The sequence below is a fragment of the Lycium ferocissimum genome, chromosome 11, assembly GCF_029784015.1.
Source record: "Lycium ferocissimum isolate CSIRO_LF1 chromosome 11, AGI_CSIRO_Lferr_CH_V1, whole genome shotgun sequence".
Taxonomy (NCBI): Eukaryota; Viridiplantae; Streptophyta; class Magnoliopsida; order Solanales; family Solanaceae; genus Lycium; species Lycium ferocissimum.
Genome location: NC_081352.1, coordinates 50,662,048 through 50,734,136, shown reverse-complemented (window position 1 = coordinate 50,734,136; position 72,089 = coordinate 50,662,048). Strand labels below are relative to the sequence as shown.

The following is a 72,089-nucleotide window of genomic DNA, read 5'->3' as shown; positions in this document are numbered from 1 at the left end:
AAGGAATGCAGACTATTCAAAGGGTTCCATTTTAACTATATATTGGTGTTCACCAATCTTTTCTTCAATCTTCAATTCTAAGTTGAAACTTCAAGATTTCCTTTTATACTGAGTTACAAGTATCTTAAGGGTAAAATGGTTGTTCCAATTTCTATGTGCTCATTTGGCAAAACTTTGGCAAGTTACTGAAACCAATAAGTTGCAAGTTGACCCACTTCATTATAATAGCAATAGAATACATGCAAGTTGCGCTGGAAAAAATGCAATACATGTGAAATAACTAGTTCATTGACTTCCTTGTACTAGAAAATATGTGAAATTATGTAATGATTGCGTTTATTTTTTGTTTTGAACAACGTGCGATGAGTCATCTCAAGACTGAGTCTTTCCTTTCTTTCACCACTCTTAAACGCATCTTTTTATACATATAATTATCTTTAGGTTTCCATTATATTTTTTATATTGGAGGTGAAAGGCTGCAACTTGGGTTAACTTGGGTTGATGTTTTCTCCATCTATAAATATCGAGAGCAGATATAATCTCTCAACAAGAAAGTAAAAATCGTTGAGAGGAAAAGAGGGGGAGAGATCCATGGCAAAGAAAAGCAGTACCGGTCAAGTGGTATTTCTAGTTTTGCTGATGATTGTATTCCTTGCGATTTTCTGTAAAACTGGAAATGCAGGGGATTGTGTCTATTCTTGAGGCTTTCACTGTTCTATATGTGACGACGCGGAACCTGATCTGTGCTGTTTCGTGAACTGCTGCCCATCATAAGTTTGCTGAATCTCTCCTTAACGGTCACTTGCACTCTCTGTAGATTTCTCTATGTATATGTTCAGTTCCTTTACTTATGTTCTGAAATAAAATTTGCAATAAGTTGTATTTGATTGAGTGGAGTTTGCTCAAATCTATTCATGTTGGAGGTCACTGCATATTTTTCATATAAATTGGTAACAAAATTAAGACAAAGGTTCAGTTATATAATAGAGGCCTTTGTATGCAACTTAATTGGCTACTACTGTATATACACATATTTCATCATACCTCTTTTATTCCATGAAGAATAGTTTAGCCATTTAGAAGAACTCACTATAGTTATAGTAAATCAATGAATTGTGGTTCAGCACCCATGCATAAACTAAAATTGCTGGCTCCGCCTCATCGGATCACTCAGTAGGAAACTGTAAATGCTTTCCCATTTCCCATCTTCTTGGCTGATCATAGAATGGTGTATTTTTGCATTTCGGTTTCCGTCTCTATCTCCGTTGACATTGATTGCAATTTGTTTCCTAAAAAGTATTTTCTCCGTCCCATATTTGTTGTCCATATTACTAAAAATAACCGTCTCAAAATAGTTGTCAATTTACAAAATCAAGATAGAATTAATTAAATTTTTCCTACTTTGTACTTAGCATTAATAGTTTTTCAAAGTAACCAATATTGATTGGAGTGTAATTTATTGAGGGAGATAAAGTAATATAGTAAGAAGGGAAAAGATGCAAATATACCTACTAAAAACTTTGCGATTTAGAGCAGATATACCCCACGTTAAAAAAATGGTGTATATATACCCCTACGGTTACAAAATGACGCAAATATACCCTCTTTTGTTTAAGGAATTTTTGGAAAAAATCATTTTTTTTAATTAAAGAAAATGCTACGTGACTTTAGAAAAAAGTCTACCAATTTTTTTTTAGTAGACATATTTTTCTAAAGCCACATGGTAAAAAAATTTCTGGTGGGTCAGATCTGGTTCGTTTAAAAAAATGGATAGACCTATTTTTTAAAGGTCACGGAGATAGTTTTTTAACGAACTAGACCCAACACACTAGGAAAAAAAATTACCATGTGGCTTTAGAAAAAAATGGGTAGCCTTTTTTTTAAAGTCACTTCACATTTTTTTTAATTAAAAAATAAGCTAAATGATTTTTAAAAAAAAATTATGTCAACGAAAAGGGTATATTTGCGCCATTTGTGTGACGGCAGGGGTATATTTGCACCATTTTCTAACGGCAGATGTATATATACGCCACTTTTTTAACGAGGGATATATTTGCACCTTTGCCTAGTACAAATACACTTTTATTTATGAATTTTTAAATGGTGTGTAAAAGAGAAAAGTGGACAAGTAATATAGGACGGAGGGAGTAACAATTAAAGTACTTATCTTCTCCTTTAATAATTCCTGCATCTTCACGTTCTTGGGTACTCTGCTTCATGATCTAAGCCTCTTATAAGTTTGAGATTAACTTGTCACATATCTTAGATAGTACTATTTGCCCCTCCATCGTTTTTGGAATGCCTAGATATTTCACTAGTCATGTGAATTTTAGTGGTTGTAGTAATAATGCCCCAACAAAATATTGAAGACCTAGAGAAACATGTAGAATCCATGGAAGATAAAGCCTGATTGAATATATATATGAAGAGACCAAGAAATCGCTTGAGCAAACTCATAATCAATTGAGTTTCTAGCTACTTTCAACCAGATTCTTTTTAGTCTTGTATGGTTAGTACGTTCTTTCACCTCGATGTGATATTCCTCTAATATTTTGCATTTCATTAATTTCCTTGCAATTTTTGAAGCTTCTGCGAATATTAAATGTTCCAAACTTTTCCTTTTGCTATTCATGATTGAAAGTATAAATATGAGAGTTTGATTATTATTAGCAAATGATCCGTTCATCCGATTTATATTATTTCTTTTATTTCGTGTATCATATTTATGCAAAACATAGAGCTCCATATTAAAATGGCTTCTCATAGTTTATGTCAATGTTCATTATAATAATTAAGCAAAATTAAATTAAATTAAAAAAATATATAACTGGGCCCGCACCAAGCCCGGATAAAAATTTTAACTGGTAGGGGTTAAGCCGGACATCCTTTTCTACCCCCAACTCTCGCCCCTAAGGGTGAACCCGGTCCAACTGGACTCTGTTGATAGACTTATTAGTACTAGCTACTACTTCATCCGTTTTAATTTATGTGGCACAGTTTGTATCGATACAAAGTTTAAAAGAAAAGGAACTTTAGAAACTTGTTGGTTTAAAACAGGTCATATCATTTATGTGACTATAAAACATTTTACTTAAACATGCCATAATATTGGTATTGTTCTTAAAACTTCTCATTAAGGGTAAAATGAAGAGTGCAAAGTTAATTATTTTCAAATTTAGAAGCGTGTCATTCTTTCTGGAACGACTTAAAAAAAAAATGTGCCACATAAACTAAGAGGATTATCATTTTCTTTTCTTTTGCCTTTTTGACTATATTTCCAAGCTGGCAAATCATCTGAAGCAAAAGAGTGTGCATGAAGGGAATAAGCACGTGTGGATTGTGAAAACAAGTAGCCTCCATAAGCTTACCTCATGCCATTACAATGTGTGGTCTTAAGTAGAGATTCAATCAACACTACTACAAAAGATGCGACAGCTCTCTGGGAAATTAGGGGTTGTTTGGTAGGAAGGGAAAATATTTTCTTAGAAAATGGTTTTATAAAAATATTTTCGTAAATTATGAGTAAGTTTTTCAAGTAAGTTTCTTACTTATTTTTTAGTTTTTGCTACATATACGAATAATATTATTCCAAGAGCATTTATATGTAAACATTATGAGGGTGGGAAGTGAGATTTTGGGGGTGACGGGGGTGGGACGATAAAGCGGCGGGGGTTGTTGGCCGTCGGGGGTGGGAGGAAACATTGACTTTAGAAGACCACATGTTCCCTATTTTCAGTGGGAAGTCATATTTCTCATTTTTAAGGAACATGTTTTCTAAAGAAATCAAATATTTTGACCAACTAAACACAAAAGAATTGGAGAATTTTCATTTCTTCCATGCCAAACACACCATGGGTCGATATTTCTGCAGATGCCACTCATATCAATGCTATAAATAATAGGACAAGTTTGTAGTATTATATATCCCTCATCAGTCATCGCTGAGAACTAGTGTTTTTTTAAGATTTCTATACTATATTTAAAGTCTTTATTTTTATCAAAAATTAAAATGGTGATTGTGAACGCAAATACATCGCCTTTTCGTCCCTGCAAGATAGAAGCTAGGTCCGTAATTAGCTTCTGTTTGAATAGAGAGTTTGAAAATGACGACGACGATGATGATGGAGCAAAAGTGGCACCTGCTGCATAATTTTTTGTTATGTTGCTTTGAAAATATGAAGCCAGTCATATTTACTTTATGAGAAGTGGACTAGCTAGAGAGGGACAAGTTCAGTTCAGGTGTTCTCCTTAGTATAAACAGGAACCCTTATTTAGATTTCTTGTTAATTTAATAATAGTGATTTGTAGTGTACGTTCCTATTTGACTCCTTCAAATAGGTTGTCAATTTTCTATGCCTAGACCATACTCATGCATGTACACCCAAAAGGACTGTTAAAGAATGTTAGGAGTATTTTGCTTAGTAGCCAAAATTTTCCCATTTTGTTGTCTTTTTTTAAAATCAAAATGGAACCATTTTTCCATTACACACCATCCATTTAATATAATGGTGGTTTTGAGCATGGGGGATGGCCTTATTCCAAGAAATAAGGAACTTCAAACATCAAACATAATTATCTAAGGGAAAATTTCTTCTATTAATCTCCAGTTTTAGAAAGAAAGCTACATTTGTGGACTACATTTGACCCTCCTATTTCTTTTTCCTTTCTTGCATATTCATTTGAAGGGGAAAAAATAACGAAAACTCCCCAAAAAGAAAAAAATACAGTATGCTTCATGACAAAAAAGGGATGAGAAATACAAGAGTATTAAAGGATAATGAATCTACCTGAAGATGTACACTACAACACAAAGACATTGCTACAGGCGTTGTAGCTAAATATGAAGAAAAAAAATTTAGCATTCATAGCAAAATGTAGCGTAGCTAAAAGATACAAACTTTCGTGGTTTGTGGCTATGGACTTATACTTATTGTTACGAGTTTTTTGTGTTGTAGCTGTGAATTGTGATGGTAGAAAATTCTGCCACAAAAAATATATTTATAGCAAGTGATTTTATCATTTGCCACGAGAACATACTTTGTGGCTGTCCTCATATTGTAGCCACAAGGTGTTGTATTATAGCAAAAGATTTAATTTGTTTGCCACACAAACTCAAATTTTATGGCCAATTCTATAGCTTAGTTTCGAGACAACAATACTCATATTTTGTTACGAATTAAAAAATTCATAGCTATGAATTAAACTATTTGCCACAAATATTTTCGTATTGTAGCTAAGAATCCGTATCTTTAGCTATGACATAAATAGCAATATAGCTAAAAAGAATCTTCATTTGCTATGAAAATTGAAAATTTATAGCCATGTTCTTGATACGTGTTGTAGTGATAATTTTTGAGCTTTTCACAAGGTTGCCTGTAACTTCTCTGATTAGGTTCAAGTGTGTTTTGCACATTCTAGTACTCTCTCGTCAAGAATCCTAATCTGATCCCGAAGCATTTGTATAATCTAGCTACAAACTTTTGCTAATTAGTCGCCATGGAAATATTACAAAAAGGAAAAAAAAAAGGATCGTTTATGTAAAGTCCCGTAAAATATTCTAAGGTTTTAAGATTTTTAAGTACGCCGCCGACGGTTAAAAATAATGTTTTGCGTGTCAAATAAGGCTCCTGAATAGTACCATATCACATAGTATCATATCAAATGGACATGAAAATACGTGTAGGAGGTATATATATGTATATAATTCACGCCTTTTATTAATTAACAAAAATATACAAAACAGAGGCAGAGGGGAACTAGGCCAAAAACCTCTGTCATCGACCCTACGCATCAGGGAACTATATAGGGGCAAATTCACAGCCCATATATTGAGATATATATAGCAAAAAGTCAGCATTTAAAAAAAATTATTTTTGCTATGTCTGTATCTTATGGAGGGCAGTTGAGCTTTGTCCATAATATTTGGCCCGACCGCAGATATAGGAAGCTCCTTCATATCAAAAATTCTGATTTCAGCATTGCATGTGTATCCCTTATTTGGCCAAGGCACTCGCAAACTAATTTGATTCTCTATAGAAATGTTGATCTCGGAATCAGTACTACTTGAGAGAATCATTCTAATATCCATAATGATGTCGTGCAGATTCCACGCCAATTTCACTTTTCCTCTTATCGTATTTACAATCAATCGAGAATCACATTCTAGGATGAAATTCGTGAAGTCATTCCAGTTAGACTTGGAAGCCCCCATATATGCAGCTTTGGATTCGGCCAAATTACTGGTGTTTGATCCAATGTTGCTAGCAAAGGCCATAAGCAAGCTTTTATCCGAATTTCTCACGATTCCTCCAGCCCTTATTTGATTAATTCTCCCCATTGTGACTACGTACTGTCCGTATTAATTTTCACCTAGCCTTGCTTAGGTTTAACCCATTTAAGCAGAAGTGATATCACCACGCGTAGGAGGTGCATTAGAAGTGATTTAGAGTCAAAAGAGAGCTTTAGAACCCAGCCAAGTTGGAAAATAGCAACAAGCTAAAGTTTCAAATGATCAGCTTGCACAAGATCCAACCTCAAACGGAAATAACTCCCAAGAATATAGGGATTTATGTTGTGTGAATTACCTATCAAGTGAAACTTCTTTGAGTTTAATTAGTTTCGAACTCTTTGAACTGTCCAACATTTGAAAATTCCTGCAAGTTGGAGTTATGAACTTTTTACTGAAGGATAGTAGAGCATCCACGCAGCTATGCGAGTCATGCATAGCTACGCAACCACCTGCCTAGATATACAACTTTGTGCATAGTTGTTTCTGGAAAAGGGCTAAAATGGCCAAGAAACGAGCCCTAGCTTTGCGTAGCTACGCAAGGCCATCTGAGAGAGAAAGTTGAGTAATTTTTTACCAAGTCTTTTGGATTCTAGAGAGAATTAAGGTGAAGCATTCCAACCCAAATACACTTCAAGTAAGTTTCTTTAGTACAAGAATGATTATACACGAAGGAACTAAGAACATGATTTTACGGTTTTTCAAATGAAGTGATATATACAAATACGCAAATGGTATAAGAAAGATATGTTGTCTATTAAGCCTAAGTTAAAAAAAAAAATGAAAAGGACACAAATAGCAATCCGGCCCAAATTACTGACAACCGATGGCCCCAAAAGCATTAAAGACATTTTTTTAGCCTTTCTACAATAATTTCATTTTGTAGCTTTTATACAAATAGTTTCAGCATATGTATAGAAATTGTATCATTGTTGTACAAAAAATGTATCGTATGTATACAAAAACTATATCATTGTTGTATAGAATATGTATCCCTACAGTATATGTTTAGAAAATATATTAATGTTGTATAATTTGTGTTTAATAAATGTATAATCAACATATATATACACTTACTAATTATACACATATTATACAATAATTATACATGTTTTAGGATGTTTTTTGAAGGCTCAATCAACGTATACTTACTAATTATATATATATTATACATGTCTTTTAAAGGCTCAATATGAATTTTTTTGCGTCAATATTAGTAGCAACTTTTTAATCTTTTGTGGCAACTAAAATTCGCCACCAAAAAGTCTGATGCTTTTGTAGTGAATGGGCTGCTATGCTATAGTTTGGGCCGAAAGGCCAACTCGATCGCAGCATCATTTGTGCGGAGTGCCCTTCAAATGCACTGGTCTTTAATTTTTGCCCCTCAAATTGGTGGTCTTTAATTTTTGTCCCTTTCGCCTAATACCATGAGGTTTAGTGTTGGAACCACGGCTCATTTAAAAATAAAATAAAAAAATCGCAAGGCAGAGTTTTGTAGCAAAGTTAGGCCTTAAGGCAGAATTTTGGCATGCCTGAAGGCAAAACTCTACCTTAAGGAGGTAGAGTTTCTAACTCTGCCTTGCAAATTTTTTTTAAATTTTTGATTGAGCGGGGATTGGAACCTAAACCAAGGGGTTTTAGCGAAGGGCAAAAATTAAAGAACACCCCAAAATAAGGGCATTCCTGTGAATTGTCCTCGCGGCATTAAGCCTAAACATGGGCCAAAGAAATTTCTGATGGCTATGTAGTATCCTTTTCCCGTAAAAATATTATGATTTATGCGTCGAAGGTGTCAAATAATGTGAAAGGGCCGAAGTTTAATGTCACACCCTGACGTGGGACATGACGGGCACCCGGCCTTATCGACCGAGTACCACCTGGCGTATACTGACATAATCTTAGTACAACTATCCTGACTTGTAATGTGATCTCACTGTAACATAGAAAGACACCTGCACGCAGAAAAGGACCAATACAACGGAAGACATATGCATGACCATACATTTATATATATTCGCTAGCCGACGAGGCTGCCACAAGAGCGTCATAATCAACGAAGGTCGACTAGGTTGTACATGACATCTACATACATCATATTGTCTATGAGTCTCTAGGAGTACATATATGTGACATACTAGATAGAACAGGGCCCCGTCATACCCAAAAGATACATATACATAACATGTGAACATAACATATACCAAAAGAGCAAGCCCGGTACAATGGCACTTGCTGATGACCCGCTGAAGCTGATAGTCCTCCTACTGAAGAGGTCCTCCGCTCTGTCTGTCAAGATCTGCAGCACGAAATGCAGTGTCCCGTGTAATAGGACGATTAGTACGGATAAAAGTACTCAGTATGTAAGGCAGGAAACAATAACGTAAGTAAGATATAAATATAAAAGAATAGAAGCCACCTTGAACCATATGAGGACATGCAATATGCAATATATGAGTTTAAAAATCATATGCAAGTATATACATATAGTTCATCATCATATCGTCCTCAACCCGCGTCCGGGGAGCATCATCATCATAACATGCCCACTGCAGTGTTGTGCACATCTACGTGCTTGCCCGGCCGACTATCGCGCGGTGCGGTATAGTAAAACAATGAATACACATATATACAATGCATGAGGAACTAATATAAATGACATCTGGGTCTTTCGAAGTGACGTAAGGTCGATAACCTCCGAATAACGTTATGGAAACTCATATCAACATCAAGAAACCATTTAGTGAAGGTAATTTATCATAACCATAATCAAACACGTAATTAAGGAATTAAAATTTCAAGTACAACGCATAGGAATGGAGTGAATTGTTATGGAACGCTCGTTGTCATGTTCTAGTTGGATTCCTGCCAAAGAAAAAGGGAAACAAACACCTTACATACCTTGTTAGCTTTGTTGCCAGTCCGACCTCGCAATTCATTTAGGGGTTCAACCTATGATAGCGATAACATCTCTCGTTAGGCTAAGAATATACTTGATATATCTTGTATATCAAATAACGAACTTGTTGTATCATGAATCGGACTGCGTCTTTCCCTGTTTGTACTACTTCCCCAAGTTCACAACACCATGAACAACAATAACCATACTTAATTTACCATAATTATCTTGAAACAATTTTCATACAGCCCACACAATACCAACATCAATATGATTTACGGTATAATTTTCGTACCTTTTCATTTAACAACTTAGCTATGATCTAAATTAACTCAAATTCATCTAGTGGAGAAGAATTATTACCTTTTTTGCCGAGAACTTCTCTTCTTCCATCTTACTTCACTTCGAAGAAAGCCCGAATTCAACAACACGATGACATGGTAAAATAAGATCGAAGCGGTGCGCAAAACCCGTATGTTGTTCATGAAGAAAATTATACTTTGATTTCTTGAGTTTCATGATCACGTTGCTGCCTATAAATATGTAAGTCATGTTGTTATATACATATATATGTATGGGTGAAGTTGATGTACCTAAACTCCTAAAATGATTAGTCAAAGAAATATTAGTGGAATTAGTGACTTTGTGGAGACTTCTCCATTTTGATATGTGTAAATGGGGCATGCATGCATTATCACAAGGCGACACCTCACCATATGCGTGCATGCCACCTTCCTCATACTGCCACCTAATAATTTAGTCCATATAATATTTATCCTCTAGTCTCGATTAATTTCTTGTCTTTCACTATAGTTTCCCATTTAAACACATAATTAATTTCTTGATCTCAATTCACTTAAACACGAATCACTTTTAACACACTTTCTATACTCAATATCATAATCATGTGGTATAACACTTGTCCATAGCCTGTTTTGCCACACCCAAAAATATTATTTCCAATCACCGTCGTCCCACTTATTAAGTCGTAAATCATTTCGGGACTTTGTTCTTTTATTCTCTGAGCTCTTGATCCGCATACTTGAATATGACCATAATTCTTCGGGGCTCGAGTCTACTTACACGTCGAGCAGTATTACATTGATGAAACTTATACTCTTCGATTTGTTTTAACCTCTAACCTTCACGACACTTACTTATCATTTGGTAAATATAGTATAACCACTTATAAACTCAAAGATAATCTTGTTTTGCGACTTTATGTCGACTACTCACGACGCAATTTAATATACGAATTATGGGATGTAACATTTAAAAATTATATGAAGGAATATTTACTTGGCATAGCTAACTCTAAGAGGTATTTATGATTAGTAACTACCATTTAATTTAATTACTTTTCATAGCTACAGTGAATTTTCAATTTACATATCATAGCTATACCAAATACCTCTCTTTACTGACTTGTATTTCTCACCTCTCTCTCTCTCTCTCTCTCTCTCTCTCTCTCTCTCTCTCTCTCTCTCTCTCTCTCTCTCTCTCTCTCTGTGTGTGTGTGTGTGTGTGTGTGTGTGTGTGTGTCTCTCTCTCTCTCTCTCTCTCTCTCTCTCTCTCTCTCTCTCTCTCTTCTCACTCACCTCTCTCTTGTTAGATCTAAAGCTTTTCGGCACCGGTGAATCGAGATCTAGCTTCGGTAACTCGCTGGAGAGGATGGATCTAAAGCTTTTTAGCACCGAAGAATTGAGATCTAGCTCCGGTATCTCATCAAAGAGGATAGATCTGAAGCTATCCGGTACATACGTGTTGAGATTTAGCAGCAATGGTACAAATCAACATTCTTAAGGCATTTGTCATTGCAATGATTGTTGTTGTTTTCTCTGCAACAACCTCAGGTTAGGAATTAGCTCCGACAGCGGAGCTGCATTCTCTCTGGCTCAATCTAGTGCTTTGGTGGCTACTTCTCTACTTGTCTCTATTGTTGCTCTCTTGAGGCAATAAATATTAATGTATTTGTTTATTATGTTCCTCGATTTTGCGAGATCTATTATTATACAGAGAGTTTGATAGGGATTGTTATTATTACTAGCAACAAATTCCAGATTTGAGTGTATTCTTGATTCTTTCTTTCTTTTTTAGTATAAATACAGTGTATTTATGTAGATCTGAGTGTATTTGTCTGGCCGGAATCAAGGGCTTCTTCTCCTTCTTGTATCTCAGATCTGACCGTATTTGCGTGTATCGCCGATTTTTAGTGTAAATATAAGTTATATGTATTTGGGCTGATTGTATTTTTGTTCAAAACTGGATGTATTTTGACTGTATGTGTTGATTGAATGATCTATATACATATGTTTGTATACAATTTTTTCGACTAGACACAGTGAATTTGAAATTTTGTAGAAATACAATCAAATACAGTCGAATACATTCAACCTTTGTGACGTCCAATAGTGACCTTGCTGATCGGAGCTCGAATACATTCAAATACAGCGAAAACAAAAGGATTCATTAATATATAAATATACTGGAATACATAGCTCCGTCGTGTATTAAAATAAACTGGAATACAATCATTTTGAATACACATGTATTCAAAGAAATTAAGGTTGAATGTATTCAAATACATTCAAATACACGCGACATCAAATAAGGTTGGATACAACTCAACAGTGTATTCAAATACACGCAAATTGCCTAAATGTAGCTATGAATTTTAGATTTAAAAAAGGTAGCTATGGATGGTTAGAAGCTCCTAACAATACAAGAAAACATGAAATTAGCGACGGACAAAATTTCGTAGCTAAACGGTAAAATCCCATGCTAATATCATTTAGCTACGGATTAGCGATGGATTATAAGAAAATCTAATTAGCGAGGAGCTTTTAGCGACGGATTAGCTAGGGATTACTGACAAATGCCGTAGCTAATTTCATGTTCTCTTGTATTTGTGTAAGTTGCCCTTATATGAAGGGGGACATAGGTGCCAAATAATATGAAAAGGGCCAAAAGTGTCAAATGATATGTGACTGTTTTTGGGAGTATTGTTAAAAAAACTAAGAAGGTATTTGCAAAAGAGGGCTGAATAACCGAAACTATATGTATCGGTGTAGGACTATACACTACTAAAAAAACAGGGAAAACCGACCAAAATTTTCGACCGCACGAGGTCGAAAAAGGCGATTTTTCGACCAAATTTTCGACCTCAAGGACTGGTCGCTAATTGATAGGGTGAAATTTTTTTCGACCTCATGTGGTCGAAATTTTTCGACCACACGAGATCGATTTTTTTTTTTTTTTACGCAATAACAGTTTTCGACCTTGTGTGGTCGAAAACTGCATATTTTATTTAAATATTATTAAAAAATTTCGACCGCACGAGGTCGAAAAAATAATTTATATTTAAATATTAAATAATATTTTCGACCTCATGTGGTCGAAAAAATTGGATTTTTTTAAAATAATTTAATTTTTCGACCACATGTGGTCGAAATCCTGGACAACATTTTTAAATTTCGACCACAAGAGGTTGGAATTTAATATGTTGCCCAGAATTTCGACCACACGTGGTCAAAATATGGCAACATTGTTGCTAAATTTCGACCTCTTGTGGTCGAAATTTTAATGTGGAGGTAAGTAAAAGAATAATTCGAATTTAGACTATAATCAAATATCATATACATATCCAAGAAAACATAACAATATTAGAATCCAAAAGTGTCAACGTTGGGTGTTAAAGACATGATCCGATTCCAATTCCAACCACATCCAACATGAACTACGTTACACAATTCACTCGTCAATCGACATTCAACAATGCATTACAACGGGACTATGAGCATCTCACGGGGGAATTCAAGTGAGTAACTTCTATTTTTTTTTTTTTTAAAAACTACATTCAAACACTTAAACATGGCATTAAGTGTACTTGTTAGTTAAACAACCTTCAAACTCCTTAGGATCTACATTCAAGTAGCACCTACGCCTTGAAGGAATCGGAAAGTTAAACAGGCATCCCATAAACTACTTTCTACAATCAAATTCACCTTACAAACAAAAAGATTAACAACTAATTTCATATCCAAACGAGCCACAAGTAAAAATGAAATATGGGAGATATTACTATATATGTTAAGAAATCCAGCAACACAATACTCAGAATTGCCTAAGAGCATTTGTTTTTCTTCTTTTTCCCACATTGAGCATTTAAACACTTCAAAGAACAAGCATCCTTGAGATTTCCCCACTTATCCTAACATCAACAAAGCAATGAACTACGTTGTAAACCGTAAAAAAAGACCAAACTAGCAAAACGAAAAAAAAAAAAAAAAAAACGAGAGAAAAAACACAAAAAAATTGGTAAAAATGTAAAAAAGCGGTAAACCAAGAGAGAAAATTAGCAAAAAGCAAAACCAGCAGAAAAACAAATGAGTTCAATGCTTAGAAACAGACATCTGTTAGCAATCGTCGTGATTATTAATTTTCTATCGGGTCGCTTTCTTTTTTAGCAATATATGACATTACCCCGGGACTTGGAAAGATATTTATTGTTCTTTGTTGTAATGTATAATTATTTTGGTTTTAAGGTAATGCAATGCTACAACTATCTTATTTCTTATCTTTTTGAACTTGTCACCATACTATTTCCAAGTAACTACTCACATCATGTCTGCCTCGGAGAGCTACTGAGAAGTGTGAAATCTTGAGTTAAAGAGATTTGCAGCTTCTTCACATTCGCGTGAATTATAAAACCATATCCCATTTACTTCTTAGGAAGAATTTCGATATAATAAATATGGGATCTGGAGCTCAGTCCATAACATCAAAAATTGTTGTAATGAATAGCCTAACGATTAAGGAATGTTATGTTTAGCTTACTCATTGTTTTAGTTAGGTGAATGATTAGATGACGTTCCGACTTAAAGTTGCAAGTTTGTTTTCATTGCCTTTTTCCTGATCAGTAAAGGGATAAGCTGTTTTACTTTGGCTTGAGGATGTTCTCCTTTTTATTTCCAAAACACCCAAACTGTTCTACTCTGGCTCGGGACCCTAATAGGATTAAGGGATAATTGATTGATTTAGGGAGTTATCTCCCATACTTCTTGAGTATTTTGGTACAGTTGCTAGAACTGGTGAACTATGTGAGTTGGTTTTAATAAGGCATGTGTAGAACCGAATCTACAGGCACAGGCCGATGCATATTAAAGTCTACTTAGGACATGTTGAAATTATTTCAGGCGATATTCTTTCATTAATTCTTTTCCCACATTTACGGAGAGTTTAAACACGTAAAAGTATCAACCTCGCTTGAAAGTAGTGATTTGAAGGACTCTTAACCTTGTCAAATAGTCAAACAAGTCACGACCCGCCTGTAGGCCGTGATGGGTACCCTAACTAGCTACCTAGCCCCATACATCATGCTACTATCGTCTTAACCTATACCCATATATGATCCATAAAATATGTACACATATCCACATATATAAAAAAAAAGAATGATATGCAAAGTAGAGAGAGAGAGAGTCACATAAAAAAAGTATCTACGAGCCTCTAGCGAAACTAAATGTCACGAAATGGGACAGAAATTGCTTATATACACAAAAGAATATAAAAGCATGGTAAGCGGACCAGGAAGGCCGGATCGTAGAAAATGAGCACGGCATCAAAAAAAGAAAATGTCGGTAGCGAACAAGGTGCGAGTATGTAAGATGCATCATAAAGTAACAGGAGAACAAAAAGGTAAAATGAAGATGAGAAGGTGACCGGGATCGCTTGCCTCTTAAGGCGGAGCCATGTTAGCATGCGCGTAAATATCGTATCATATATTGCTGCGGAACGTGCAGCCCGATCCATATATCAATATATTGCCGTGGAACGTACGGCCCGATCCATCACCCATATAGCCCGCGTCCCGGCATCCCGCGTCCGTGATGAAATCATAGTATGCCACCGATCGGTGGCTATGCGTCTATAGCGCCTCACCTTTATATCCCCATATACATATACATAATGTATAATATATTTCAGAGAGTCCCGGAAAAGGTGCGCTTTCTCGGAGTGACGTAAGGTCGTACAACCCTAGCACACATTATGGCGTCATTATCATTGGTCGTGTCTCGGGTAATCCTTGTCAGGCCATATGTTATATTCCGACATAAGCAAAGCCATATGCTTTCACATCATGTTCGGACACCCGGAGAGCCATATGCTTTATAGCCCACTCATTTGAAAATCTTTCGGATTGGAGTCTTCGTAAGATTCTTCGTAAACTATAGACTTTTGGCATTTCTCTTGAGAATCAAAATATAAGGGTCATGCCTTTGACGGAAAAGGGAATAGCCTTACATACCTCTATATCTCCTTAACGAATTACTAAAAGCTTTCCTTCCGACTTACATTTACTACAAAGGAATTCGTACGAAGGTTAGATTGGAGGTATGCTTAAGCCTAAATTTCGATATAACGAAAATATTTGTTTCAACAACTTTCCTTCATATAACAAAAATTGCTTGCAATACGAATAGCCTAATCATAATACACAAATTCCCTCGAATGTTAAATGTTTATTCAATTTCCAAACTCATTTGTTTTAGTTAGGTATAATGATTTACACACACACACACACACACACTCCCTCAAAGTCGGTAATACCATGAAATAATTTCACCTTGTTCACGTAAAGATGATCTTTGGATGAGAATACTTCACTTGAGAAGGACTCCACTTCAATCCGAGATTCTAAACTTTTCAATCTTTTGGAAGCATTCTTGTTCCTTGATTCTACTAATCTTTGGTGTTTAATCTTTGTTTCTCTTCTTGGATATGCATTAAGGTGTTATAATTGAGGTTTTTGAAGTTTGAAGAGGTGAAAAAATTATCTCCCGTGTATATATAAAAATTGAGTCGAACCGACCCGAAATATACGGTTCAATATACGAATGTACAACGATTTATACGGTATGTGACCGTTGGTTTTAAAAATCACCCTTGGAAGGGTTCTACGGAATCTACGGGCCGTATAAAATATACGGTCCGATGCATATATAAAGTTTTTTCGATTTCATTCTCGTAGGACATCTTGAAATTATTTACTCGTGCGACATTAACGATCTAGCAGACATTATAACCATCTATATGACCTTCTAAATATTCATTAATTCAACACCCATGAAATCCTTCCCAACATAGCGTATACTACTTCCTTTTGACGAAAACCAAGTCCTATGACTCAAAAATCTTATCGTATATACATTAAGGCTGCCAATCATTTGAGTCGTGAGGGTCTCGTGTCCGCCTTAACCATTCACGACGCAAACGAAATCAAACATACTTCAACCCCCACCGCAAAAAGAAACAAGATTTAGACAAAAAAAACAATGTCAAAGTGAATAGTAACATTACACGATCATATCTAAATATATGACCAACAAAACAATTTTTCCCGGAATTATCCCCACACTCTTATGAGAAGATCATTTTGATATCAATGCATCTCTGTCAGCAGCTAATTCTACTTGTTATATTTTGCTTTGACTTTTCAAGGTATTGTTTCGAGTTCTTGTATATTGTACATCCAACTACGAGAAGTCAACTACACAAATAGCACAACATTTGAACTTGTTAAACCAATACTTAGTTTATATGTTATTAGTAAAAGACTCACCATACCATAATTACCATAACTCTCAAAAAGGGCATCATAATTACCAAAAAAAAGATCAGAGGACAATGAAGAATTCACATTCAAGCTAAGCACCATTTAACTAGTAATTGCTTAAACAAACAAATCACATAATTGCTAATTAGGCCAATAGTGGACTAACATATCCACTAAACAGATCCATGCAACTAACAATTAAACTACTCAAGCCACATGATTAGGAATCAAGCTTAGTCAAACACATAACTAAGAGGTAACACACATAATAGTGCAGAAATTAAAAAAGAGGAGGAGAAGATTAACTGTTAACTAGCTTCATCACTCTAAATTCCAAACAGTCGACCAAAATTTTCAAACTATACACCATTATTCATTTTCAAAAGGAAGCATTAATTTCCATAGGCAAGGAACGCCCTTGCTGTCAGTCGACCAAAATTTTCAAACTATACACCATTATTCATTTTCATATTTCCATAGGCAAGGACTGTCAATCTAGAGCATGTTCATATTTTGGACCACTGAAAACTATATAATGCATGACATAATTAGTGATTACTTAAGACCATATACCTAAAACCAGTACTTTTTATTCTTGTTGAAGCTTGAAACTTTCTTGAAGTACCCTCCTTTGTTAATTTGAAATATCTGGTAGATTTTTAGTACCAACAAATTGGTTTTTGCTTTATGTAATGTGTCTGAAAATTTCCACAAAAGCAAAGTAAATAAGTAAATAAACACAGAGAGTAATTATATCAACAACAGCTCTAAATGAATAAGTCATCTTTCAAAAGTATTTTTCGAAAAAAATATTATCATCGTACCAAACACACCCCTAATTCTGACAATTTTTGTACTTAAACCTTCACTAAAAATGTAGTTATGGGTGAGATTGTGAGCAAGGTGGGAAGCTGCAGGGCCTATATTTACATGTATTTAGGTGAAGATCAAGCCAAGGAGAAGTTTGGTGCATCCATTTGGAAAAAAAAAATGGCAACAAAATTACTTACCTTTAGTGGCGGTGGACAGCAAGGGCGGCGAGGGAGGACAGACAGTGGTGGGGATGGGGCGTCGGCGGCGGGCTAGGGGTGGGAGTGATGGGAAATAAGGTTTAGTTTTGGTGTAAAATATTTGGGAGGGGAAGACGATTGAAGTTTGGGGAGTATATTAAATTTTCAAGTTTATTATTTTGACCGCGTGCGGTCGAAATATGCTTCTCTTTTTTTTTTTTAAATTAATTGTTTTATTTATATAATTTATTTTTTTATAAAATGTTTTTTTTTTCAATTTATTATTTGTGAAATAAAAGGTTTCGATCTCATGTGGTCGAAATTTTATTTCATGTTTAAATATATATCGACCGCGTGAGGTCGAAATCCAAAAAAAAAAAATTAAATTTTGAAAATTTCGACCTCATGTGGTAGATTTTATTTCGACCAAAAAGTGCGGTCGCAAATTTTTGGTCGATTTTCCATGTTTTTTTAGTAGTGATAGTTATAATCTGGGAGATTAGATAGTCATCCTTGGTTGGAATTAATGGTTGCTAACAAGATTTAGGTCAAATTCACATATTGGTCAGACATCTTTTTCGGTCAGGCATAGCTCAGACCCCATGAGGTACAGATGGGTGTTTAATGCACATGCTAGTGACTAGGAATTATAGATTTAAATTTGTTTAAAGCTTCAAACTTAATCATGACATGTTTAATGTTTTGTTGAATCGATGATATTGCATAATATCTCATCATGTGTTTCTTAAAAGTCTTATCCCGTTCTATGTTTAAGGGAGTATATGATGCATATTGAATACTTAAAATTTGTATGTTTTTGTGGATGCAGGTATTGATATTAAATTCAGGAGGGCGTGGTTACCCGTTAGGCATCTCCCTCTCTCTCAAGTTGTATTGATCGATGAGCCACATTCTATGTTGGGGTATCTTATTATTCTTTTTGGGTATAGCCATGGCTTTGTCACCAGTGTTTTTATTTCATCATGCCATATATACAGGCTCCATGTACAATGTGGGCCATGTAGTATGTTTAGAACGTGTCATTAATGTACTTTATGAATTATGTATAAAAGCTTTATATGATTTTAGGCTATTGAACCTAATGTTTTGGATCAGTTATCATGATGCATTGTCTAAGTCTAAGAATGAAGTAAATGTGGGTTCACTCGGTAAATTTGGGGCATGACAAGTAATTTGGGAAAATTGAATATAACTTTGTATAAACTTGATGCAATCCCTACCGCTACTACTATCATTTGCCTGCCTTTATTTTTGCATGGCTTTGGCTTTTTCACTAGTTTTGACTATAGTTTCCGACGTGGCAAATTAAAGAGTGTGCATGAAAGGGAATAAGCACGTGTGGATTGTGAAGACCATGAGTTTAGCTCATGCCTTCCATTCCCTTGACAATGTGTGGAGTCTGTGGACTTGAGCAATTCGTTTGTCTCACTAATTTCATTCAGCCCCATGTGCGTTTACACCTAATCATCTTTTCCGGTGCACTCATTTGCAAAAGCTAATCCGGAAAAGTAAGAAGATTCAATCAACACTACTAAAGATTACAGCTCTCTTGGCAAATTAAGGTGTGTTTAAAAATAAAAATAAAAACAGTCTGGTACATTAAGCTCTTGCTATATGTGGGGTCCGGGAAAGGGCCAGACTACAAGGGTCTATTAATATTCGCAGCTTTATCCTGCAATCCTGCAAGAGGTTATTTTCACGGCTCGAACCCGTAACCTCCTGGTCACATGGCAGCAACTTTACCAGTTACGCGAAAGCTCCCCTTCAGGATGTGTTTGGTATGAAGAAAATATTTTCAAGAAATGCTTTTCAATATTTTTTGATCAAAACATTTCAAAAAATTTATCTCTAGGAAAATCACAAGTTCCTTAAAAATGAGAAAAATGACTTCCCTAGTAGTAGTAGGGAAAACAATCCACAAGTGACATTCCACATTGATCAACACACATCATCTTCACCCTGTATCCCTCGTATCCCCCATCCCCACCACCCCACACTCCCACCCCCACCTCCCATAGTATTTGTCTAGATTATATATAAATATTTTTAGAATAATATCTTCTGCTTAGGTATTGGATACAAGACAATAAGTAAGAAACCCACTTATTTTCCTGGAAAATATTTTTCGAGATTCCTTCATACCGAACACACCCTCTTAATGGGTCGATATTTTCTGCAAATGCCACTCATATCAGTGCTATAAATAATAAGACAAGATGAGCTAGCTAGCAAGTAGCAACACCCTCATCACTAACAACAAGTGTTTAATTTCCAGACTTCTCATATACTCCATTCAGTTTGTATTTTGTTCAAAAAATGGTGATTGTGAGGCTAAATACATCACCTTTTCATCCCTGCAGGATCGAAGCAAGGCCTGTAATTAGCTTCTGTTTGAATAGAGAGTTTGAAGGTGATGATGACGACGACGATGACGGATCAAAAGTGGCACCTGCAGCGTAACTTTCTCATAGATTTTCTTCATGAGAATTGGGCTATATATAGGGACTAGGGAGGGACAAGTTACAAGTTAGTTCTTGTGTTCTCCTCACTATTATTATAGACATAGGAACCCTAATTTAGTATTACTATTAATTAATAACAGTGATGAGAATGAGGTAATATGTAGTGTTTCTTATTTGACTCCTTCAAATAGGTTATCAATTTTCTATTACTAGACCAAATCCATGCAAAGGATGACTATTCAAGAATGTTAGTACTTTGTTTAGTGGGCAAAACTTTTCCATTTATTGTCTTCTACTTTTTCTCCTTATATCAGCATAAGCACTTCATTAATTTGGCGTTAATTATATATTTTGAACTAAAAATTATTTCATACCAATAATTAAACCATTTTTCCATTACACACCATCCATTAATGGTTGTTTTGAGCATGAGGTATGGCTTTAATATTCCAAGAAATGAGGAACTTCAAAAATTAATCTAATTTGATTCTTCAAAAGCCAATAGCTCAAAAAAGTTGGAAATCGGGTGTAGATGGGCTTTTAAAACCAAGGATGATTCAAAAGGAAATATTGGACGATGCAAAGCCAAATTGATAAGTATTTTACTTGGTAATAATGATACATTGATTGTAAAGAGACCTTTTTCATCGGTCTCAAAGAAAGACTCTTTAAGAATGAATTTTATTACGTACCCATTATAATTTAGAGTTACACCAAATGAATATGAAAACTATGTTTCTTAACGTAGACCTCAAGGATTAATAAGTATATATACATGGACTAGTCAGAAGGTTTAGAAAAACTTGAAGGGAAAAAATTATATAATGTGTTGATTATTAAAGAAGTCAATATATGAACTTAAACAAGCAACACAGCTATGATATATTAAGTCCAATAATACCATAGCTTCTTGGGATTTGAAAACAAACATATCGTTGATCGGTGAAAGTACCAAAAAGGATCAATAAGTGTGAGTTTATAATTTCAATCCTATATATATATATATATATATATGTTGAGGACATTTTACTTGCTTTTAATTATTTGGCAATTTAGAATTTTCTCTGAAAGAATTATTGAATGAAATATATGAGACATTATTTATGACATGAATGAACTTTTTTTTTTATTTTTTTTGTTTAAAGACATGAATGAACTAATATTTCATAATAGGTCACATTAGTTATTGGATTGTCTCATAAAGTACATCAGAAAAAATTTAGAGAGATTTCATGTAAATAAGTATTTAAACATAATTTATCACTAGATTGGATTATCTCATAAAGTATATCTGAAATTTTTTAGAGAGATTGCATGTAAATAAGTATTTAAACATAATTTATCACTAGAAACCTGCAAATGTAAGTAGTGGTACTAGAAAGAAACAAATGATTAAATGCTGTAAAAGAATATATAATGAAAATTAGTTGAATATTTGGATTCAAATATTACCAAATACTTTGGCAGTTGAAGAAAAAATACATTTAAGTATTTGTTCCTATTATGTGAAAAAGCAATATGTGGAGCAATAGAACAATTGGAAAAGTTAGACAGGCTATGGTGCTTTAGCAAAACTCTAGGTAAAAAATTTCTTTAACAATCAAGAGTGAGATGATCAAAGACTCCATGAAGTTCATCCTGATTGGCTAGTTCAAAGTATCATCAACATGAAGATTGGATCCGAACACCAAATGTGACATAATGTTCAGGAATGCTACAAGTGATGGTGTCTTGTCCAACAAATCAACTTGGGATAACATCAGAGAATTTGAAATACCAGATCCATTATACAGGAAAATCTGGCACAACAGTATTCCATTTAAATTTTCTTTTGTATCTTGGAGATTTCTTAAATCTAACTACCTTTTGATGATGTTGTTTGCAGGCCTTTTGGAAACAGAAATGCGCTGGACTGTTTGTGTTGTGCTATACCAGTACTAGAGACTATTAAGCACCTCTTTATTGATAGTGAACTTGAACAGTGCATTATTGAGATGGACTCCCAAATTGTTGTAGATATGCTGAAGAATCAAGGTTCCCACAATATGGACCTCAAGACTATTGTAGAGGATGCAAAAGATTTGATTAAAAACACTGATATTTCTTTTGCTCACAGTGGCTGATTTTCTTGCTAAGTTTGCCACTACATTGGATGCACATATTCTCTATAATACTTATGATCAGATCCCATCTGGTGCTAGAGGCCCTTTTGTACTAGATAGGTTGCAATTTTCTAACCTTAGGATCAGATTTGATAAGGCAAATTTTTTTGTTAGCTAAATGTATATTAGTAGAGCTTAGTGAGGATGGTTTGCATAATATGTAAGATTCCTCCTTTTAATTGTCTGGCTGCTGTGTAGCCTGTGATGTATTCATGGGGTTTTGGTATAGTCCCCCCCATGTACTTTTGTGTCTTACATGAATAAATACATCCCCACCAGGGGTAAATCCTAGCAGAACTAAAAAAAAAAAAAAAAAAAAAAAAAAAAACTTGAACAATGCTTATGGAAGTTTTTTGGTTAGTCAATGGGGATCAAATAAGCAATCCTGTAAGAGGATTTCTGACTGGTGGCAGACTCCTGGAAAGAATGCTATATTCAGAGAATGATATGCAGATATGGCACTCAAATAACATTTTACTTTAGAAGAATGAAGCAATAACAATATCAAGGCTATTATGGACAAAGCATATTCACTTCAAAGAATGGATTTACAATATAATGGATCCAATTATGTGAAGTGGTGGCGAAGTTGAGGCCTAAAACTATTACCAAAACTGTGGTTTAGAAGAAGCCCAACACAGGGATGATTAAGTGCAATACTGATGGAAGTTTTTTTTAACAAAATGGTAGGCTAGCATTACAGGCATAGCTAGAGATAATTCTGGTGATTTTCTTTTTGCTTTTGTTGTGCCTATTCAGAGCAGAGATGACAATATATATTGCAAAGGCAATGGCTGCCAAGTTTGTTGTACAGTGGCTCATGAACAATACAATGATCATCACTAGAGCATCATTGAAATGGATTGTCTGCTCATTGAAGATATATCCTCTAACAACATCAACTTGAAGGCTATTGTGGAGGATACTGCTAACATAATTAACTCTGCCGATTTCATCTTCTCCCATTGTTATAGTGAAACCAATATACCTTGCTAAATTGGGCCAAATATAAAATTTTTTTTTTTTTATTCTAAACCTTCCACCCATAAGATCTTCACTCCCGTGGTGGTGGAGGGTTTGTTGTAGACCCCTACCTCATTACATAGCATAAAAGAAATAAGTACAAACAACAGGAGTGGGACATAAAACCAAGACTTTCGAGAAAATTGCACCAAACAAAGAAAAATTGGGTACATGGAAGGAAACTATGGAGGCCAAAGGTACTCTTCTTGTGCCAACATCTGAACTAAATTCATGTACTTCCCATATCACAAAAAGGAGGTGCTAAAGGATGAACCTACTCTATGTCACAGGTTTTAACATTTAGGAGGTGCTAAAGGTCCTTATATATTTTGGAGGGCAAAGGGTCAAATATACCTCTCTACTTTAGTTTATTAGCTAACTTTACCCCCATTAGCCAAAGTAGTCAAATATGGCCCTTCCGTTCCACGGACAAAGTTGGAGCCAAATATACCCTACGTTAGCAAAGTTTTAAAAATCCCCTCATTTCTAACATATTCATCACATCAAGCAAGTCTAGTCATTGGAATTGGGTGACATGGACGCCACATGGCATTTAACTTATTCTATGTGGTGCCTACGTGGCAATTTTTTTAAAACAATCTAAAAAATTGATTTTTTGAAAACAAATATGAAAAAAATGACTTTTATTAAAAATCTGAAAGTTTTTTGTTTTAATAAAACCCATTTTTTAAAAATATATTCACAAAATTGGATATTTCAGTTAAAAAATTTGGAAAATGATTTTTGTTAAATCTGGAAAACTGTAAAGTGTTTTTTTTTTTAAAAAGTGTTCAAATATTTTTTAAATCTGGATTAATTTTAAAAAATGTGCGTTAAGGAAAAAAAATTGATTTTTTTAAAAAAAATCCATTTTCCAAAGGCATGACTCTTGTTTCATAAATATCTCTAATTTTTGAGAATATATTTTTAGAAAAATAGGTTTTATTAAAACAAAAAAGTTTTCATTTTTAATAAAAGTTTTTCATAGTTCCTTAAAAAAAAAATCAATTTTCTAGATTTTTTTTTTTTTAAATTGCCACATAGGCACCACATAGAATAAGTTAAATGTCATGTGACATCCATGTCACCCAATTCCATATTGATATATGATGATATATGGATCGGACGTTTGCTGATATGATATTTCACGGGGTATGCATGCATGACTCCGCCTTAAGAAAGCGACGGTTATCTCTTTATTTTTATTTTATCTCCTTGTTCCCTTGCTATTTTATGATGCATGCCTTACAAACTCAGTACACTTGACATCCTTTCTTTTTGGGAGGGTATATTTGACTAATTGCCGATCTGGCTTCCGGGAGCAAAGTTGCGCCACTTCCATAGGGAGTGTGTGTGTGTGTGTAATATATATATATATGTATATATTATTGGATAGTCTGTCCCATCTTCATGACTTAGATTTGGTTAGAGACTCGGCCAACTTTCGTATATAGCAGTTAGACCCTAAGGATAATTAGACATGGAGTTTAAAATGGTAGGATACTATGGTATTTAATTATTTATTATGGACATTATGAAAGAGATTTAATTTGTCTTGTGGGCAACTAATGGCAATGCTATTAAATATTGATGTTATTTGGTCATTGAACCAAGTAGGAGAATATTAGATTTTTCTAATTATGTGGCTCAATATTATGTCAAGCCCATAACTTATTAGTTAAAAATGAACAAATCTCATTTAATATGTTCATTCGATTACTTGATGGATGTACGTACAAGCTGATTAACGATTAGATCTTAAAAATTGATCATTTTCCTACCCATTAAGGTAGCCTCCACAAACCATTATTAAAGTGACATATTTTAACGTAAGATAAGGCAAGGGGGAGAAGCTAATTTATGGACAAGGCTTGTCGGTTTTCTTTATTGCTATAATATCTTTCGCTTTTTGTGTCTTATGACGCTTTTAAGTGAGATTATCATGTTCTAGATCCAATTATGTATATTTAATCTATGGGCATGATAGTATGAATATCAGAATATATAATCATAAAGCATATTTTACACGATGAACCTAAGCCTCCACTCGCAAGGCTTTGGCTTTTGGACTAGCTTGGACTGTATTTCCGAGCTGGCAAATTAAAGAGCGTGCATAAAAGGGAATAAGCACGTGTGGATTGTGAAAACCAGACAGCTTCCATGAGCTTACCTCATGTCATTCCATTCCCTCAACAATTTGTGGACTTCAGCATTCGCAGTCTCACATCTTCCTCTCATCTTTCCACTAATGACCACTATGGAAAAAAACTGAAATAAGTAACTTCATCCCTAATTCGTTGCTAAATTGCTCGTAGGCCGTAGTCAGGGCAGAACCAGGATTTTTATTAAGAGGGTTCAAAAATATAAAGAAGTAAGCACACGAAGAAGTCAAGGGGGTTCAATATCTACTATATATACATCAAAAATAAAAAAATAAAAATAAAAAATAAAAAAATCTTGTATATATAGTGTATTCTTGGCCGAAGGGGGGTCCGGATGGTCGCACGAAGGGCAGTGATTTAACTATAAGCGAAAGTTCTAATGATCTCGAGGTAAAGCCCTAGCCCGTAACTGGCTCCATCCATGACCGTAGCTAATAGAATTTTTTGATAATTTGTCGCTAATCTGTGGCAAAATAGGATTAGAACAAATCTTGTTGTTTAGCTACAAAATTTATCCGTTGCAAATTGCTATTTCTGTAGTAGTGAATCTTTCGTGTGCACTCATTTTGCAAAAGCAAATCTCAAAAAGTAAAAAAGATTCAAACAACACTAATAAAGATGAAAGCTCTCCTGGGAATTAGTTGGTTGATATTTTCTGCAAATGCCACTCATATCAATGCTATAAATAATAGGACAAAGAGGAGCTATATAGTATCATCGCTCATCACTAACAACTAGGGTTTAACTTCCAGAGTTCTCATACTCCATTAAGTTTGTATTTTGTTCAAAAAATGGTGATTGTGAGGGGAAATACATCACCTTTTTATCCCTCCAGGATGGAAGCAAAGCACTTAAGTAACTTCTGTTTCAATAGAGAGTTAGAAAATGATGATGATGACGACGATGACGGAGCAAAAGTGGCGCCTGCAGCATAATTGGATCATTATGTATGTTTTATTTTGAAAACATGAAGCGACTCATATATATAGGTTTACTGAGAGAGAAATTGTAGTTTTCTCCTCTGAATAAGTAGGAACCCCTATTTAATTAGTCTTGTACTTTAATTAGTAGAATATATAGTGATGAGAATGAGATAATATGTAGTGTTTCTTATTTGACTACTTCAAATAGGTTATCAATTTTCTATTCCTAGACCAAATCCATGAATGAGGCAACATAAAAAACGACTTAAAAGATTGTTATAGGAGTACTTTGTTTAGTAGCAAAAAATTTCCCATTTATTGTCTTCTTTTTTTCCTTATATCACCTAGTATAAGCACTTCTTATTAATTTGAAGTAATTAGACTGTTATTTAAAATTAAAAATATATCATGTCAAAATTGAAACGAATTTGCATTACACATCATCCAATTAATGGTGGTTTTGAGCACTGGATTGGCTTCATTCCAAGAAATGAGGAACTTCATAAATAATCTACGTTTATATTTAACTTCACCTAGAACCACCACTTTCATTTATTTCTTGAAACATTAAACTTAATTATCTGTGGGCAAGTTTAATTCTTCTGCTCTCTTGTTTTAGAAAGGAATTAAGCTACATTTGTGGGCTACTTTAGACTCGTCTCTTTTGTTTCCTTCATTACATATCCATTTGAAATTTAAAAAAAAAAAATCCGAAAACCAAAAAACAAAAACAAAAACAGAAAACAAAAAATATGTTTCGCCAAAAGAAAAAGGAGAAGACCAAGAGAACATTAAAGGGCAATGAATCTACCTGAAGATGTAATTTTCGAGATATTGACAAGGTTGCCTGCAGCTTCTCTGATTAGGTTCAAGTGTGTTTGCAGATTCTGGTATTCTCTCGTCAAGAACCCTAATTTCATCTCAAAGCATTTTCATAATCTGAGCAGCAAAAAAATTTATCTCCGATTGCTAATTAGTCGCCGTGGAAATATTACAAATAAAAGGATCCTCTCATTGTCCATAAATGACACATTTGATGTGTTCATCAATCAAGATTTTCCATCATTCTTCAATGACAAATTTGGTCACGTTAGGCTTATAGGTCCATGTAACGGCATTGTTTGTTTATGTGGTTATCCAGATAATATTGTTCTATGGAATCCTTCTATTAGAGACTACAAAATATTGCCTCAATCCCAAATTCAACGTCTTGTTGGATCAACAGTACGTGGAAGTGATTTTGGATTAGGGTTTGATCAGAAGAAAAACGATCATAAGGTAATACAAGTTTTATTTTGTCTCTCAATTGATCGAGTTGTTGTTTATCAAATTGAGATATATTCTTTAAATGAAAATTCTTGGAGAAAGTATAAAGGGATTGTGCCAGCTAAAATAAAGTATGGTAATAGCTCATGGAGTATGGTATATAAAAATGAGACTTTTTGTTGGTTAGCTCAAGATGGTGATAATCATGAGGTGATTCTTTCATTTAACATGAGTGAAGAGACTTTCCAAAATACAACATTGCCATCATGTATTGGAATTTTTGGAGAGCAAGAAATTAGGAGTGTTTGGGTGATTGTACCATTTAAAGAATCAATTTCACTTATTGTTTATTGTTTAAAAGAAGTGGGGAAGTATTTTGATATTTGGGTGATAAGTGAATTGGGAGTTAAAAACTGTTGGAATAAATTGCAAAGAATTGGTCCTCTTTTAAGGGTGGAGAGGCCTTTGGGGTTTTGGAAAAATGGTGAGCTCATTTTGGAAAATAGCTCTGGAGAATTGGTGATTTATGATCCTTCAAATCAAGAGGTGAAGACTCTTGGATTTTATGGGAAAAGAGGCAGACTGGAAATAGTTATTTATAAGGAGAGTTTAATTTCAGTCAATTGATAATTAACTTTAGATTTGTGAAAAGTAGTGGAGACAAATTTAGGATCTAGAATCAATGAGTTTTAGAATGAAAGTGTCTTAATTTATAGTCTTAATTTATGTATATATTTTAGATGTTTTTTGATATAAGCATACATGGTTCGAGTAAAAAACAATGGATTTAATTGAACTCGCCGATCCTATTTATAATGCGCCTCTGAGAAATAGTATAGGATGCATTGCTTTATGAATGAGAAATAGTATAGGATGCATTGCTTTATGAACCCTTGAAGTTGATGCGAAACTAACTTCTTCTTGTACAAATCATCTTTTTTTTTTTTTTTTTTTGGCTCAACATATCTTAAAGAAAAAGTGAGAAAAAAAAAAAAATGATGTCCAACACTTATTAGTGCCTCTTTATTGAGCTGCTTTGTATCTTTCACGAGTTTTTGTATTTTGGCCTAAATTTGTAGAAGGGGAAGATGATTGGATCCCTTATAATTTTTGTAACACTTAGGTCTGGCAACAACCAAATCTATTTCACGCAATATATTGAGTTCTATAACTAGTATGTCAAGTAGACCTAAATCTTCACGAAGGATATCTTGTTTTGTTTCATCTCATGGACAAAATTAGGAAAAAGTTAAATAGTAGCCAAAAGAAACTTCTCAATTATTTGATGTGTACACTAAATTTGTTTAGGGGTTGCGATTTAGCTTACTTGGTGCCTTTCACAGTCAAGGTGGAACGTTCAAACTCAACCAGTAATGTAGCATGTCCTTCCCCCTCCCCCTGATATAGTAATATTTATTTTTCAAAAATATATTTAAACTGGGAAATCTCACGATATAATACGATGTGAACAACCTAAACCAAATCCCAACATAAGGGAAAAAGAGATTTTTTTTTTTTCATTTTTGCTGTATTTGCTCTGCTAAATTCATATGTAATATGTAGTCTAGATAAAGGGAAATACATCTGAAAATTTGACACCTTTGGAACTCTTAACTAGTCAATCTGCTTTTAGGTTCAACGATACTCCACTTTCCTGGTTACAACTTACAATATACCCTTCACATAACCTTCAATTATAACCATCTTTAAGAAAAAATGTTGTGCTTTAAACGATGTACAATACAAGCAGCAATGAATCAACTAATCATACTGGATAACAGTAAAAACCCTTTTTAGAATTTGTCAAATAGTAATGACTTAAAATCTGATGGAATTTATACATGGGAGAAAAGCTTCTAAAATCACAAATAACATGGGATACGAGAAGGACCAATTTTGACGGTTTTTCTTTAAACGTCCATTTCTTTGTTCTATTATAAACAGTCAAATGCTCGGACTATAGTCAAGAGAGGCTCGAGACATTCAGATTTTGCATCATACAATAGAAATACAGCATTCATCCATCTTCCCTTTGATGTAGCAACCCCCATTTCAATTTCCTACAGCATACAACACCTATATGTTACTTTACCTTCTTTGGATATCTGCCCAAAACAAAAAAGGAAGATTCTTGCTGTTGCTTCTGCCAAAACTCCCTATGTTAATGTGTGGATAAAATCTGTCTAAACCTGCTTTGTCAAGATCAATTTCCACGCTGCCGTTTATAATGACCTCTTTGCCCGGTTCCTCCATACACGAACGATCCCTGTACCGGCAGTGACTCTTTGAGATACGGAGCTTTGAATAAACTCAACCCAATAAAACAAGTAGACATGATAATTTGATGAACATTCAAATTAAAGTCGGATAACATCGACAACCCCTTAAAAGTTATCAGTAATTTCCATTTGTTCCGATTGAGTACTTGAATACATGATAAAATATTTCTATTAGACACTTCCGACTCAAATTAGGAAAAGCTTCTGCGAGTGTTCTCGAGCGGCCATTACATAGACAAGTTAACCATTTAAAATATGTCACCTCCTTTAAATTATACGCATTAGCCTCAATAAGTCGTAAAACCTCAGGCATGTTGCGACTTATGTTGATGCGTATAATTAACGGATTAGGCGTATAATTAACGGATTAGGCATGTTTTATGTGATTAATTTATCTACGTAATGGGCGATTAAGAACATGTGCAAAGACTTCCAAAATATGAGTCAGAAACTATCTAATACGAACATTTTATCAAGTGTTCAGGTACTCGAGTAGAACAGGCCATAGTTCAAGTGTCTAAATGAAATTTACCAACAAGTTTCAACAAATTTAAGGGACGTCGATGTATTTACCTTTGATACATGAATGCCGCCTCTTTGATGATGCATATAGGGGCGCTGATGCCGACTGTTGTGCCCAAATGAACTGGGAGAATTGTTGGGATTCATATACATTCCACTGTTCCACCCAGGATCAGACTGACCAATCTCAGTAGCACTAACCATTGTAGTAAGCGAGTCCACAGACTCCAACGGCAATGAGATTCCTGACATCCCGTTGTACGACAAGATGCAAGCCATAGCATATATAGAGGCTGCAAGAACCTCAGGAAGAACTTTTCCAGGATGTGTGACCTGTATGACACACTTAAATATTAGACCAACCAAAAACCACATACTGCAATACTATCTTGACATCGCAACAGCGCATGATATGTAATTCTTTTTTTTTTTTTTTTGATAAACAGCGCATGATTCGTAATTCTTACTTGGGATAATTACATTTTTGGACCGCTCTAAAAAGTAGTAGCCGGCAAATGTATAATGTTTTGTATATTAAGTATAAATATACATAAAATATTATATAGTGACCTGTATGACACAGTTACATATTAGACCAACCAAAAACCACATACTGCAATACTATCTTGACATCGCAACAGCGCATGATACGTAATTCTTACTTGGGATAATTACATTTTTGGACCGCTCTAAAAAGTAGTAGCCGGCAATACATAAAATTTACATATAATATACATGTAATATACATATCATAATATACATAGTGTGTGTATAGATTTAGTATGTTTTGGGGCTTTTGTCTAGGGCTCGTAATTAATTTTGGCCGACGGGTCAAAAATGAAAAAATCCCTAATTTTTGAGTTGTTTTTCTTTCTTTTCATATTCTTCTTTTGGGAGGGTTTCCCTTTAAAACAATGCAGAACAGAAGAAATTACCTTAAATAAAATGGCTTTAGCTAATCTCTCTCGCAGGCAGTAAATTTGAGCAACATCAAGAGCTGTTGACTCGAAAGGAATCCACCTATCAACAATGACCTTAACAGTATTATCAGGAGAAGACATAATTTTCTCTCCTTGATCGGCATCTGACGGATCAGCTTTAATATTATCCTCCTCGCCATTGTCCTCATCAGCATCTTCGTAATCACTTTCACCATCATCATTGTCATCATCATCGTCTTCATTTCCAGGAGCCACTACAATCTCTGTTGCCAGCAACAACAGTGGGAGAGGCCCAATAACACTACAATTTCTAATATGCAAACCTCCATCACCACGAGTTATCTCATCATATACAATCAATGGTCGATCAAAGAATTTTTTGAATGAAAGCTTAAAGTTAGTAGAATGAGGATGTAATCGAACTTTATCACCACCTGCAGTCTCTACGACAGCCCTCTTACCACCTTTCAAAGGCGGGAGCAGTCTACCAACCATAGGGTACAAACCAGCAACAAGAACAGCGTGTAATATGCCTGGATCCTGTGCGTTAAGGCTACACGAAGATCCATCTCCTGGAATAAACCCATTCCTCAATAGTTCAGATTGCAATTGTCTACGCATTCCTGATAGCATGTGCATAGTGCTTGAAGATACAAAGTACATAGAACAAAACCTTGATTCCTGACCGTTTTCTTTCGCACTTTTCCAGCCCTCAAACGCAGCCACAACTGCTAATTGATCGCTTCTTCCACCATACCATGAGGCTAACTCGGCTTTTGCAGCTGCAGCTTTCTTCTTCTCATTTGGCAACATGGGTAGGGTAAATGGATCTCTATAGTCAGAAGCGCAAGCCAAAGTCAATGCTGGGTCAAGGCAGTTCAATAATATGGCAATAAAAAGCATCTTGCTTGTAAGTGGATGAACTGGTAAAGATCCTAGCCTTTCTCCAAGCTCTGTAAGTTTCTCATCTATTGATAACGCCCCAATATCTTGAAGAACAATGATTGCATTACGTATGGTCTCATAAACTGGAGGGTCAAGTGTCTTCTGAAGGAACTCTTCTATCTTGCAATCAGGGTTAAGAAGCTTGACCTGCCAAAGAAAAAAGGTATTCAAACAGCTTTACAGCAAGCTCTATTGTTTAATGGTTGGCATTCAGTGTCAGTAGATTTGTTTAACAAAACTATGATAATTTTCAAAAGCCTACTGAATATGTTTCACTTAATCATCTTTATTTTGAACTGGTAAAGGTTATTTCACCTAATCAGCATGCTAAGTATTTCCAGTATAAAAATCATATTCCTAAATGACAAGGAAGAATAATGAAAGCACCTGCAGACATAGTTCCTCTATAGGAATCCTCTTAATCTCAGGAACCTGGAAATCAGGCAATGAAGCTGCTCGAAGTTTTGAATAAAGATGATAACAAATTCCTGGCTGGCACCGCCCAGCACGCCCTTCTCTTTGCTTTGCACTTGCTTTTGAGACCCATGAAGATTGAAGAGTTGATACATTATTATAAGGGTCGTAACTTTTTTCTTTCATTCGTCCACTATCTATTACATAAACAACATCATCAATGGTAATGGCAGTTTCAGCAATATTAGTTGAAAGAACGATTTTGCGGCAGCCCGGAGGAGGGCGTCTAAAAACCTTCTTTTGCTCCACAGATGGAACCATAGAATGGAGAGCGATTACTGAAAACTTAGACGGGTCATTGAAATAGTGGCTTGCTTTCAATCTCTCTCGTGTTCTGTTAATGTCCTCCCAACCAGGAAGGAAAACAAGTATGGCCCCGTCCACCTCCGAGTCAATGCATATTTTTCTTAATAGTTGCTCAATAAGGACATCATCAATCAGTTCAGGGTCAACTGTTGATAGGTATTTGTCAAGTAAATGTTGCTGCTCCTCACAGCTGGAAGATAATTTCTCCATGTGTTTCTTAATTATTTCAGCAGCTTCTGTCTGATTCTCCCGCTCAGCCCAATCTAGAGCATTTTTCCCATCATTAGCGCATAAATGGCAGTCAGCACCAAAAGAGAGGAGCATGCAAATGTCACGGACACAGCCTTTTCCAGCAAACACCATCAATGGTGTCACTCCACTCAAAGAATGCTGATAATTGAAGACTTTTTGTCCCCCATCAGAAGATATCAGATCTAAAAGGGGATCAAGATCATCATCTGAAAGAGCCAAATTAATTGCTTCATCTAAGGCAACTTTGTACTCCTCAGTTAATAACGATTCCTCAGACATGACACTTGTTGAGGTGGAGTCAAGGTGATTATTTTCAGTTGACTTCACAATAGAAAGTACATCCTCAAGATAGAAAGTGTTTACCTGAAATAGGTGGAGAGGGGTAAATATTTCAAAAACTCATATCATAAACCAACAAAGAGATAAATCTGCATATATAGGAACTAGGGGAAAGGTTTTACAGGATAAGTAAATCCAGGGACTCGGATAACTGGGCAGCCACCAAAGTATTTTGAAAAACGTTCAGCATCAAGTGTAGCACTCATCAGAACCTGTTTGGAAGTTCATTCAAATGATTATCTCATAAAACCACGTGCACATTATTGGAGTTGAAACAAGAAAAGAGGCACTGAGATATTACAATAAAGCAAAACGAATAGTCATACCAAACGCAAATTTGGATATGAAGGAAGCAAGTCCCTGCAAGTAAAGAAAGATCAACTTGAGCATTTTGCTGCTTCACAGTTAAAAGAAAATAAGTAGTAACAGTGTAACACTTTTTTATGTTTTCTTGAATGAAAATGACAAGCTAATTTCTAGAATCCAGACAGAGGTTAGCATACGTAAACTACAGAAGTGAGGTTAATTGACTTGGCCAGTTGGCAAGCCAAAATTAGCACATTATGGTTCCAGCTCTTGTCAGAAAGATCATTCATGACAGGCAAACTCATAATCCACGTATCATGTAACTAATAAAATAGATTTAACCAATGCACCTGAGAATCGCGAGCATGAAATCGGAGTAGCGATCCCTCTCATGAATTTCGTCCTATGAAATTAGAAGTTTATAAGGCAGTAGAAAACAAAGAAGAAGCACAGCCGAGAATGTATGTCAAATTAGAAAATATAAGCATCTCTACAAGCAGAAGTAACAAAGGATAACATGACAAAAGAACTTTGCAAGCAACAAAACAAACACCACACTGATTGAAGCCAGACTTGTGTGATACAAACTTAAAATCAAAGAGCCAACTCAAAAAGTAAATAAATGGTAAATAATAAAAAATATATTTGCAGGAGAATTGTGATAGAAGGAAACAGAAGAAAGAGAAATGTGAACATCATAACTTCATACGGAATATTTCAGAGACAGACAAAAAGAGGGAACAAAAAAAAAAATAGTACTACCACAAATCTACAACTTGCACTTGGATTATGGTTTTCTACATGTAATCTTGAGTAATATTCAGGAAATGATTAAATTCCCATTGGCATTTCAAAAAGATAATTGCAATATTGGCCATTTAGACTTCCTCTAAAAATCATAGGCTCCGTTAGGAAACCAAACACACAAGCAATTCATTAATGTCATTGATGTATACATCTATCAATTATGAATCTAGAAACATACGATTTTTCCTCAAAAGTTCTCTGAAAAATACTGCAAATATTAGGAGTCACATTACCCTAAAATAAAACACTATAATGCATGGAAATGCAAACCCATGACTTGAGAGCATAGATCTATGAAATATTTTTAGAGGATCCCTCAGCATTCAAAGATTGTTATATTATCATCACTGGAACAGATAAACTTGTTGATTTTATACTTCACCTTGTTAACTTTCCCAGGCGTGAGTATAGTAATTGTATTGAACTATTGATAGTTAAGCGCAGGGATTAAAGAAGTACTTTGATTCTGATCAAGCCCTAGATTTCCAAAAGGGAAGAAAAAGCAAAAGCCTTCAACAGGAATTATTCTGCAAACTCAAATTTACTACTCAAGATGGAATGCGAATATAGTAAAAAAAGGTCCATTTCTATAACATTGCATTTAGACAACATTACCAGTTTCAAAAAAAAAAATGTTGCATTTAGATGTTGTGGATTAACAGCTCACAAGAAGAGGTCAGGCACATGCCAGAGCAGTAATTAAATTATGAAATGCTTCACCGCATATGTAAAAACATTAATTAAAGATTGAAATGATAAGTACCACAATGATGTGGGTTATATCAGAAATGTCATCCGTGCCCATTTTCCTGGGAGCTTCTTTGTTGAACCTGGCACTTCCGTTGGTAACCAGGACCCTCAGTAGAACCCCATTGGTACAAAACATAATTGATGACTGCCTCCCGCCTCTGCTTTCCAGCCGTATCTGAAGTTCGTCACAACTCAGTAATTAAAGGCCATACACAAATTTACATGCTAAGAATGGTGAAGAGGCAAAGAACAAGCCTTTTTTCGATTGGGGATTTGGGGAGGGGAGAGGGGAGGAAGATGAGTGAGAATGATGGCATTAAAAGTGTTAGAGCAAGCAGAAAACCAAAGTTACCCATCATAAACTAAGCACCACATAAGTCATATTTAGAAAGTCATTAAACACGCAGAGAGATAAAAGTATCTGTTGATAAAAACTTTTTGCGACTGGTGAGAAAGCTATGCTGAGATCCCTCCCCTGCCGCGCACCTCTGATTTATGCTTAGGAACTCTTCTTGAAAATCATGCGATAATCCACAGATAAGTAAGAAACTGAAGCATTGATTCAGGTTCACCTTACATCGGCAAATACAGACCTTTCGCTTTAGAAAGGAAAGAATATCAGGAAGTGAACTCCACCATCACAGAATCATTTTTAATAAAGCCGAAAACCTCCGACTGGATTTCAAATGGATTGGGTAGGTTATTCATTTACGACATGGGTAGGATTAGCTGTTTCATCTACTTGACACTGCTAACCGTCATAATTAATTCTACATGATTTAAAATCTTACCTTATCAAAAGAATATTCCATATGATCCACTTTTAGGTTTCGGCCTTTGTTGCACTTTATGATCTGACTCTTGTAGAAGTTCTTTATATAGATATCAAGTTTGAAAGTCTGAACAAGCTCTCAGTTATTGTTTTCAGCTTCATATTGAGCAGAGAAGTCTTGAAATCTTTTTTTGAGTAAGTAAAAGAAAGGAATAAGAATTTTTTATACTGGGTCAAAATGTTTGGTCCAAATACCAAAAGAATAAAATAAATTTTGGTCAGGGAAGAAGTATACATGTCATTCACAAAAGAAGGTTGCCAAACCCAATTTACTTATATCTCGGTCAAAGTAAAAAGTGATCCAGCAAATCTGAAAAAGAAATAACCACATTAGAAACAGTGTCGTACCTTGTAACCAACAGTATCGCCAACACTTTCACCTCTTTCAGCAGAGATTCTCTCAGAAACTGCACATTGGACAAGCACTACTCAGAACAATTATGAACTGATTACCACATTCCACATAAGACACGAAAGAAATGAATCCTTCGAGGCGGGTATAAGGTGCTAACCTGATGTGGCAGAAATTCGTCGTGGCTGAGTACACACAATTTTACATGTCTCACCTTTACCCCACATATGATCTAAAATATATTGGGGGACCTGAATCATAGGGAGGAAAAGTTATTTATAGTAAATACTACATATTCTTTGCGAAATACTAAAGAAAACAGACTAAATAAAGGTTTGAAGTTATAACCTGTGTAGTTTTCCCGCATCCAGTTTCACCAGAGATCAAGACCACCTGCACATGGAATAAAATAGTCCAGCCAAGATGAGAACTACGAAGCATCCAAACCCCATAGCAGGCATTAAACTAAAATATGATATAAGCAGTGCCAATATATTCTCTTTTGAGGGTGCGCACAGTCCTGGTGAAAGAAAACAAGCCTTTATCTCATCTAAAAAAAAAAAACCTTTCTCAGTTTGAATATTAGTTAATAGAGATTGGAGAAGCAAAAGTACAAAGGCATAGCCAAGTCATACTGTTTGATGCTATATAATGGTCACCTGATTAGATTCTACAGTTGATGTAATGACATCCTTGAAGGAAGTAATTGGAAGCTTAGACCTTTGTGCTGTAATCTGCAAGTAAATAACCAACAAGCCATTAATAATTCTTTTATTGTTCTCTTTGCTTCTGTATAGAATATTTGTCAACTCTAAAATAGAAAACTGACAAAACCTGTCTCAGGTTTGGGTTATTTTCTATTCTTGAAGCAAGTGACTCCACCCTTTTTGCAATTTCAGACTTGTTCATTGCAGGTTTAGAGAACATATCATCCTTCTTTCCTCGTAATTTATCAACTTTCTTACTCTGTTTCCCAACTACTTGTTCACTTGTCTCCCCATCATCAGGTGGATAACGTGTAAATAAATCCTGTAGAACATCTTTAGCCTCTTCCGAAAATTTAAAACCACTTAGCGCATCCTTTCCTTTCAGTGTGTCCCCGTTATTTTTAGTCTTGAAAATAGATATACGACGTTGATCCCCACGCCTAGATAAGACAAGTCGATCATCTTAAGTCAGAAAAGGAAAAAGCTTACCCTGTCTACTTGGCAGCCAGAGCATTATAAAGGCACATTATCAATGCAAGTAACGTGTTATAGTGCTGAAACTTACTATACATACCCAGAACTTTTTGATTTCATCCCCATTTTCCGGCATAACACATGAACTGCAGCTCTATCGCGATTTGAAAGGTTTGATTCAAATGTGTACACTGCATCGAAAAATAGGTATCCATAATATTTTACATATAAATCAGAATTACCTCATTCACATTTTTTTTTTGTTGGATAAAGTCAGAATTACCTCATTTACATGTCATGAGCAATTATAGAAGAAAAAAATAGAGCATTAAAAGTATCATTTAAGTATCAAGAGAGTGGTTAAAATGTGTCCAGACAATGCAGATTAACCTGCTGTCAATTCTCCCCAAACAAAAGTCAATAACTTGAGGTAAATGCAAAACAGCAACTCTAATAGACTTATAGTAACAGGTTCATCACTTTTAAAAAAAAAAAAAAAAAATCTTCCACAATCTTACCACATCCTCAGTTCATTCATATCAAAGAAAATGAGGGAATAGACATAGGGCTGGGCGTTTGGAATTTTCAAAATTCGGGTTCGGTAATTGAAAGCAGATACCAAATACCGAAATTTCAAAGCTCGGTTCAGTCGGTAAATTAAACTTTGGTTTCGTAAATCCCGGTACGGTATTCGGATTTACCATTCAAGAAAGAAACTATTAATAATAATTTAGTAGCAATCGGAATCAATTCACTGCTCATTTTTGGTCAGAAAGATAGAAGCAATTGATCAAAAGCATTGAAACACAGTTTCAGTAACTTCACTAATACTACAAGAACAGATTATCCTGAGCACAGAAACATAGTTCCTGACTCAAGTGGATAAAAATGATAAATGTACCCACATATGAAACTGTAATGCTCAGTACACAATAACCCCTCTTTTACTAGCACCTACTTATAACCGTGCCAATCTTTAGCATGTTGACAAAAGCAAACTAACAGATGATTGTAATTAGTACTACTTATGCACTCATGAGCTAGGTGTAGATTCCGGTTGTAATTAGCCTTTAATAATTAATTCGGTATTCGGAACATACCGAATACCGAACAGTACTAACGTCTCTGACCCAAACCCGAACCCAAATACCTTAATTTTGAAATCTTACTCCCGAATACCGGATTAACGAAATTCCCGGTTCGGTTCGGTTATTTGGTTTTCGGAAATTCATGCCCAGCCCTAAATAGACATGTATGAGCAGATACATGCAATTTTAGATAAGATCATGTCATACATATCTCAAATTCTCAATGCAAATACGCAAGTTTGCATCAATTGCATACAACGCCTTCAAATAATCATGTGCTTTACAAGTCAACATAAAATGTGCATCCGTGTAATACCCACGTCAAGTAGGTCTATTTAATGGTTGAATGATGCAATGAGAATGTAATTACCCTCTCAATCATGAAAAGGCGCATCCATCCATATGCATATCTGGTAGTAACTATTCAAATTGGAAATGAAAGATATCCTTGTAATAACATCAATACTTTCCATTCTTTCTTCTTTTTTTCTTATCTAAAAAAGTCATTCAGGTTCGTTATTGAAAGGTCAACGAACTCATACTAATGCTAGGACTTTACAAGTCAACATAAAATGTGCATCCGTGTAATACCCACGTTAATTAGGTCTAGTTTAACGGTCGAATGCTGTGCATCCATCCATATGCATATATGGCAGTAACTCATCAAATTGGAAATGAAAGATATCCTTGTAATAACATCAATACCTCTTTCCTTTCTTTCTTCTTTTTTTCTTATCTAAAAAAGCCATTCAGGTTCGTTATTGAAAGGTCAACGAACTCATACTAATGCTAGGACTTGTCGCAAGCTAATTTGGAAATGACATAAGTCTACCAAAAGCCCTTCTTACTTGTCTGATGTTTTTTTTTTTTTTTTGCGTGTGTGTGTGGGGGGGAGGGGAACCTGCTTGTGCGACATTTTTGTTGTTTAAAGTTTTAACTAGCAGCATTTTACATGTGGATGCTACAAAAAAAAAAAAAAAAAAAAAAAAAAACCCAGCACTGTAAATTGAACGCACATTGTAAGTGGTGTAATAGTTGTCCAATTGGAACAATGAAAAGCATAACACTTTTGCAAAGATTAGAATATGCAACTAAAAGCGTGCTCTACCTGATCATGTACAGCCCTTTTACCCCAATTTAGTTTGTGTTCATTTCCCTGCTGTATAGAGCTATCCACACCATTAAGCTTTTTTAGCTATAGCAGAAAACTCAAAACCCCTAAGTTGTCCTTTACAAATTAGCTAGCCTATGAATGAAAAGCATCCACACATAGTGATATTGACGTTGAGGATTCATATAGTCAACCACACTTAGTTTTCGCGAAACATTTTACAATCTCTATGCATCAAAAATAGTTTGTGCAAAACATTTTACAATCTTGTTCTTTTTTTTTATGACCGAGAAATTCGTCTGGAGCCGATCCTTTGGGCCAACCGCAGCCTTTGAAACTTGGGGATGATGGGCCTGTCCCTCTACCCTTCTCCACTTAAGTACCAGAGTTAGTTTGCTTGGTGCGGGATTTTTACAACTTTAATCATCAAATATAGTTTGTGCATAACATTTTGAATGTTTAACCATCAAATATTCCTTTTTATCACTTCCAAAGCACCACATTTCGCAACAAAACATGAGACCCTAACATACAACCGATAAAAAATTATCAGACCTGAACATACAACCCATAAAGTATTAATCTTTCTTCTTCTTTTCCTTTATACAAGTAAGTAAAAAAAAAGTTGATTTCTTTAATTAAAGGAAACAACAACAACAAAAGGCAAGTAAATTGGGTATATCAAATGACCTGATAGTATTTAGTATAACTGCAAAAAATGAGACCTTAACATGCAACCGAAAAAGCATTACTCTTTCTTCTTTTCTCTTTGACAAATTGTAATAAAGTTTAACTTTTTTACTAAAGAAAACAACATGGGGTTTATCTACTTTCATCAAATGACCTGATAGTATTTAGTATAACTGCAAAAATGGTACTCCACTTTTTAATTTGTTTGTCTTAATATCCTTTTTACTCAGCTTCGAAAAGAATGTCTCTTTCCTTTTTTTGCAACTCTTTAATTCCAACTTTTCACATGATATGTTTAAGACCACATTTCAGTACATTCATACATATCACCACAAGATTCAAAAGTCATTCCTTACTTTCTTAAACAAATAAATTGAAATGGAAGGAGTATTTAGTGTAACTGGAAAAAGGGTAGTAAAATAAATAATTGAATATACCTTGATCATTAGAAGCACGAAACTGTTCAAGAACTTGTGCGACCCGAATCCGGGTGGATTCAGCAACATTTGTAACTTCTTGTTGTCTTTGCCCTTTCTTTTGCCTCTTCTTCCCAAACCCAGATGATGATGATGATGTTGATGGACCTGTTGACGCCATTTCCTATGCTCCACACTCAATCTAATTCTTTTTTCAAGGGATATATATAGCTATAATCAGAAAGTTGAAGGGTATATTCTGCAATGCTGTACTATTTTCTCTTCTTCTTCGCGGCGCTGCTTAAGTTCCTATTTGCCCTTCTGCGCGCTCTTCTTTCTTCAGTTGTCGTGAAATCGTTTTTTGCTTTTTCCCTTCTTTTTTTTTTTTTCGAGTTTGGGACAAGAAACCATTTATATACAACTTACAAGAAAGAAAAAGGGGAAATAACTTTTATATATATATATATATATATGGTTTGCAGTGGATGAAGCCCATTATATCATCGGTGTATAGATAATGTATATGTTTTATATAGCTATAAGCACCATGTATTTAGTTTGCAGCTATGTGACTCACTATAATATTGGTGTATAGATAATGTATACGTTCTGTATAGCTATATATATAAACATTACATATATTTTGTATATATAATTTATGCTTTATATAATTATGTATAAGCATACGAAACCTACTCAAATTGCAATGTATAAATAATGTATTTGTTCTGTATAGCTATATATAAACATTACATAGATTAATCGGACAATAAATTTATTTAGGCAAATAGAAAAGGAAATGAAAAAGAAAAAGATTAGAGAATCAATGAAAGAGTGGTGAATTAGTAATTGAGAAAGGACATTAGCAGTCTTTTGTTCCTTCCACATCGAGATGAGGAATCAAGATAGATCTTTTAGCTTCTTTTTTGTGATGTGAATTAAGACTTTATATTAGGATTGATTCTTACAATTTGGATGAATTTGAGCCAATTGCGGTCGAGTAATATGCCGTTAGGGTTTATTACTCATGTGTCGCTGGCGGAAAGCGCATTTATTCGGGCTCATATTGTTGATGATTCGATTTCTTTTCTGATCGATTCTAGGGTTAAGGAATGATGATGCATCAATAATCATCTCATAGATGAGGCTTCACTATGAATAAGTTGGGTATAAAAATCCATAGGTAGGCTAATACAGATACCCAAATATTTTGAACTCACCGTATACATCCAAAATCTTTTACTGATAGAAAGTCGTAGAAAGGTGATTTACATGTATTTTGTGTACATCAAGTTTGCATGAGAGTAACGTGAAAAGAGAAAGAGGGAGAGAGAAAGTGCAAGAGAGTAATGTGGAAACAAAAAGAAGGAGGGAGAGAAAGCGCAAGAGTGGTATGGTTTCGCCGATTTCACTTCAACTGATGGACAAGCAAACAGAAACTTAGATTGTCGAATGACCACATAGGTAAAAAGTTGATTGTTGGACTAATTTTGACAAACTAGATGGCCCAATGGATACTCAGCTTGATTTTCTCAAAGAAAAAGGATCATTAAAGGATGAAAACCCCATAACTATATCAACATAATTAATATGGAGAAAATTGGTGAACATAATTCATTGCTGTTTTTTCTTTTTCTAATTTTCACGTGCTTGGGCCTCGGATGAGAATTTATGGGAAAATAATAAACAGGTTAATTTAATACTAGTTTTTGTGCAAAGTACTTTAATGGTTGAATATTATCTTTTTACTAAACGACCCTCTAGCCTTTTCCCAAGAAATTGAGAGAAATCAAATTCTCTTTTTCAATGAAATTCAATTAATGTCTTGAAATTTGAATTTTGAGAGAAAACTTATACAAACGAACAGAGTGCGACTCTCATAAATCAAATTGGAAGGTCTATTAATAAAACCAAAGAGTTGAACATATATGAACAAATATAATAATAATAATAATAATAATAATAAAATAACAGAATATGTTAAACATAAATATAGCCTTTGTGTATATTCTTTTGTCACATTTAAGTAGTCTTTTGAACAAAAATTGAGTAGAAGTTAGAAAACATAATTGTTCAGGTCAGTAGTTGAATAAGTATACGTTTGTGAAAGTTTGCATTGGGTATGAACTTCATTTAGGAAGAATTTGTAAAGTTGTGAATAAAATTTTACTTGAGATACATTTTTAAATTGAGACTTCAATTTCACTTGAAGTTTTAGTATCTACAATCACTTAAAGTTTTATTATCTACAAACAATTATGATATTTACAAAAATTAAAATATTATTTATGACAAATCAAGCCTAGCTAAGGCTTACCGCAGTGCAAGTGAAGCATCTTCATGCTTTAAAGTTTAAATAGCTAATGTTCGAACTTACATTTCATATTAATTTAGATTTGCACTAAATATATCTATTGAGGAGAGTAAATGCTTTTTATCGAGATGTTTTTTATTTTCATAACTCAGAACATGAAGCTTCTAGTTAAGTAATAATCTCACCGTTATCTCATGATTACTTTAAAAAAATGACTAGAAAAAATGTTATGGAAAAAAATACATACTTGTATCTCTTCAAACTACGAGCATAATATTACATTGCCGCCCAAAAAAACTAAAATGATCATCTCATGATAATCAAAAATAAATTAAATTTAAAAATAAATTAAATCAAATCGTTCTATTTCTCAATATTTCTTACTTGCTATCTGAATTTTTCCCAAAAGAGAAATGAAAGAAAATGAGTGGATAGAGCTTAAGTCATCAATCAAATCACGTTTCAAAATCTGAACATTTTGAACCAATGCCACTTAAAAAAAAAAAAAAAAAAAAAACATCAATCGACAATATCTATTTTTCCTTTCCAAGTTTTATTAATTTTGTATCTCTATTTTTCTTCCCCGCCTTCCGAGTACTAGCCAAATATGATTATTAATTTATTTTTTTTGGGCAACCACTAAGAATGCTTAGTGGGATATTATATTAATAATCAATTAAAGTATAATAGAGTTCAAAACAATAAAGCAACAAAACAAATGCAAATGACCCGACAATCTCTATCCATGATTGCTTTCTACCTTGAATTTGGTCTTGCAGCTATGGACATTTGGTTGTAGCATAATACTTTTCCATGTAACTTTGGTATATATGCTTGAAAAAAACACACGAATTTTCATTTGCATAAGTTTGGTAAATCCTTAACGCTCGATTTGGGATTTTCTCAAAGTTATGCCGGAATTGATGTGGTTGTTCATCTTCTCTAACTCTCATCGAAATTTAAACTTTGCCTTGCGAATTTTTTTTATTGTTCGACGATTTAGCGAAGGGCAAAATTTAAAGATTTAATCAAATTTTGTAACTCACTTTCTTTATTATAAGCCAATGAAATGCTTTTTATCGAGATGTTTTTTATTTTTAGACTTCTAATTAAGCAATAATCTCACCGTTATCTCATGATTACTTTAAAAAAATGACTAGAAAAAATGTTAGGAAAAAATTACATAGTTCGTTCTCTTCGAGACTACGAGCGTAATAAAAGCATTTGCCGCCAAAAATATCACCCTAAAATGATCATCTCATGATAATTAAAAATAAATTAAATCAAATCGTTCTATTTCTCAATATTTCTTACTTGCTATTGTTTTTTAAGAAAATGATGAAAGGTCATCAATCAAATCACGTTTCAAAATCTGAACATTTTGAATATGGTGTATTAAAAAAAAAAAAAAGCATATCGACAATATCTATTTTTCCTTTCCAAGTTTTATTAATTTTGCTTGTACAATGATTATCAATTTTTTTTTTTTTTTTTTTGGGCAACCACTAAGAATGCTTAGTGGGATATTATATTAATAATCAATTAAAGTAACAAAGTTCCTCAAATGACCGACAAAGACCTGAGCCTCAGTTGAAACCAAATTTAGGAAAAGTAAGTTAAGGAACTCATCGGAACCGCTGGTCCTCAGCTTCACCAGAGGAGATGATGCCGATTTCTCCGACATGGAACAACAATTCGTTATCTACGTATATCATATGTTAAATCTCGGATAAATCAGATCAATCTCAAATTAGATAAACTCTCTTTCAATCTCTTAGCTTTCTCCGATTTGGTACGAGGTACGGTAGCTCAAAACACATGAATGCCGATTTGGGATTTTCTATTGATGTGGTTGTTCATCTTCTCTAACTCTCATCTCTGAGCTATTGTTGACGATTCAGCTATAATCACGTTGTAACTCACTTTCTTTATATGAACCCATCTGAATTTAGACCTTCCTCTTTGTTGTATATGACTGTATTTGGTATTTCTCATCAAGAATTGATATTGAACACCTATTATAGTTGTTTAAGCCATGAAAGGTTGCAACTTTATGTTGTTTACTTAGTATCAAATAAAATGATTAATGCTTGTACAATGTACTTCACTTCTCATTTACTAACAAATCCTCAATGGGATGAGCCTAAGGCTAATACCACCATTAGAAGCCTCGCCAGTATTTGAGTTGAAAAGTCAATTATATACATCATTGTTTCCCGTGTTCCTAGGATTCTTGATTCTTATATTTGGTACCTATGCCTTGTCCAAATTAAGAATTTTCCTCCCTGCACTAGGCAGTTCAGAAAAAGTTGAAAATCTTGATGTACCTGCAAAAACAAAATCTAGGTTAGTTAAATAATCAGCTAAGGTGTTCCCTTCCCTGAACACATGTTGAATAATCACATTGAATTCCTCCTTCAACACTTTACTCATTTTCACTTCTCTGATAATACACCATGGGGGCTTCCAAATACCATCCACAACCTTCTTCAACAACAAAGAATCAGTCTCCAAAACTAGAGGATGAAGTTCATGTTCTACACAGAAAGCCAGCCCCATATCTTTAGCTTCAGCAATAACATTTGTATTAATACCCAACTTCTTGCACTCTGCATACACTAGATCACCGTTCCAGTTCCTTATACAAAAACCATATGAGCTAGGCCCAGGATTACCTCTTGAAGCTCTATCAGTATTACATTTAATCCATCTCTCATTGGGAAATTTCTAGTAAACAATCTTAGTGACTATTCTGGGCTTATAATCCTCTAAGAATCTTACTAGATCAGGCCACAGGAAAGGAATATTCTTAAGCCAAGAATACTTTAATTTAGAAAGATAGCATAGATTGTTATTAATCTCATGTTCTACCCTTTTAAATCTCACCTTTCTCCCATGCTCAATAGCATTCCTCATTTTCCATAATTCCCAAGTTATCATACCCGGAACAACATATAGAATTGGCTTGAGTTTTTCAGCACATCCAATCTTCCACCATGTTCTTATAACGTGATGAATTTGCACCAGATTGAACTGAATTCCCACTGCATTTCTGAAAACTTTCCAAACTGCTGATGCAAAATTGCCTGTTAAAAATAGATGCTGCATAGTTTCCTACTGTGGTATAGTACAACAATAACAAGCAGAAATCACATGAATTCTCATTCTCAGTAGCTTATCTATTGTAGGCAATTTGAATTTCCACAACCTCCACGTGAAAAAAGAAATCTTGAAAGGAACCCCTTTAATCCACAAGTTTTTATAATCCTCTTCCTCAAGACTCCTATGCCTCAAGCGCTATTAACAGTAAACTTTTCTGTGCTTGTTGGCATCCACCAGGGCCTATCCCAATTACCATGTAAATGATCAACATGAATCTCTGATTTAATGTGATCAACAATTTTACGTAGGAAAAGATTGTTGCAATAGATCCTCCTTCCATTGACCATCCTCTATCAAATCAGCTACTTTTTCCTAATCCTCATTAAGACGATACTCAATGGGTACGACATAGTGCGAAGCTCCCAATTTGGTCCAATTCTCATACCACACATATGAAGTACCTCATTTTATTTCCCACCATATTTCATGTTCTATTTCCTCCCTTACTTGTCACATCTTTTTCCACACTTGAGTCCCTCCTTTCCATTGTGTTAAAGTATGAATCACCTTCTTGCAATACTTGTTCCACATATAATTTGCCCATAAAGTAGCAGTTGTTCTAAATCTCCACCATAGTTTTGCAAATAATGCATTTGAAACATCAAATAAAGATTTAAAACCAAGTCCACCTTCCTGAGTAGGTAAACAAACATCATGCCAAGTTGCCCAGTGTTTACTCCTTCCCTCATCCTTATTACTCCAAAAATTCTATTACGCTCATTGATCACACACTTTGGAGGAGCCAGTACAGAAAGAAGGTGAATAGGCATACTCTAAAGAACACTTTAATCAGTACAACCTTTCCACCAAAAGCGAGTAGTTTACCTTTCCAGGAATGTAATCTTCCCTTTACTTTCTTAATGAGATCTGAATAATATACCTTTTTTTTCTTCTTGAATGAAAAATAGGACAACCTAAATAGGTAAAAGGAAATTGCCCCTTAGCAAACCCTATAATCTCACCAACTGATTGTATAAGCCATTACTAACATTTGAGTGCATGAAGAAGGAACTTTTCCTTTTATTGATTAACTGCCCAGAAGTTTGTTCATACTTGCTTAACACTTGTATGATCAATTTAGAGAATATGAATCAGCAGATGAGAAAATGCTAGTGTCATCAACATATGCTAAATGGTTTAAAGGAGAAGACCACTGAGGCATCCCATATATATTACAAATCTGTCTTCAAATAGAGAATTCAGAGCTTTAGATAAAACCTCTGCTGAGAGTAGGAATAAAACAGGAGATAAAGGATCTCCTTGTTTCACTCCTCTTGTAGAATGAAAGAAACATGTAACTTGACCATTCACCAATATAGAATACCAATTATTAGCAATCAAACTCCTGATCAAATTGATTATGTGCTCAGCAAAACCCATTTTTCTAAGCACATGCGATAAATATTTCCAAGATACTCTATCATAAATCTTGGCCATATCCAATTTAATCACAACATTAGCAGGCTTCCTTCGGATTCTGATATCTGATACTATCTCTTGTGTGAGCAGAATATTCTCAAAGATGCTTCTTCCTTTCACAAAACCAGATTGATTTGAAGAGATCAAACCTGGGATAATACTTTCCAATCTATCATGAATTACCCTGGAGATCACCTTGTTAATAAAATTGAACAAACTAATTGGTCTCATGTCAGAGAAAGTCTGTACAAACTGCTTTTTTGGGAATGAGAACTAAATTAGTATGAGTAATGGATTTGGGTAACTCAGCCCCATCAAAAAATGCTAATACTACTGCAAGCACATCTTCCCCCTCTATATCCCAACACTTCTGATAAAAAATACCTATAAAATCATCTGGTCCACTTGCACTATCGCCATTCAAGGCAAAAACTGCATTCTTTACTTCTTCCATTGATGGTTATGAACATAATTTCATATTCTGCTCAAGAGTCACCAAGCTAGGAACATGTTGACGTAATTCAAAATCATTTACTTCCCCCTCTTGAGTGAATTGCTTCTGAAAAAAGTTTACTGTTTCCTCTGTGATAAGTTGTATTGATTCCAGCCACACATTATTAGTATTTTAAATTATGTTTAGCTGCAGTTTCTTCCTCTTTCTAGTGACATAATTGTGAAAGAAACTAGTATTTTTATCACCTTCTGAATACCATGAGAAACCAGCCTTCTGCTTCCAGTATTGCTCTTCTATACTCAAATACTTCTTCAATTCAAGTTGAGCTTTTTGCATAACAATTCTGTTAGTAATACTTGGATCTTCTTCAAACAATTCTTCTTTCACTTTTACAATCTCCTCCCTCATTGCTAGCTCTTTAAAGATATCTCCATAGGTCTCCCTGCTCCACACTGATAATGCCCCTTTAAGATTTTTCAATTTCTGTTTGAAAGTCAACATAGGTGATCCCACAAAATCAACATTCCAATGTTGAGTCACCAGATTTTTGAATGACTTATATTGAGTCCAAAAGTTCAAACATCTAAAAGCTTTTTTAATTGAAACAATCTGTTCTCCACAGGTTAAAAGTAGATGAGCATGATCAGAACCAGTTCTTGAAAGATGCTCTACTTCTATCTGTGGAAGCAAATTTTGAAACTCCATGTTCACCACAATTCTATCCAATCTCTTAAAAATACAATCATCAGTTGTTCTTCCATTCCACCAAGTAAATAGACTTCCTTTGAAACCCATATCAAATAGGCCACATGAATTGATATAGAATGCAAAATCTTCACATTCAGCTAGAGTAACTGGCAAGCCTCCTAGTTTCTCTTCCTCAGATATCACCACATTGAAATCTCCCCGAACCAACCATGGCAAAATTATAGAGGCTTCTAATTGGTACAGATCATCCCACAAATTTAGTCTTTCCCCTTCAGTACAATTAGCATATACAAATGTAGCAATCAATTCTTTATCAATGGTCTAATGGTGGAGTTTCAAAGTAATTCGCTGCTCTGAATTCTTAATAATATCCCATTGAACTGAAGCATCTACAAATACCCAAATCTTCCCATTTATATTAGAAATGGCTGATTTCATCCCTAATCTTCTCCTGTACTTTTGAATATGTCTACAATTCTGAAAAGGCTCTATCAGAGCCACAATGAAACACTTCAGCTGAATTTGAATGTTGATTAGTCTATGAAAATCCTGTAGTGTGTTAACAAACCTGATGTTCCATATGAGAGCTTTAGTCATCATTTAGTCTTGGCTGATGCAGTTCTCTTTGGCAGCACCCTTTTAGCTTGTAATGCTTCCTGATTTTTAATCTTTTTCCCACTAATAACTAGTGCCCTTGGAGATATATCTGCTTCTCTAGCTACTTTATGAAAATTATTTGATCTGCTGTTGACCTCATTTCCTCCTCCAACTGTTGTAGCTCCTTTGATGTTTTTTGTATCTCTTCTTTTGTCACTTTGTGGGCCACCATGTCTTGTAAGATAGCTTTTGATTGCTTGTTTGCCATCTTAACTTTCCCCTGACTATGTTTAATTTCCTGATTATCAGTGACTATTTGAAACACTTCTTCTGAAGTACGATGAGACTTGGCTTGCTTAGAAGTTGTAGAAGTGCTTTCCAGCTGCTGTGAAGACTCTACAGTCATGTGATGTTCGACAGGATCTACCAGGTGATTTTTATTTCCATCCCTTACTTCATTAATCATATCCTGCTATAAACCAATATTGAACTCCTCAGGTACAATTAGTAGATACTGAATGTTCTCCCGTTGACTGTAATTATCCTCTCCCCTTTGACATGACTGTGCTAGCTTTTCTGCTTCATCATTTGTATTCTCTATATTGTTGTCTTTCTTATTCGATTCTTTGCAGTGTGGTATCATCTGGAGGCTCCTCTTCCTTATTTTCATTCTCCTTCATGATATTTGCCTTGCTCTCCCCAGTACTTAAGTCTTCCCCATTACATATTGATGCACAAGATGATACTTCCTGATTTTCTTTATTTTCATGCTCTTGGTGTTTGTCTCGGGACTGAATTTTAGTCCCATCAACATTTTGTATCTATCCGCTTTCAGTCCCAAATCTTCTTCCTTGTCCTTCACAGCCTCCTGCTCAAACTTCCCCTTTCCAAGTTATTATCATTTTCCCCTTTACCATCTTGACTAGCTATTGGATTCAATTCTTGTGAAATGGTATTCCTAGAATCAGTTAGCTCTTCCTCCGCTATTCTTTCTCCCCATTTATTTCCAGATTGTGCTTGTTCCATGGTATCACTTGTGTGGTATTCCCCTTGTTGGTTGAGGACTTTACCACAACTTGCTTCTACATAAGGTTTTTGAACTAGTCCTTTTTTCTTCTATGCATTTGTTTTTACGCACACTTCTCCTTATTAATTATCTGCTTTTGTGTACTGTTGGTAACTGTATTTTGATTATTGTTGTTTTGCTCCTCATTATTCACTTCCTCTCCTTCATTATTTAAGGCAGCAAACTGATTATGTGTTTGTACCTGTGTAATTGCATGTTCTGAATTTGCAGGCTCTTTTCTCTCCTTCTCATCCTTTTCCTTGTTTCTATTGTCCTGCTTAGCATACCTTTCCACTTGTCAAGATCTTTATAGGATAATTGTGCTTCCTATTCTGATGAAAATTCTCCTCTCTCTCTGCGGCTTTTTGCTCTTGTCCCCCCTGTTTATTGCTAATTTCTTCATTTGTTATATCCTGCTTGATTTCCTCACTTTTGTTATTGTCCTCCTCCTTTGCAGGCCTCAACTCTGGATTTAACACTCTACATTCCATCTCATCATGTCCTTGCAGCTTGCATTCAAAACAATAACAATATTTGGGAATATAGTCATACCTAATGTTAACTATTACAGTTCTTTCTTCCCCTGTATCTTCGATATTAATGTCCATTTCCACTTATTTTGGTAATTTAGCACTCAAATCAACCAACACCTTTACCCTAGCACTACTTGGAAGAGTCTTTTTAATTGTTGCCAGATCCAAATATATAGGTTTTCCAACAGCACTTGCAAGAGAAAACAATGATTCTTTTACAAAAAAAAGTAGGCAAAAGATTGGGAAAAGATATCCAGGCCATAACTTTTGTCGTCTCCTCCTCCATTTTAAATTTTGCATCATAGATCAGTGGTCTCATTTGATAGTAATATCCATCCCTTGAATTGAGAAAATAAGATCCGTTAGATGTTAGATTTACAAAGTCCTCCATCGAAGCAAGCCTTATTTAAACATCCCGTGTCTAAACACCCCAATTCTACATTCTCCCTTCATACCGCATTGGGATGGTATGATCGTTTGTAATTCATCAATCTCCGGCCATCCATATGAAAATTTACCTATAACCGCATACTTTTCAATCACTGTCATCCGAGCAACCCCCGCTTCAGTCCATCGAACCCTCGGGATTTGACATATATAACAGTCTTTATTTCAATTGGATCCACTTTGGTTACTGTTTGTACAATATCTCTTTTTAAAGTAGGCTTCTGAGTGATGTCAGTGGAGGTACTAGTGGCATTTGTAGGATTATTGTTTAATAGTGGAAACTCAGAATTGAAAGTAGGATTATTGTTTAATAATGGGAACTCAGAATTAGAAGTGAGATTTATTGGCATGCCAGTCTCTAGAGGGAGCTGGCCGCCGGCCACCTTGACCATGACCAGTGTAATGATCAAGAATTAGGACTTCCGGCAGATGTGGCTACATGAATAGTAGTTTGGTAGAGGGGAGAGAAGTTACTCCAAGTCTACAATGACTATCCTCCTATATATTAGGATTCAACTATTCCTCATTAATTTACTATATCAAGTGCACCAAAAAGTTTTTTTTTTTTCATCCTCAAGTGAATGATGCAGAAGAAAGGCGTTTAACCAGCAAGTCATGGAGTAGTTTTGCACCAAACAGTTATAATACCACTAAGCATACCGTTTTCTTATGTGTCAACATTGTTATTTGGTAAAGTCAAGTAGTTTATTTTTCTTATTTGCCGAAGATTATTAAATTATATAAAGTGTAAATATAAAACTTATTAGTAATGTAACTTCTATTTTTCTTATAAAAATAAATTACTATCTAAATTACTGAAAATCAGATACATATACTTTCGCACTCTGCCACCTGTCATTTTCATAACCAATTTCAAGAAGACACATCGACATAAATAGCAGCCAACCAAAATAATAGTCAGCAATTGTATACTTTTTGTATATTAGTGTATAATATAGATAAAATATACATATTTGATACATAATAATGTATATTTTTTTTTATGTATTTGATTAGCGAATCTAATTATTTTTAACTGACCGACCAAATGTATAACTTGCCCTTTCAAAAATGCTTATTAGTTGGCGGGCTATTCGGACTTATGGGCCTTTTGGTCTGTCAAGGTCCAGACTTTAGTGTGGATACCCCATTTTGTTCGGGCAATTCGCGAGTCTGCTTTGGGGTGGTCTTTAAATTTTTTTTTCATATTTGAAATCTTTAAATTTTGTCCTTCGAGAAAACCCATAGGTTCTGGTTCGAACTCACACACGGTCAAAATTTTAAAAAAAAATCGCAAGGCGAGTTTAAAATTCGCTATGCCGCGCATACACTTGTGAAGGAATTACAAAGTTATGCGGACCGTCTGTATGCCTAATGGGCGGACTTGGCATAAGTATGCGGGTCCGTATAACTTTGATAATTCCTTATAAGTTTATGCGAGTCCGCATAAAAGTTTGTCCATTAAAAAGTATACCCCCGTGCAGACTTTGTCTTGAAGCACATATATATATATATATATATATATATATATATATATATATATATATATATTTTTTTTTAACTTTTCAAGGTAAACTTTTAGTAATGCCTTAACTAAAAGTGTGTCTATAAAACATAACTAAAAGTATCTTCCATAAGGCGTAAGTTTTCCTTAAGGCATAACTAAAAGTTTGCCTTATAAGGCAAAGTTTAAATTTTTATCTATGACTTTGCCTTATATATATATATATATATATATATATATATATATATATATATATATATATATATATATATATTTTTTTTTTAACTTTTAAAGGTAAACTTTTAGTTATGCCTTAACTAAAAAGTATGCAAAAAGACATAACTAAAAGTATGCCCATAAGGCGGAACTTTTTTAAGGCATAACTTAAACTTTGCCTTATAAGGCAAAGTCTATGCCTTAAGAAAAAGTTCTTGCCTTATGGGGCATAATTTTGTTATGCGCTAACTAAAATTACGCCCCATAAGGCATAGCTAAACTATGTCTTAGGAAAAATTACTGCATATGGGGCGGACTTTTAGTTATACGGATCCGCATAACTTTAGCTTTTCCTTAAAGATTGTATGCGGATCCGGCATACACTCCCGAATTTGTCTTGCGAAATTATTTTTTTATTTTATGCTTGAGCGGGGGTTCGAACCCGAACTTCATGTATTCGCCCGCCTTTTCGAGCGAAGGGCACAACTTAAAGACCGAATATGAGGAGCGAAAATTTAAAAATAAATAAATTTAAGGGCAAAATTTAAAGAATATGAAAAGAAGGGCAATCCGCGCAAAAAAATGATTTTGTTCTGTCTGTAGTCCACCTTTTTTTTTTTTTTTTTTTTTTTGGGCCATTCAAACTAATTGGACCATTAAGCCATGGTCCATGCAAGTTATGGTATTGGGACAACATTTTTTTGCGCGGATTGCCCTTCTTTTGGGGTGGTCTTTAAATTTTGCCTCATGTTGTAGTCTTTAAATTATCACTAATATTCTTGGTCTTTAATTTTTCCCTTCACGTTGCAACCACCGACGTTCACGCGAGAAATCATGAGGTTCGGTTGAACCTCACATTGACATAAATTAAAAAAAAAAAAAAAAGCGCAAGGCAAGGTTTGGGTCGCGTGTATCGGACCGGCGTACACTGTTAAGGAATTACCAAAGTTATGCCGGACCCGGCATACTAATGCCTTATGGGCAGACTTGGTATAAGTATGCCGGGTCCGGCATAACTTTGGTAATTCCTTAACAAGTTTATGTCGGATCCGGCATACTTATGGGCAAACTTTTAATGGGCAAAATTTTAGTTAAGCCTTAACTAAAAGTCTTTTCCTAGTTATGCCTTATGGGGCAGACTTTTAGTTAAGACACAACTAAAAGTATGACGCATAAAGCGTAATGTATAAAGTATACGCGTAAGATGGAACTTTTCCTTAAGGCATAGTTAAAAATTTGTCTTATAAGAGAAAGTCTATGTCTTAAGGAAAAGTTATGCGCTATGGGGCATACTTTTAGTTATGCCTTAACTAAATGTACGCTGTACTAACTAAATATAACGTAAGGCATAACAAGGAAAGACATTTAGTTAAGACTTAACTAAAAGTTTGCCATAAGTATCGGACCGGCATAAACTTGTGAAGGAATTACCAAAGTTATGCGGACCGGCATACTTATGCCAAGTTTTCCCATAAGGCATAATTATGCGGTCGGCATAACTTTAGCGATTCCTTAACAAGTGTATGCGGTGGGGACATAAAAATTTAAACTACTGCGCTTTTTTTTTTTTTAAAATTTTTTTAAAATTTTTGGTGAGTGGGGGTTCGAACTTGGAACCTATGAATTTTAGCCGAAGGGCAAAATTTAAAGATTTCAAATATGAGGAGCAAAATTTAAAGACCACCCCAAAAGAAGGGTAATTCTGCGAATTGCCCTCGGGACAAAGACTGTCTATGGATTATTAAAGAGTTTGTGTTTTGTTTCCTAGTTTTCCTTTTCTTTTCTTTTTGTTTGGGAACGAGAATAATGGGTGAAATCCAAAAATTGCATATTTTCAATCTTTGTAGTTGAAAATCGTAAAGTCCACAGGTGAATAAATGTCAAAATGTCATGGAGTTTCACGTGTGAAATTTAAAATTTTATAATAGTGATTATTTTTTAAAAACAAGTTAAAAAGTGGCTAGTAAACACTATTTCAATAAACATAAGTCGTAACTTATGACTAGTAGCAAAGGTGAAAATAGAAGAGGTAAAGGCTTCTGGTTGGATTTGAACTCTAGACCTAAATTATACAAAATGACGTCACAATATATTATAAATTACAACTCACATGTGAAACAGTAAAAGTCTCGATTTTTAAGAAACGTCTACCCCGTTTTTTTGGAATGCGCCAAAAGGTACATGTACATCTAATGAGGAGAAATTGAGGAAACTAACGAGGAGAAATTGAGAACTTGTAGACCATACTCTACAGCTTCTTCTTTTTTATCTTTATTTATTTATTTGGGAAAATATTCTAGGCAGTACGAGCAGCCTTGGGGCTGGTAAGCTGTCCCTTTTGGATCCATTTCCTAGCGATAAATTATAGTAACTACAAATGTATATTATTATATGTCACTAGTTTTGATGTCGTATATGAGAAAGACATAAACGATAAATAAGATAATCATATTGGGACAATAACATATCAATGTTTTAAACCACATTACCTGTGTGGTTGTATTGTTGGTCAATCTGTACACGACGGGTATCTCTGGTTCAAATGAACCAATTTTGGAACTTTGCAGTAATTTGCCTATATATTCAACTTAATATATTTCCAACAAGCAGCTACATGTGACCAAAAGAAAAAAAACACAGAGAAGGAACCAGAAGTATCTAAATGCTTCAAGCTAAGTGAAGAAGGATTATTATTCCATGTGGTTGTTCGTAGAATAATTAAAGTTGAACATGCTATACATCTGTCTTTGTACTTATCATGCATTATTTAAGGTTCTGGTAATTTTATCAAGTGACTGGCCACTAAATGTGTATGAATTCTAGTACCAGCTGACAAGTTAAGAATCGACACTCTTACAAAACAGATTAAAAATAAAGAAGAAGAAGAAGAAGAAGAAGAAGAAGATATAAATTCAGAAGGGTCAAATGTTTAGTATTTTCGACATTTCTTCTGATTTTTATGTCAGCGATTCAACCAAACAAAAATATGCTAAATTCTAACTTGATTCTATTTGTTTTTTGAATATGTTTGAGTTTTGAAATATATTAGTGATGGCAAGTTAAAAACAAACAAATAAAGAAAAACCTTATTATGGCTCTCAAAGTGCGAGCTTCATCTACAATATTTATTTGAGAAAATCACCCAAATACAACTTTTTCAAATGGTAATTAAAAAGATTACAATAACTTTAAAAAATTACATATAATACAAGTGTGTTTATTCAAAATTTTAACGTTTTCTTAATTACAAGTTTTAAAAAACGGGTTTCCACATTTAGTTTTAAAAACGGGTTTTCCACATGTTAAGAAAATAATTAATTTTTTCAAAATCAGTTTTTTTTCACATTTTGGCAAGAAAAACAACGGATTTTTTTATATTCATGAAAATCAAGATTTTTTAAGACATTTTAAAAAAATAATATCAATTTTAACAAAATTTTTCTTAAAAAAAAAAAAAATTTTTTTTTTTTTCTTTTTAATATCATTAAAAAAAAAACATATCCATTTTTTACTTTAAAAATCTTTTTTCAAAATCAGTTTTTAAGTTTTTTTTTTTTAAAATGTAATTTTTTAAAAAAAAAAACATTTTTTTTAATGAAAATTCAGTTTTTTATTTTTATTTTAAAAAAATCAACTTGAAAAAATAAAAAAAGAAGAAGAAAACCATATGTCTATCTACGTTTGTTTGTTTTAAATAAGTTTAAAAAGACTTTTTTTTTCTATTCATTTTCCAAAAATACAACTTTTTTATTTCTAAAATATCTTTTTAAATTTTGGAGTTAATAATTAATGAATTTTTACTTTCTCTTTCTTTGATGATGATTCAATTATTTTTTGAAAAGACTTTTTCTTCTTCTTTCATTTCCTCCTTTTTATTCTTCTTTTTTTAATTGAAACTAAAATGAAATTTTTTATTTGAATATATTAATATTAATAAAAGTACATGAAAAGATATGATATATGAAAAATATGGTATAAGAAATGTACATGAAAATATACCTTAGAAGGTATATGGTATATTCAAATTGGTATATTAAACTGAAAAGATGATAACAAAATGTTCGTGAATATAATAGTAGAAATTAGTATATTTAAGTTTGTATATTATATGTAGTATGTAATATAATAATATTATATATAGTACAGTACATAATATAATAATATTATTCGTGTATATAGTATATAATATTACGATATACCTAATATATGAATATATTACTCTATGTGCCAACCAATTGTACTCTACAATAACATATAAAGTATACAATATACAATATATAGATAGAATAATATAATTACTTATGGATTACCACTAAAATAGGATCTTAATTAATAATTGACACCCCATCCCATTAAACTTGACTTCCTTTCTGCCATCACATATTTACTATTCAATTTTTTTCTCTATCTTCCATGAAATAGGAAAATTAAATCAATTAAATTTATATTTGTATATATTTAATATAATAAAAAATATATGCCTAATATATAGAATAATGTATGTGGTCAAAGATATATATATATATATATATATATATATATATATATATATATATATATATATATATAAAATACTTTTTTTATTTAATATACACAAGAGATTATTTTATATATAGTATATATTAGTTAATATACATAAAAAATAATATTATATATAGTATATAATAGTTAAATATACATATATATAAGTATAAGAATATATATACTTGTTCAAGGAATTGTATAATATATATCATATAAAATAGTATACTATTTTATGGATTAATGCTAGCTGAGTATATTGGGATGTTTAGAAAAGTAATTAATGTATTTTGATATGTATTTAATTTGGTTATCACTAATATAGGAAACTCCTTATTATTAGCCTTTTATTCATAGCAATATTTTTTTATTTATGGTATAAAATTATACATATGCCCTAATATAGAGTATATATTGTAGATTATGTAATTTAGTTAATAGTTATAGATCATGAAATATCTTACTTATTTACTTGTATTTATGTAACTTCCCCTATTTATTTAGCCAACTTAGTTCTTTTTCGTGCAAACAAATCAACCGCATTATTTTATTAAATAAAACAATGTCAAAAGCAGAACCAGTTCATAAGCAAAGAATTAAATAAAACTAAAGTAGCATTCACGATTGCTAGGTGTAGGCTATCAAATACTTTGATTTCGAGTTCCAACTAAATATTTGATAGTTTAATGATAATGAGTTGATTTTAGAGACTCAATGCTCATAGATCTACACCGACTAATGGGAACTAATTTATCTAGTCAATGTCAGATCCGGTTTTTCTTCCTTTATTTTTTTTTTCTTATTTTGAATATACCATCCCTAAATTCTCGTCAATACATGTGTCAACTTGGGGTTGACAAATTACAGTGGTCTTTTATTTAATTATCTATCTATTTTCCGTTCTATACTAAAAAAAAAACCCTATTTTTCTTTTGGTAATTTTTTTTTCTTCGGAAAAGGGCCAAAATTACCTTTTAATTATGGGAAATAAAGTACATTTTTTGGTATAAAAAATGTCTTCGTCGTCTAAATATGAACTACTCTTCTAACAGCTTAATCTTAAACCCTAATCCTTATCTAACTCTAACCTGGTCTAAGAAGCCAAGGATTAGTTTCAAGATGCAGCTGTTAGAAAATAATAGAAATAGTCCAATTTTTAGATCGCGAGGAACATTTTTGATATCGAAAGGCAAAAGTGCTCTATTTTCGATAGTTGAAGGATGATTTGGCCTTTTTCCCTTTTTTTGTTTTCCTAGTTTTAGGGTCAGATGGAAAGTTATTGACTTACGTCATGGCTTTACACCTTTTATTACTAGCCAAGCCAAGCTCATCTAATAGTTCTGAGGCAAACAAAAAAAAAACTTGTCTAATATAGTAGCTGATTATTAAACTGAAGAATTTAAGTTAAATGCAATTAACTTTTAAATACTTATACCATCTGCTTGCTTACTTATAAGTATTTACATATCTGGTTGCTTATTTAAATTTTAACATGATAAAAATAGTAAAAGAACGTACTGTAAGACAATGCATATAACTTAAATTAAAAAAAGAAGCAATTATTCTGTTATTAAAGAATATGAAACTTTCTTATTTAGTTACATTTGATCACTTGGCATATATACTTTATTTAAAGTCCCTCTTTTCTGAGGACTGTGTAACTTTTTTTTTTTTTTTTTTTTCAGATAAAAGGAAATTTATTAAGAAGAGTCTAAGGTGGATCATGGTATCTAAGCAGGATTAGTACTGAAGAAAAGTGAGAGCAGCCTTCACTCTTCACACTCCAAGAATAATTTGCCTCATTCGACTTGCACTAAAATGAAAATGACCATACTGTCATTGCTTTCATTTTTTTATTTTTTATTTTTAATAGTTTTAATAATAGACAAAATACCTAAAACTTTGTTTATATAGATGTAACTTGATCATGCACTGTTTTGCAAGTTTGAAGAAATTCTGGGGACAGATTGAATAAAACTACCAAAATTTTAGTAGACAAGAGAAGTTAGTGCAACAAAATGAAGGAAAAGATTGCTCTTTTTACTGCATTCTCTCATGCGTTATCTCGTGATTTTGTGCTTCTCCAAGAGCTACACTGACTGTATAACTTCTCCAAGAGAAATTAGGCACGTAACAAAATGTTCCAAATTGAATCTATACTTTCCTTATCCCTTCATCTTTCCTTTTGTCTTTTCTGTTATTAATTTTTTCAGTCTTTTCTGGTATTGGTAGAAGTGAAGAACTTTATTCCTGAACTTGCTTCATCCTAGCACTAACATATTCTTGTAGTGTAATTTGGCTTTTATGTATTAACAGTCTGGACTTTTTATACTCTCAATGTAATTAAAAGATTATTACACGTAACCAATTCATAAAAAGTGATATTAGTAACCAGTAAAATAAAATAGGAGTTAAAAATATAATAATCGCGTAAATTTTTATATTGTTACTCCGTTAGAGTACATAAGTTGAATTCATTTTTACATATTCGTTTCCATAGATCATTGTGCAATTATGTACATGTTTTTTTTCTTCTTAACAGGTAAATTGTGGTAACATTTTGAACCCAAGCAATGATATAAAGGTTCTTGAGAGTGATATAACCTATATGAGCAGTCAGTTATACATGGAAGGTTGTTGAAAATAAAATTTTGGTGTGAAAATAACAATGTTACATGTTAAATGGTCCTAAGTTATCTTCATATTCCATGTTCAAGGTTTCAAATGGACTTTAGTACACCCATTATTGCTGTCATAATCATTTTTGGTGCTATTACAATAACGTGGACGCACCTGATTGATCCGTTGCCATCGAAATAATAGTAATACTTAATTATTCATTGATTCCCAAAAGAATTACTTAAGTAATCATTAAAATATTACACAATCATCTAATCTTTATTTCGAAACGCTGACCTCTTCTCAGTTGTACAGTAGATTGTCTTTCCACTTTGCAAGAACCAACCAGGAACAAACACATATATACTTCTAGAAATTTTTACAATTGTAATTCCCCATTCGACACTCCACTTGATATGTTCTTTTGTGCTTCAATAACATGTCTTTCAACTTGTCTCTTGGGCCATTGCGTTTTGGTCGTCGATTAAACTTACTATCGCTTGTTTGTAAGATTTCTCCATAGATTTTAACTCGGCAGCGTATAGTTTTTATGTCGTGGTAAAATAAACCTACAACAATATGTAAAATTATTTACAACAAACTTGATCATAGTATAATCAAAGCAATCACTTTAGCTCAAAAATATTATTCAAAAACATTTGTCATTTAATTTTAATTCAGAATAACAATTGACAATCATTTTCAACTATACTTTTAATATTAGAGAAGGAGTAATAAGAACACATAATTTTGAGAGGAAAAAGTCTATCCACTTTTTTTATTTTTTATTAAATGAGCGTGAAAAAAGTTGAAGCAACAATCACAATAGGTTGAAGGGAGTAAGATAGAAGGAAAACACGTATGTCAATGTATATAAATTTAAAATTTTCTTCAAATATATAAATGATTTAAGTCATAAACACTAGTATCAAAATTAATTTTTACACATTTAATGAATTTTAACAAGTTATAACATATTAATACCATGTTTACCACTTAATACTTATCATAAAAAAATTACACGTTTATCTTATAAATAACTTAACCATATAGATACCTTTAACATTAATACTGTGCGAATATAGAACATACACTCACACTACTATATAAAAAGTGTAAATGACCTATCATAAAATTTCTCCCACCAATTTAGTACTTTCCCTTTCTCCTCTTATTGACTTATATTCTCTACTTTCCTTATTGTTCATCCTCTTCTTCCTCGATTATTCCCATTTCAATTCATTGATTTGTTTACTTTATGACATTTTCTTCTCCTCACCACAACATAAGCATCTAATTGAGTGATAACGTTTCAACTTCCAGGCCTAGTAGCCATTACACTGATAATAATGTTGCCATCTGAGAATTCTTCCCCTAGGAAGGCATTCAAAAAACTCAGAAATTCCTTCCATTTAATCAAATCTCAAGTTGGATTTCATCATTGTAAATGGTTTTTGCTCATCATTCTCATCCAAGTTACCTTCATTCTCTTCCTTGCCGGAACTTCCTCTCCAACCACCCCACCCCAACAACAACAACAACAACAAAACTTCCAAATCTTAAAACCTCACCATATTCACAAGCAAAAACACAACAAAAACCAAGTCCAAAACTTGCAAGATTCGAAACCCAAAAACGAACACCAGATACAGAGCAAGGGCCAAGTTAAAAACTTTCAAGATTCGAAACCCAAAAAAGAACACCAGAAACAGTTAGCAAAAGCTAAGGAACCCCACGATGAGTGTGAATCTGGAAGAGTCTACGTATACGATCTACCAACAAAGTTCAACAAGGATCTTTTAAACAACTGTCATGATTTAGACCCATGGAGTTCACGTTGCAACGCTGTTTCAAACGGTGGTTTGGGCCCAAAAGCAACTGGACTCGAATCCATCGTGCCCGAAAATCTCCAGTCCGCTTGGTATTGGACAGACATGTACTCTGCTGAAGTCATTTACCATGAAAGGATATTAAACTACAAGTGTAGAACCTTAGACCCGAAAAATGCTACTGCATTTTACATCCCATTTTATGCAGGACTTGCAATTGGGAAAATATTATGGTTCACCACGGCAAAAGAACGAGATCAGCCTAGTGAACAAATGTTACAATGGGTTAAGGAACAACCTTATTGGAATAAAAATAACGGGTCGGATCATTTTCTCATGCTTGGTAGATTAACATGGGCTTTTCGACGAAAAACTGATGATGATAACGATTGGGGTACGAGTTTTTTAAGAATGCCGTTGATGAAAAATGTTCTACGTTTATCGGTTGAGAAAAACCCGTGGGATGATTTAGAGGTTAGTGTACCTTATCCTACAGCTTTTCACCCTCAGTTTGAAATGGAAATTAGACAATGGCAAGATCTTGTTAGGTCGCGTAATCGTTCTAGTCATTTTTGTTTTGTTGGTGCTGTGAGGAAGAAAATCAAGAACGATTTTCGCGAAGTGTTGATGAATTACTGTAAGAATGAGACTGGTTCTTGTAAAGTGGTGGATTGTTCTGTTGCACATTGTTATGACGGAGCACCAGCAATACTAGAAGCATTTTTGGATAGTGATTTTTGTTTACAACCAAAAGGAGATGGATTTACTAGAAGATCTATGTTTGATTGCATGTTGGCAGGTTCAATTCCGGTTTATTTTTGGGAAGGGAGTTTTAAGACTCAATATGAATGGCATTTGCCTTTGCCATCAGAGGATTATTCAGTTTACATGGATCATACTGTAGTTAGAAATGATACTTCGATAGTTAGAAAGGTTCTTGATAAGTTTAGTAAAGAGGATGTTAGGAAAATGAGGGAAATTTTGATTGATGCTATGCCTAAGTATTTGTATGCAAGATCTAATCAGGGATTAGGGAGTAGTAATGATGCTTTTGATATTGCTATTGATGAAGTTTTGAAGAGATTCAAGCAGCAAAGGGAACAAAAACAAATCTCGGAGAAAACAAGAAAAGATGAAAATTCTGTAGAATAATGCAAGAAGAAGGTACATGACATTACTCAACAGGACCTTTAATCCCTCATTCTTTTTTTTTAAAGCGATTATTTTGTTTTTTTTTGTTTATCTATATAAATTCAAAGGGAGCTGCATAACTTAGAGGAAAAGAAGATATTAGCTGAATAAGCAATTGCATTTTGTTACATGTAAATTTTCATCATTGATATAAATGTTACATGATACTTTGCTGAATTAATGTCCTTGCAATTTCAGTAGTAGAACTAGAATGTACGAAGGTTATTCAATTCGGGAAATCTAAGCAATTTCTGAGTAGAGACTTTTTATTAAAAGCATTATGAAACAGGGGGTATATTAATTTAGTCAACTCTTGCTTATTTAGTGTATGCAAATGTTTTTTTCTTTTTCTTTCAGTCTTCCTTTTTCATTTTTATTAACTTTGAGGTTAATAAGTATTTGGGTTCGCCAATTAGTTCCTTGCCCTGTCATATCGATTTCTCAATTTTCCCCTGTATCTCGAATATATTTCATGAGCTAATTAAGACTAAGGAATTGTGAAGTTAGCTTATTTCTCTTTTCTTTTTTGAAGATCAGTATTGTTAAATTATCTTACTACTATTATTTTTGCAGTTAAACATACTTTTATTATATGTAACACAATTATATTTTCCGTTAAAAGTGGGGATCTGCAATTGCTTATCTAAGTAACTAAGAACAAAATTAAGAGTTTAAACCGAATATGTCACTTGTATTAAGAGGGGTGGGAGGGGGGGGGGTCGAGGGGGTTGCGTGGGGGGGCGGGGATGTGAACTTGGAAGAAAAGGAAGTTAAATCAAGCAAATAACGGTGTAGTGTTATAAAATGAAGCTAAAAAGAGTCACAATATTAAAGGATGAAAACCATAGAAATAGAGTGACAAAGGAGAGATTTTATTGTTCTTCCAAAATGTATTACAAGTGTGTTTCATATGAAAATTTATGCCTCTATTTATAGTGATACATATGTATTTAATATATGAAATGGTGGAAGAAAATGGGAGGGCCATTAACATGGTGGAAGAAAAAGGAAGAACCATTAACATGGTGGAAGGAGCATTATATTTGTGAAATGGACATCCATAATTTCATAACACTCCCCCTTGGATGTCCATAGATGATGTGCATCGTTAAAAACCTTATTGGGAAAAACCCTGTGGGAAAAAGCACCAATGAAGGAGAAAGAGTACACATATCTAGTAATACGCTTTGAGAGTTGCCTCATTAAAAACCTTACCAAGAAAACCCAACGGGACAAAACTTGGTTAAGGAAAAAAGAGTACAACGCGTATTTCACTCCCCGACGAATACTAAGATTCGAGATGTCGGAGTCTTCGCATTCAATCTTGAATATCATCTTCTCAAGAGTTGAAGTTGGCAAAGATTTGGTGAACAAATCGCAGGGATTGTCACTTGAACGGATTTGTTGCACATCAATATCACCATTCTTCTGGAGATCATGTGTGAAAAATAACTTTGGTGAAATGTGCTTCGTTCTATCTCCTTTTATAAATCCTCCCTTTAATTGAGCTATGCATGCAGCATTATCTTCATATAATACCGTGGGTATTTTTGTATCACACTTCAAGCCACATCTTTCTACGATGAAATGTATCACGATCTCGACCACACACATTCTCTACTTGCTTCATGAATAGCTATTATCTCGGCATGATTCGAAGAAGTAGCAACAATGGACGCTTCCGTGGATCACCGTGGATATAGCAAGATACCTCCGCATGTAAACGGATAGTCATTTGAGATCGAGCTATGTGGATCAGATAAATAACACCGCATAACCAACAAGATCCGTACTACCTTTGTTAGTATAAAATGAGACCCATATCGCTAGTTCCCTTCGTATATCGCAATATATGCTTAACTCCGTTCCAATGTCTTCGTGTAGGAGAAGAGTTATATCTTTGACAAATTAACGAAGAGAATGCTATGTCGAGTCTTGTAGCGTTAGCAAGATACATAAGTGCACCAATTGCACTAAGATATGATACTTCAGGACAAGAAGCTCTTCATTTTCTTCTTGAGGGTTGGAACGGATCTTTACTCACTTCAAGTGAGCGAACAATCATTGGAGTACTTAAAGGATGCGCATTGTCCATGTAAAACCGTTTTAAAACTTTCTCTATATAGGCGGATTGATGGATAAAGATCCCTTTTGTGAAATGTTCAATTTGCGAGACCAAGACGAGTTTTGTCTTTCGAGATCTTTCATCTCAAATTCTTCCTTCAAATATTCAATCGCCTTTTGGAGCTCTTGGAGTTCAATGAGATTTATGTCATCAACATAACCGGACAAGTATAATGAACCACGATTTTGTTTTCTTAATAAAAACACATGGACAAATGGCATCATTTGTATATCCTTCATTTATCAAGTACTCACTTAAGTGATTATACCACATGCACCGATTGTTTTAAACCATATAATGATCTTTGTAATCGATTGAATACATTTCGAGACTTTAAACCAAATGCTTCGGGCATTTTATATCCTTCGAGAATTTTCATCTAAATTTCATCAAGTAAGCCACATAGGTGTGACGATCCATGAGTATAAATAATGTGACATTTTTCGATGCTGGTCCAATAAACATTACGTTTACCAAGATGCATCATTTTACTTGGTAATTATTTCTACGTCAACATGCTTTAAGAGACGTAGTACTCAGATCCTCACAATCTTATACAATATTGCGCGCCATATTGTATCAAAGATATCGTCAACAAGATATCATTTTGTATCGGTTCGCAATTCGACATAACTTACTGAGATCTCATCACTTCATTATTTTTAGGTACCTGAACCTCTCATAAGGTTTATGAAGTGTTATGTCGTAGCTCTTCAAGAGCACTTTGCCTCCTTATTATGATCATTTGCTCCTTCCTTTTTCAAGGATTATTATATTTGGAACCGATTGGTCTACCATGCTCCATGCATGTTATAGACTACGTCCTTCGGGGACATTAGAAGCATTTTACGATGAAATATGAAATAGTTGGGTCGGCAAATGCTTGCATTTGACTTGAATTATCGAGGATCATCCGATGATAATTCACAACATATTTCTTGGCTTATTCTCTCCCTTATTTTAGTGACATATGTCCCCATTTTCTTTGGGAAAATCCATCGTGTGCATCATGGTATATCCATTAATTATGTACCGCACATCAAATGCTAAAAGATGTAAATATCTAGTTCACGACCACCGAACCAAATATGAGGAGAATTTATCAAAATTTATTGATAGGAAGCATACAAGTCTTGTTGTATGCAATATATCATATCTCGGACCAACATCCGAAATTGTTCTCTCATAAGCAATGGTTTAGTCGTATTATGGAGGCATCTAGTGCCAAACCAACTTAGATATAAACCCGGCATTATCAAGATGATTGTCTTGATTACATATTCTGAAAATTGTGCTTCCAACTCAATCATTTTGAGCGAGCAACTTCGTAAATGTCAAGCGCCGGTTGATGATAAACATACATGTGACCGTCTCATAGATGCATCTATTTAAGACATCACATTACAATTGAAGGGGCCCACATTCACCTTTTATATTTTTCAGAATTTTGGGGATTCAGTCCCAACATTAGCTGGTGTAATCAACTTATCATGAGAACAAGCAACAAAAACAAATTCTTGAAGAATCTTCTAGTTCTTCAATAGATTTTAAATACTCAATTAGCACATCAGATTTAAATCAGGAAGACCAAAATGGTCTTGTCAACTAATAAAATTATCTGTACCCGTAAACTTCAAGTTTACCATGACGGGTGCTATTTATTTTAGTAAACTTCGAATTTACAATTGCATGAGATTTTATGTCAAAACTTCTGGTTTATTGTGACATGCGATCTCATCATGCTCGGGTAATGCTTTACACACGTGTTTCCTACCCGTAATAACTTGGAGGTATTCAATCCTCCAATCATTTGTAGTCTCAATATGATGACCATTTTTGTAGCTAGTAAACTTCAGGTTTACTACAATTTATTTTTCGATCGTAATAATTATGATCTAGGATGATGGTACTATCATATATAAGCTCTTCGAGAGACATCAATTTGTTCACAATAATCATATATTATTTGGGCACTTCCGGTGTCACGATACTTGTAGATAAAGAATTAGCTCTTCTGGAGCCCTTAATCATTAGTTTGTACTACCAAATATTTTTTAGATACTTCTAGTATCACAAAAGAAAATTTGGTTAAACACTACTGGTGTCATGAAATAAACATTGAATTCTAAACTTCAATATTTCAAACATCTCCTTGAGGGAGATTCATCATTAACTAAATATTTTGTATCTAAGCGTCAACCACATAATAATGACATCCTTCGTAAAGAGATACATTAATTGTTATTTCCTTCAAGGAAATCAATAACTAACCATAATGTATCAACTTGGTTATAGTAGAAAGCATTTTATTCTGCTTCCTTTGTCTTTAAAATGATACTTTAATAAAACTATTCGAGATGTTTCTACGTACTGACGTGTTGCAATGTCTTAATTTCATACCACAAAAATATAACATCTACATTCCTTATAGTTTATCCCTTCAGGAGATAGGTTGTGGTATTTGTTCATTCACTTCGGGGAACAAAACTTGATTATTTAAATGTGCTTGAAATACGACGTTCATCAATAGCTCGTTAATTTTCTCAAGCACAAGAAGACATTGCTCAGAATATTTTTCAGATATTTTCTTTCTGCTTCAAGAGTAAAGTTTCTGAGTTTTACTACTTCAAGAGTAAAGTTGAAAGTTTTACCACTTCGGGAGTAAAGTTAGAATATTCAAAATATTTCTTCTCAATTATTCTACCTCTTCTGGAGATGAGTCGTGATAACTTCACAACCAAACGCACGTCCGTACTTATAAGCTTTACTAAATATTATCACTTTCACTTCAGGGAATGGATCTATATTTTTAGCTTTTATCAAAAGTTTTCATTCTTCAGGAATAGAACATAATCATTTGAACGTGCCTTAAGCATATCAAACCGTGATAGGTTAGAACTTCTTTTAAGATATTGCAACTTCAGGAGCAAATCAAGGTATACATATAATATGTAGAGAATTTTTCTTTAACATATCTTTAGTTGTAGCCACAACAAGTCTATGAAAATATTACCACTTTTGGTGGTTTGCATAAATGAATTTAGTCATAACGAGACTTGAAAAATATGATCACTTCTGGTGATCACATATTTCTTGCAAAATTCTTGGATATTAAGTGGGTCTATCATATTATCTACTTTATAATCTTATTACGATATTGCTACTTCAGGAGCAAATTGAAATATACATATAATGTAGAGAATTACACATCTCCAATTACGAATTTGAGGTATCAACTGCCATTAGCAGCAAATGACAAAAGACATAAGATATAAAGGAAATAGTAACCTTTTATGTCAAACTCTTAATGATGGCAATTCCATTTGTTCTATTGTTTTAGACTTTCACTTACTCATCTTTTTCACAGAATTAGTAACGATCAAATATATATAAGTGCAAAATGTTGAGAATTCTCTAAAAAAATCGTGGAATCACGTTATTTTGTTAATATAGAAAGTAAGCAGTATGCTAAAGGAATACCACTCCTTTCTAGCCACTGTATAAACGACAGAATTTTATATAAATATAACAAATTGGTACTACTTACCTTACAAAGATCATGGCTAGCTCTAGCTTTGTTGGAACAGTTCCAAACAATCTTATAAAGCCACCCTATCATCAACATTAAAGGACGTTAATGATAACATCTTAGCATCTGTTTAAAAGACATGCTCAAGGTGGCAGAGTCTCGTGCTGATAACGTGTTATAAAATGAAGCTAAAAGAGTCACAATATTAAAGGATGAAAACCATAGAAATAGAGTGACAAAGAGGAGAGATTTTATTGTTCTTCCAAAATGTATTACAAGTGTGTTTCATATGAAAATTTATCTCTATTTATAGTGATACATATGTATTTAATATATGAAATGGTGGAAGAAAATGGGAGGGCCATTAACATGGTGGAAGAAAAAGGAAGAACCATTAACATGGTGGAAGGAGCATTATATTTGTGAAATGGACATGTAATTTCATAACATGTAGTTTATTTGCACATCCTTTTAGATTATGGAATTCTAATTTGATGTTTTACGCGGTTCTAGATTTCTCCAATTTTAAAGTCAACAGACAACTTGCAAAGTTGACTTCCCCGCTTGAGACCATTGCTCGTTTTCTTATGTTGTTAATTCATTAAGGAAATAAGTATTCTCGAGGGGATCAGGCTTCTCTCCATGTTGTCCAAGTTTTAGCTTTGATTGAAATACGTGACATAGGTTAAAATTAATAGCTAAGATTTAATTGATCAAAAAAAAGTTCTAATCATGATTTAAATAATTAATAATTTGTACAAATAAAATAAAATTCTCTCTCTTCTTAAAGATTTTTTTCCTATGCAGAATCTATTTGCTCTCAGTATACCCGATTTTGAGTTAATCTTTTATCTCTATACTTTTTTAAAAAAAAATTAAAAATTCGTTGCTCGTGCTAATTTATGAAAAAAGTCCTCCATTTGAGCACCACTTTTCTCTGATCTGCAAAACTCTTCTTTTCTTTCAACTATTATATGCAGTCTACAACTTGATGAATTGTCTATTAGTTTTTCCTTCACTTTTCTTCTTGTTTTATATATTTTATGTATAACTGGAAGATAGATAATAAGTTATCAATTCAAAAACAAAAAATGGAAGACAAATATGGTTCTGGGAAAATTAAAAAGAGAAACGCTTTTAGTATATTTATGGATAGATAATATGTTGCTATGATTGTGGCATCACTAAAAATTTGGAAGCAATTATATTGAATATTAATTATCTAAACCATGGTTAGGGCTTTTCTTTAATTAATTAGATCTTAGCCATTAATTCTAACCTATGTCATGTGTCCCAATCCAAGCTAGAACTAAGGGAAAATGGAGAGGAGCCGGATCCTTCTCAAAGACCTCTCGTTGGTTCTTTGAATTAATTTGAGAAGGTATTTACTAGCATTAAGTGTTGGTCAATTCAAATAATTTAACTTTAATAAGAGTTCAAAAAATATTTTTTGCCTTTCATCCATCTATTTTTCTCCTCTCACGCCATGGCAAAACTATTCTGAAAAACTATACTGTAGTATATATTTTCTTTCTGAACGTAAAGGACACGTTAGTTAAGTGAATTTGGTAATGTGATAAGGGGAGTTGATTGAACATCATATTGGAAGGGAAATAAATTGCCAGCTGAGAGCAGCAATCAATTTGAAAAATGATTTATGTGTATAATGGCAAAATTAGGGGCTGAATTAAGAAAATAAATAGGAAATCGTTTTCATTACCAGTTGTCATGTGCCACCAAAAGAAGCTTTTAACGTTTTGTCAAGTCCATCTGGATGGTTTTTCTTCTTTTATTTTATTTTATTTTAAATTTAAATGATTATCTTTTCGTTTGGGGGGTTGGGAGTGGCCCTAATTGAACATTTTAATAGCTGAATACTTTTTAGGATTAATACAAACTTTCGAACTTGGTGGAATAAAATAGTGCCCCGCCTTTTTGTGGGAATAAATATGACTGCCTTGAAGGAGAATCTTTGAGCTGGAGTTACTAGTAGTAGTATATAGAAACACGAGTTTCAATATAGGAGGATCGTCGTCGGTCACTAAAAAAAAATAAGGTGGGCCTCAATCTTCTTTAATAGTAGAAAAATTGTAAAAAAAAAAATTAATATGGGGCTCAATCTTCTATAATAGTAGGAATGAAAAAAAAAAATAATAAGGTGGGGTCCACTCTTCTATAATAGTAGAGATTAAAAAAGTTAAGGTGGGGTCCGCGTGGAGAATTAGGAGACAATTGCAGGAAAAAAAAAATTAAGGTGGAGTCCACGTGAAGAAGTACGAGACAATTGCTAGGAAAAAAATTAAGATGGGGTCCACGTGAAGAAGTAGGAGACAATTGCAACAGAAAAAAAAAATAGGACATTTAAATAATGATAACAAGTTCAGAAAATGGTAAAGGTACGCTTAGAGAAAATGTAAAGAAGAGAAGTTCAGAAAAAA

The 72,089-nt window shown here is 33.9% G+C and overlaps 3 protein-coding genes across 4 annotated transcripts; 2 read left to right on the top strand and 1 right to left on the bottom strand.

Moving 5' to 3' along the window:
* The first annotated feature begins 26,224 nt into the window (after nucleotides 1-26,224).
* LOC132036563 (F-box/kelch-repeat protein At3g23880-like) lies at nucleotides 26,225-28,961 on the top strand. The gene has a single exon (XM_059426920.1). It carries the CDS (start codon nucleotides 27,362-27,364, stop codon nucleotides 28,451-28,453), a length of 1,092 nt encoding a protein of 363 aa, XP_059282903.1. The 5' UTR covers nucleotides 26,225-27,361; the 3' UTR covers nucleotides 28,454-28,961.
* A 744-nt stretch (nucleotides 28,962-29,705) lies between these two features.
* On the bottom strand, nucleotides 29,706-41,816 carry LOC132036561 (DExH-box ATP-dependent RNA helicase DExH6). Of its 2 annotated transcripts, XM_059426919.1 has the most exons (16): nucleotides 41,439-41,816; nucleotides 38,213-38,303; nucleotides 37,766-38,078; nucleotides 37,591-37,665; nucleotides 37,280-37,324; nucleotides 37,092-37,182; nucleotides 36,928-36,986; nucleotides 35,761-35,922; nucleotides 34,541-34,593; nucleotides 34,211-34,244; nucleotides 34,007-34,096; nucleotides 32,901-33,908; nucleotides 31,563-32,660; nucleotides 30,679-30,960; nucleotides 30,016-30,092; nucleotides 29,706-29,886 (listed from the first exon to the last, which is right to left on the bottom strand). In XM_059426919.1, exons 1-15 carry the CDS (start codon nucleotides 41,596-41,598, stop codon nucleotides 30,030-30,032), a joined length of 3,624 nt encoding a protein of 1,207 aa, XP_059282902.1. In that variant the 5' UTR covers nucleotides 41,599-41,816; the 3' UTR covers nucleotides 29,706-29,886; nucleotides 30,016-30,029. The 2 variants fall into 2 exon arrangements, with proteins under 2 accessions (XP_059282902.1, XP_059282901.1); XM_059426918.1 differs by having other exon boundaries at nucleotides 29,706-30,092.
* Nucleotides 41,817-62,102: 20,286 nt separating this feature from the next.
* LOC132036557 (xyloglucan galactosyltransferase XLT2-like) lies at nucleotides 62,103-64,174 on the top strand. Its single transcript, XM_059426914.1, has one exon. The coding sequence runs from the start codon at nucleotides 62,327-62,329 to the stop codon at nucleotides 63,956-63,958; it is 1,632 nt and encodes a 543-aa protein (XP_059282897.1). The 5' UTR covers nucleotides 62,103-62,326; the 3' UTR covers nucleotides 63,959-64,174.
* Nucleotides 64,175-72,089: the final 7,915 nt, after the last annotated feature.

Bases quoted from the DNA above. Each gene is read 5' to 3' on its own strand.
- LOC132036563 (XM_059426920.1), top strand. From the start codon at position 27,362: ATGAATCTACCTGAAGATGTAATTTTCGAGATATTGACAAGGTTGCCT.
- LOC132036561 (XM_059426918.1), bottom strand. From the start codon at position 41,598: ATGGCGTCAACAGGTCCATCAACATCATCATCATCATCTGGGTTTGGG. The intron at 38,304-41,438 runs GTATATTCAATT...TTTTCGATGCAG, and splicing joins TCGTGCTTCTAATGATCAAG to TGTACACATTTGAATCAAAC. The intron at 37,183-37,279 runs GTTATAACTTCA...CCTATGATTCAG, and splicing joins GATGCGGGAAAACTACACAG to GTCCCCCAATATATTTTAGA.
- LOC132036557 (XM_059426914.1), top strand. From the start codon at position 62,327: ATGTTGCCATCTGAGAATTCTTCCCCTAGGAAGGCATTCAAAAAACTC.